The sequence below is a fragment of the Phragmites australis genome, chromosome 3 (genome assembly GCF_958298935.1).
Source record: "Phragmites australis chromosome 3, lpPhrAust1.1, whole genome shotgun sequence".
NCBI classification, from domain to species: domain Eukaryota; kingdom Viridiplantae; phylum Streptophyta; class Magnoliopsida; order Poales; family Poaceae; genus Phragmites; species Phragmites australis.
Genome location: NC_084923.1, coordinates 6805844 through 6874215, shown reverse-complemented (window position 1 = coordinate 6874215; position 68372 = coordinate 6805844). Strand labels below are relative to the sequence as shown.

General features: G+C 43.6%; 8 protein-coding genes and 1 pseudogene across 13 annotated transcripts in view; 6 read left to right on the top strand and 3 right to left on the bottom strand.

Moving 5' to 3' along the window:
- The first annotated feature begins 9496 nt into the window (after positions 1–9496).
- Positions 9497–15253, top strand: LOC133911847 (uncharacterized). The gene is made up of 8 exons (XM_062354277.1): positions 9497–9696; positions 9857–10022; positions 12281–12391; positions 12580–12714; positions 13292–13396; positions 14037–14206; positions 14294–14393; positions 14701–15253. The coding sequence occupies exons 1-8, from the start codon at positions 9584–9586 to the stop codon at positions 14941–14943; spliced, it is 1143 nt and encodes a 380-aa protein (XP_062210261.1). The 5' UTR covers positions 9497–9583; the 3' UTR covers positions 14944–15253.
- A 995-nt stretch (positions 15254–16248) lies between these two features.
- Positions 16249–19556, top strand: LOC133911845 (mitochondrial outer membrane protein porin 5). The gene is made up of 6 exons (XM_062354273.1): positions 16249–16482; positions 16564–16631; positions 18268–18378; positions 18464–18550; positions 18625–18833; positions 18913–19556. Exons 1-6 carry the CDS (start codon positions 16431–16433, stop codon positions 19217–19219), a joined length of 834 nt encoding a protein of 277 aa, XP_062210257.1. The 5' UTR covers positions 16249–16430; the 3' UTR covers positions 19220–19556.
- Positions 19557–19701: 145 nt separating this feature from the next.
- Positions 19702–31752, top strand: LOC133911846 (adenylyl-sulfate kinase 3-like). 4 transcript variants are annotated; one of them, XM_062354276.1, is made up of 7 exons: positions 19702–19963; positions 21713–21853; positions 23033–23182; positions 23250–23368; positions 23438–23522; positions 23698–23744; positions 31249–31752. In XM_062354276.1, exons 2-7 carry the CDS (start codon positions 21730–21732, stop codon positions 31345–31347), a joined length of 624 nt encoding a protein of 207 aa, XP_062210260.1. In that variant the 5' UTR covers positions 19702–19963; positions 21713–21729; the 3' UTR covers positions 31348–31752. The 4 variants fall into 4 exon arrangements, 3 of the variants coding, with proteins under 3 accessions (XP_062210260.1, XP_062210259.1, XP_062210258.1); XR_009908715.1 differs by lacking the exon at positions 19702–19963 and adding an exon at positions 20309–20808 and having other exon boundaries at positions 23438–23614; positions 31249–31335; XM_062354274.1 differs by lacking the exon at positions 19702–19963 and adding an exon at positions 20327–20808.
- A 7507-nt stretch (positions 31753–39259) lies between these two features.
- On the top strand, positions 39260–43551 carry LOC133911844 (endo-1,4-beta-xylanase 5-like). Its single transcript, XM_062354272.1, has 5 exons — positions 39260–39458; positions 39553–39602; positions 41538–41760; positions 41867–42030; positions 42150–43551. The coding sequence occupies exons 1-5, from the start codon at positions 39410–39412 to the stop codon at positions 43371–43373; spliced, it is 1710 nt and encodes a 569-aa protein (XP_062210256.1). The 5' UTR covers positions 39260–39409; the 3' UTR covers positions 43374–43551.
- Positions 43552–44785: 1234 nt separating this feature from the next.
- Positions 44786–47371, top strand: LOC133911841 (endo-1,4-beta-xylanase 4-like; annotated as a pseudogene).
- Positions 47372–47532: 161 nt separating this feature from the next.
- LOC133911842 (elongator complex protein 5) lies at positions 47533–51368 on the bottom strand. 2 transcript variants are annotated; one of them, XR_009908713.1, is made up of 10 exons: positions 51050–51368; positions 50864–50956; positions 49969–50144; positions 49836–49882; positions 49180–49249; positions 48822–49045; positions 48626–48715; positions 48435–48510; positions 48042–48302; positions 47533–47780 (listed from the first exon to the last, which is right to left on the bottom strand). XR_009908713.1 is itself a non-coding variant. In XM_062354270.1 (9 exons), exons 1-9 carry the CDS (start codon positions 51217–51219, stop codon positions 48097–48099), a joined length of 1152 nt encoding a protein of 383 aa, XP_062210254.1. In that variant the 5' UTR covers positions 51220–51368; the 3' UTR covers positions 47838–48096. The 2 variants fall into 2 exon arrangements, 1 of the variants encoding a protein (XP_062210254.1); XM_062354270.1 differs by lacking the exon at positions 47533–47780 and having other exon boundaries at positions 47838–48302.
- A 57-nt stretch (positions 51369–51425) lies between these two features.
- LOC133911843 (uncharacterized) lies at positions 51426–54651 on the top strand. Its single transcript, XM_062354271.1, has 6 exons — positions 51426–51564; positions 52174–52395; positions 53033–53208; positions 53311–53602; positions 53734–53814; positions 54283–54651. The coding sequence occupies exons 1-5, from the start codon at positions 51485–51487 to the stop codon at positions 53804–53806; spliced, it is 843 nt and encodes a 280-aa protein (XP_062210255.1). The 5' UTR covers positions 51426–51484; the 3' UTR covers positions 53807–53814; positions 54283–54651.
- A 589-nt stretch (positions 54652–55240) lies between these two features.
- LOC133910935 (endo-1,4-beta-xylanase 5-like) lies at positions 55241–58539 on the bottom strand. Its single transcript, XM_062353174.1, has 6 exons — positions 58403–58539; positions 58212–58297; positions 57991–58037; positions 57013–57235; positions 56755–56918; positions 55241–56670 (listed from the first exon to the last, which is right to left on the bottom strand). Exons 2-6 carry the CDS (start codon positions 58273–58275, stop codon positions 55438–55440), a joined length of 1731 nt encoding a protein of 576 aa, XP_062209158.1. The 5' UTR covers positions 58276–58297; positions 58403–58539; the 3' UTR covers positions 55241–55437.
- Positions 58540–65649: 7110 nt separating this feature from the next.
- LOC133911839 (pentatricopeptide repeat-containing protein At2g16880-like) overlaps positions 65650–68372 on the bottom strand; it is a 6405-nt gene continuing 3682 nt past the window's right edge. For both annotated transcript variants that reach the window (XM_062354269.1, XM_062354268.1), the window contains 2 exons: positions 66410–66533; positions 65650–65897 (listed from right to left, as the gene is read on the bottom strand). The gene's annotated coding sequence lies outside the window, so the exon portion shown is untranslated. The remainder of the gene's footprint in view (positions 65898–66409; positions 66534–68372) is intronic.

Here is a 68372-nt window from a genome sequence, read left to right as displayed (position 1 = left end):
TTCACTTTATATTGGTAAGCTTTGTAAAAATCAGAGAGAAATTAATAAAACTCTAAATAAAGTGAAATTAATTTTAAAGATACTCTTAAGATACGCTCTACATAAAAAAAAATATGAGCTGCACGTTTCAATTTTTTTCTATTTCCAAACTTGCTCCCTATAGAATATAGAATATGATGCAAATAACATTATTTTTTTAAAAAAAAACCACATAATGTTTTAGAATTGTCTCTAGTTTTTTTAGAATTTTTTTATTTGTTTGAATTTTTTAATTCAAATTCGAAAACCGCTCGCATTATGAACTCGGTGCGGCTCGATAATCGCGGTTTTCGACCAGTTACCAACGATAAGTTGAACCCTGTCTAGAGCACAAATCTCAAGGCTGGCTAATAATAGACGGGCCCACGGCGTGCGAGGAGAGGAGATAGACCTGTTTGGCGGAGCCCGCTGATCAAATTCTCTTGAGATTCTTTGGTGAAAATAATTCTTTAAGACAAACTTTATAAAAAAAATGATTTTGTGAAGAAGTAAATCGGGAGAAGATGATTTTTTTTTTCAATTTTCAACATCCAATTCTTTTCAAAAAATCACTCTCACAAAATTAAAATTGTAAACTACCGTTTGTAGCTTTCCAAATTCCATTCGGAGCTCAACCAAATAGGCATGTGGTTCGATTGAGGTCGAACCCAGGCACCCACCCAGCCCACCTCCTCGATCTAGACTCCGAGGAACAGGTACGAGTTAAAAACACTAACCCGTATGTCGGAGGATGAACTCCATAAGCGGAGATCCGGAGGGACCCCTTTGAGATTCGGTCGGAGGATGATTCTGAATCTACCTCGTACGTAAAATAAATGAGAGTAAATGAGATGCAAGTGGGACGGATGATCGGATGCTAGAGGAAATAAATGCTCCGAGGATTTTAGACAGGTTCGGGCCGCACGGAGCGTAATACTCTACTCCTGTATGTATGCTATAAATGCTCCAAAAATACCTCTCTGAGGATCTCTTGTGTTACAAAGATTTTTGTCTAAATCTAGAGCATGGTGTGCCTTGTTCTTCGTCTGTTGGGCTTCTTCAACTTCTGTCTTCCAGAGCCTCTTCTTCCTCCGTCGACCTCAAGCTCCTTCTTATACCCCCGTCGGGGTGGCCTAGCGTGCCCAAAAAGGAGAGCGCGAGTTCTAAGACGTCATAAATGAAAAAACAAACATCATGGGCAGCAGCTTGATGTTACGGGGGGTTGAAAACGCGTCCTCGTCCGATCATGTCGTTATCATCCCGCTTTTTAGCGGGTGCTGCGGGAAGGGCCCACCGGGCAGCCACCGAGCAACCCCGCGTGCCCGTCTGGCCAGAGCGAGCCTAACACAGTAGAGCGGTAGGCGATATGCCTCGAGCCCTGCGTCGATATCCCGAGGCGCGCTAGATGACACGCAATGGGACCCACCGCATTAAATGTCCCCACGCCTCCCTACCAAGCAGTGGTAGGGACTGACAGCAAGTGTGGGGGAGTGGTTGGAAGTGACAGGTCATGCTCCCTCTTAAATGCAGTATCGAGCCTCTCACCAATTAACACATCACCGCTGAGCCCTTGTGAGGACCACCGGCGAAGGACTTCTCAGGTCCTCGAAAAACTGTAAGTGCTCGGGGACTACTGTCCATAGCCCCGAGCACTCTCTCCCGGATATGCCTTTTCTTGGTCTTCAGAGAACTCAGGCACTCGGGGACCATTGTTCATGGCCCCGAGCGCCCTCTCCCGGAACTTATACTTCTCGGGTCCTCGGGGAACTCAGGTACTCGGGGACCATTGTTCATGGACCCGAGCACCCTCTCCCAGAACTTGGTCTTCTCGGACCTCGATGAGATAATCCTCGAGGGAGGGCGTCACGTGGCACTCTGCTGTCCTGACCTCGGGACTCGGGGACCCCCAGTTCCCATGTCACCGGCACCGTCCATAGCAGAAAGCTTGGAGGGGTGGAGGGGAGAAGACAAGAATGGAAGTAGATGGTCTAGAAAAGAAGGAAGATGATGAACAAAAAATTGCAACTGAATTTGTGAATGTTGGGCTACAGAGATAGCCCGATGAATCCCAATGAAGATGATGGCATGGAACTACAGGGGATTGGGTAATGGTCTGGCAATTCTGGGGCTTCTGGATCTCCAGAAGCGGGAGAACCCAGATATCCTCTTCTTGTCTAAAATAAAGATGGATGAGAAGAAGATTAGGCATTTTAAATGAGTGTAGGGGATGAAAGAAGTTATAATCAAGGATCGTCATGGGAAAAGCGGAGGCTTGGCTTTATTTTGGAAAAGGAATGTGGAGCTAGAGCTGCAGAACTATTCCAAGTAACATATTGATGCGGAGGTGATCAAGAAAGACATATTTAAATGGCGGTTCACTAGAATTTATGGAGAACCAACCATCGATAAGAAGGAAAACACATGGAAACTTATGAAGATCCTGAATGCCCAACATGATAGGCCCTGGCTTTGTATGGGGGACTTTAATCAGATTCTTCACAATCATGAGAAAAATGGGGTAATGGCAAAGAACCAAACCCACATGTATAACTTCGAGCAGACTCTTGAATTACGTGGTCTTCGAGATCTGGGGTATGAAGGTGATAACTACACTTGGAGAAATAATAGTCATCTAGTTGAGAAATTTGTAAAAGGAAGGTTAGACAGAGCTACGGCTACTGAAAATTGGTGTGATAGATTTCCACTTTTCAGAGTGGTGAATAGAGATTCAAGACACTCAGACCACAGACCAGTCATTGTCACCATAGATGAGAAAAAACTTACATAGAAGACAGGAGGGCCACATTTCATATTTGAAGCAAAGTGGCTATAAGTGATGGGGTGTGCAATCTTGCGCAAGGACTCCAAAGGTCTTATCGGATGCCTCATTGTAGAGTTGAAGAAGTAGATTCTGGAGTTGCTCTCAAAGGATTTCATTCGTCCGTGCTCATCACCTTAGGATGCTTAGCACTCTTTGTAAAGAAAAAAGATCAAACTCTTTGGATGTGTGTTGATTACCGTCTGTTGAATGAGGTTACCATCAAGAATAAGTATTCAATTCCTCGGGTTGATATTCTATTTAATCAATTGACCGATGTCCGAGTTTTCTCTAAAATTGGTTTGAGATTAAGCTATCACTAAATCAAGATCCGACCGGAGGATATTCCAAAGATGACATTCTCTACCTGTTATATGCTTTATGACTTCACTGTCATGTCCTTCGGATTGACTAGTGCACCAGTGTTCTTCATGTATTTAATGAAGAACACAATCTTCATGGAGGAACTCGATAAGTTTATCGTGTTTTTCATCAACAACATTCTCATATATTCTAGGACTGAAGAAGAATATTTTGAGCATCTCCGTATTATTCTTGGCCGACTTCGAGATCACCAACTCTATGCCAAATTCAGTAAGTGTGAGTTATGACTCAAAGAAGTTGCTTTTTATGGGTCATATATTGTCCGAGAACGGTGTTACCGTTGATCCGAGCGAAGTGCAAGAAATCCTTAATTGGGTTCAACCCAAGAATATCACTGACATCCTAAGTTTTCTCGGACTTACGTGTTATTACCATCGATTCATCGAGAACTTCTCCAAGATTTTCTAGCCAATGACTAAGCTATTGAAGGAAGGAAGTGTATTTGAGTGGTCGAGTGAATGTAAGTCAGCTTTTCAAACTTTGAATAAACTACTCATGACCGCTCCCATTCTTGCTCAATCCAAAGTGGACAAGGGTTTTAACGTCTATTGCGATGCTTCCCGCATAGGCCTTGGATGTCTCTTTATGCAAGAAGGTTGGGTTGTTACTTATGCCTCACGCTAGTTGAAGTGTCATGAGGAGAACTACCCAACCCATGACTTAGAGCTTGTGACAGTTGTGCACGCTCTGAAAATTTGGCGCCACTATCTGATAGGAAATATATGTTGTATCTATACAGATCACAAAAGTCTCAAATAGATCTTCATTTAAGCTGACCTAAATATTAGACAGAAAAGATGACTCGAGTTAATCAAAGACTATGAACTAGAAGTTTATTATTATCCTGACAAGGGGAATTTAATCACTGATGCACTGAGTCTAAAGGTTTGATGCAATTGTCTTATGGTCAAGCTCATAAATGCCACACTTTGTGATGAATTCTGAAGGCTTGGACTCGAAATGGTTTCGGAGGGATTTCTTGCAAACTTGGAGATCAAATCTACCCTCCTGGATCAAATCAAAGAAGCTCAAAGGGACGACAAAGGCACGGTCCAAATCCGAGAGAAAATGAAGAAAGGCAAGGATGCTTGTTTTTTTAATGATGATCAAGGTGCCTTATGGTTTGAGAAAATGCTAATGATTTCGAGGGTTGAGGCACTAAGGAAGAAGATTCTAAATGAAGCTTATGATTTTTGTTGTCTATTCATCTGAGAAGCGCCAAGATGTACCAAGATCTAGCATGAAGTGAGAAATTGCTCGATATATTGTTGAGTGTGATGTCTGCCGAAGAGTGAAGGCCGAGCACCTCAAGCCAGCCGGTACACTCCAGCCTTTGCCCGTTCTCTCCTGAAAATAAGAGGACATCGGTATGGATTTTTTTACCGGGTTACCGAAGACCTCTCAAGGTTATGACTCGATTTTGGTCATCGTGGACTGACTCAAAAAAGTCAGCACATTTTCTCCCAGTGAAGACTAGATACAGTGTCAAAGACTATGCTGAGTTATATCTCACTCGGATTGCTTACCTTCATGAGATTTCGAAGAAGATCATCTCTGATCGAGCCACCCAGTTCACTTCTTATTTCTGTAAGAGCCTTCATGAAGCCATGATAATCGAGATTTTTCATATCACTACCTACTATCCTCAAACTGATGGTCAAACTGAGAGGGTGAATCAGATTCTATAAGACATGTTGCGAGCTTGTGCTCTCACATATGGGAAGAAGTGAGAAATTTGCTTGTCATTCGTTGAGTTCTCCTACAACAACAATTATCAGTCGAGTATTGAGATGGCGTCATTTGAAGCTCTCTATGACCGAAGACGTTGAACACCGTTGAATTGGTCTGAATACAGTGAAAGAGATTTTCTAGGCCCGGATTTGGTCAGAGATGCAAAAGAGCATGTTCTGTCTATTCGCAAGTGTCTCCTCATGGCTCAGTCCCGACAGAAGAGCCATGCAGACCACCGTTGATGAGAATTTGTGTTTGATATTAGGGACTTTGTATATCTCAAGGTATCACCTCTCAAAGGGGTTCAACGCTTTCAATTTTGAGAAAAGTTGGCGCCTCATTATGTAGGACCTTTCCAAATCATTACTCCTTATGGAGACGTGACTTATCAATTGGACATACCTCTGTCCCTCTTCGTTGTTCACGATGTATTTCATGTCTCACGGTTGAAGAAATGTCTTTGAGTCCAACCGGAGTCATCGAAGTTGCAAGTCAAGAATTGTAATCAGATCTTTTATATTATGAGCGACCAATCCAAATCTTGGATGAGTAGAGCGCAAGACCCGATGACATTCCATAAAATTCATCAAGGTGCAATGGGAGCAACCACACCGAAGATGAGGTGACTTGGGAGTGTGAGGATAAAATCCGCTCTGAATATCCTAAACTTTTTGAGAATGTGTAAATATCATTGTAATTTTGCATATTAGAGCATCTCACATGTCGATAATCATCACCGTGTTGAATGGAAAGTTTGTTCCCAAATGATTGCACTTAGAAACCTTTCAAACTGGGAGGACATACTCCTGGCGGTCTGATCGTTATTGGTCTGCCGGTCTGACCGCCAGTTTTGTTTAGAGCCCAAAACTCTCTATATAGATTTCGGTCCAACCGTTGTTTTCGTGGTCTAACCAAGACACGATCTGACCAAGCTTAGCTGCGGTCTTACCGTCAGCTCATGTGAAGGTCCAATGTTATCTTCCCATTTCGTTGATGGATTTCAACGAAGTTCGTTTCCATTTATGGATAAATGTTTCCCATTCCACCATTGCCACTTCCTCTATGAGTTTGCCGAATCTCGGGATGAGATTCTTTTTAAGAGTGGAGGTTTTGTCACGTCTGTAAACGTTAATTACGCAATTAAGCATTCATAATCATCATAATGTTATGTTTATGCGTGTTCATTTGATAATTTGAGTTTTAAAACTGTTCAAAATACTTGAAGTTGGCCTAGAGCTCTTTAGGAAGACCCTAAATACTTTGGAGAGAAGGAGAAAAGAAAGAAGAATGAAAAGAGGGCAAAAATAGAAAATTTCAGCAAAAGAACCCTTCTCGGGGTCTGACCCGGTCTCACCGTGGTCTGACCACCATGGAGTAGCCACGTGGGTATCCCGTGGTTTGACCGATGTCCCTCGCGGTCAGACTATCAGAGCGCAGCAGAGGCACCCCTTAAGTGGTCGACCGATCTCTCATTTCACTTTCTCCCTCCCCAAACCCTGGAGAGAGAAGATGAGATCCACTCGACGCATTTAACAACCAGAGATCGACAGTGGGAACTCTCACGAGCTCCCCGAAGGACTTCCCTAAGCTTCCTCCCCCTTTCCTCCCCGCTGGACGGGCTTCCTTGCTGTTTCTTCCTCCGTGTGCTCATTCACCCTCCAAGAGTCCAATCAGTGGATCGAAGTTTTTCCGAAGGATTCTGATCCAATACAAAGTTCCTCTAAGCCGAGGTAAACATACTCTACTATTTTCCCATCGTTTTCTAGCCCTAGACGATCGCCGTTTTGATTTTCACAGGGAAGCCCTAGGAAAGCTAAGTCTAGATCTCATTTTTGGGGTTTTACATGTTTGGACCATGCATGTCGTTCGAACAACCGTGTAAAATATTCCTTTAGTCTTGTGGAGTACTTTGGTGCCGTTTGTCGCAGAATGTTTCGTCGGAGTCCTTGTTGGTGACCTCGCAAGGATGCTACCGGTAGATTCTAGCAGTCTGACCGTCATTAGGGTCGGTCTGATAGCCAAATGCCAAAACCTTTTGCATACTAGTGGTCTGACCGCCACTTCCACTTTGACCTAACCGCCAGCTATTTAAGGTTGTATGTACTTAGGTTACCTTGTTCGGAGTTTCAAACTTTAAAACCCTAATCTTTTGACGATCTTTTGCAAATATTTTTGAATCACGATACTTTATTACTATCCAAGCATGCATCATTACATATTTTTCAATCGTTCATTTGTTTATGCGTGCATTCTTGATTCGTTTAGAGAATATTGCGTCGACGGTCCAAGTAAGTGAAGGCAACGCTGAGCAACCTGAGTTTTGTGAGTATTGTGCGGGTAGTATCAGGCAAGCGCCAGAGCAGCAAGGCAATCATCTAAGCATATTGCATCTTTTTGGTTGAATTGAATAGAGTTTAAATTGATAAGTCATTGCTTAGGTATGTTTGCATGTTTAGCGAGTTATTGTCGGGCTTATATGGTAGAACTTATGTTGATTGCATTACATCTATCTTGAGTTGTTGATCATCCATATCATTGTAGTCTTGATAACATTGTTTATGTCTAACTTAAGAGTTATTCGAGATGCTTAGCAATGCATAGGTCTTCGATAGAAGTCAAGAGATGGTTCAACCATTGTTTGTGAGCTTAGGGCTTACTTATTGTTCACAATTGATAATGATGTGGGATGTATGAGATGTGAGAATAAGGCAAGGTGTGGGCGGTGCTAGGGATAGGTCTGGAGTGGAACCCGGATGCCATATACCGCTTGTATCGTTTAAGCATCGTCTATCGGTGCTATTAGCTTTAGCACTTTTCGTACAACCACATATTCGGATAATGGACGACGGTTCCTCACAGGGATGGACGGCGAGCTACGAGGGGAGGAGGCGGCTTAGGCTAGGCAATCGGCCGACAATCACGGTGGACACCGGCCGTGGCGTGTGGCTTTGACTATGTGACGAGCCCAACATCACCTTGCACCAGTGAGTATGCGTGCGAGCATAAAGGGAGCAAGGAAGAGAGAGGGAGAGAAGTGGGAGGGGAGACAAAACTAGGGCCGACAGTGACTTGCTATGCGTCCGTACTCAGCTCAGTCTGTGCGGAGGTTGTGCGCTCGTCGCCGGCCTCTATGCACGGTGACTGTGCAGAGTGTGGAGTGGAGACAGGGAGGCAGAGGCGGCACTGCAATTTGCCGCGATGGTTAGCAACTGTCGAGGCTCAGGTGCGTGGAGGCAAATGAAAGAGGAGGAGCAGTGTTCGGCACGACGTGCATGTGGCGAGAGGAGGAAGAAGGGGTGTGGGCCGGCTAGCGTGAGCGGGCTGCAGCAAGGAGAAAGAGAAGGAAAGGGAGAGTAGACCAGGAGGTGAGCTGGGCTAGAGGGAAAGGAAAGAGAGGAAAAGAGAAAAAAAGAGAGGGCTGGCCAGATTGAGTTCATAAGGAGGAGAAAAAGATAAAAAGATTTTGTAAATTGATTTGGAATATGTTTCTTTTGAAGGATTTTGGATTTTGATTTTTTTTTTGAAATTTGGGATATTACATTTTAGAGTGTGCATATGATTATTTTAACTCGTGTTTTTATAGTTCAGATATTTCGGAGAATTTGGGGACTGGTAAATTCAAATTTTGCACGGAGAGCACATGAATCTCTATTGGACTAAAACAAATTGTTTCCACATGCCAAACAGGGAGCCGGAAACGTAGTTGCACAAGGGACGTCATCAGCCCATTACTCGTAACTATTACTGCTCAACCTTGATCAATCTCTAGGGGCACAACAATCAAAATTCGATCAAAATCCCATTATGTTATGTTCTACATAAATTAAGGAAGACAGCAAAAAGCTTACAAATGGATCATGATCCAAGTATAATTTGGCAAAGCAGAATAAGGAGCTTCCATATGAACTAAAGAGGAAAACAAAAAAAGTAAGGTTTCATTATCTTTGATTAATAGTTTAACTTGCACTACATAATATCTGAAAAAAAACATATAAACGATTGTGGTGAAAGAGACGCGGGAGACAATATTGCTTCTTTTTCCATCTTGATTATAGTCTTTTAGGACTACTTTTTGTATTTTTTCTACTATATCAATGGAAATGAGCATTATCTCGTACAATTTTATTAAGAAAGAAGAGATGTATGTGCGCACACTCATAATCTTAGTTAAAAAGAAGAGATGCGGTACCGTAAAAACACCTTTCTGTGAAGTAAAAATGTCATGTTAAGAAGAAAATTTTTATATGTTACCCAAGGATGCAATAAGCAAAAGAAAGTTCAGGATACAATATAAAATGGTTTGCGGACGTTACCATCGTAATTTCATTATAATCAATATATTGAAAGCATTTCTACGCCATTATAATTATATTTATTTTTATACGTGTTCGCGTGTGAGTTCTAACTTGTAATCGGAACAGGTAATTCATTTTAAATATTTTTTAGATTTAAAATACTATTTTCCTAAGAAACAGGAGATATTATTACCGGCACCATTTCGCTTCGAATCAGTTTCCATTCAAAAGCCCCTTCAAAACCCCACCAAGCCCACCACAACACTCGAGCCACCCATCGCAATTTCCACACCCACCGCGTCTCCTCCACTTCCCCCCTCACAAATCGCAAACCCCAATGTCGTCGTCGTCGTCGGCACCGTCGCGCCGCTCCGTCTTCGACGCCGCCTACATCCGCTCGGAGTTCGCCGCGGCCGGCATCTCCGCCCACTTCATCCCTCTCATCTGGAAGTACGCCTCTATACCCCGGATTCATACGCACACGGGACACCGCCGCCCGTCTCTCTCTCTCTCTCTCTCTCTCTCTCTCTCTCTCTCTCTCTCTCTCTTCGTGTTTGATTTTGTTTTAACCTCATCTTCGTCTGAGTGGCGGTTCGCTGTGCGTGTGCAGGTACGTACTCCAGAACCCTAGGTGCGGCGACCTGGATGGCGTCCCTTCTCTGCCGGCGGCCGCGTACGCGCTCCTGCGGCAGAAGTTCCGGCCGGCCACGTCGACGCTAACCGCCGCCGCGGACTCCAAGGACCGCACAACCACCAAGCTCCTCATCCGCCTACAGGTAATTTGGTCAGGTTATGCTACTTGCGCTGGCTCAAACGTGAGGTGCGGCATTTCGGCGTGCAAGGGTATGCGACCTACTGACGTTTTGGGGATTAAGCAGAATTCATGATATGTTTTGGTCTCCCTGATTTTATTTTTTGCGCGAATGCTATCATTTCTTTATGTTCGGTATTCGCCACAGTGTACATCGGCAGTTTGCTCTTGGGGATTTTGAGCTTTTAAAACGTTTGCTTGTTTGATTACTCATGTTGTATGCATGCAGATAGGGATGAAATGACTTACTCACACATGCACAATTGATATGCCTCATGAACACTATTTTAGGGATTGAATTCACTCATGATATGTTGTATGAACGTGAAATGTTGTATGCACGTTTGCTTGTTTGATTACTCATGAACACTCGTTTTTGTCTGTTTTCTTTTTCTTCTGATAATGTTGTGAACCTGCTAATTGGCTTTCAATTTAAGCCAAAGTAATCTCTGTAAAAAAAAAATTCACTCTAGTTGTCTCTGGTAAACCAAGCGTTATAAAACAATACTTTTGTTTTGTGTTTTTGTATGGTTCTCCTATGTTTCTGGAAGATAATAATACACCTCGAAATTCCCCTCATCTGTGTAGTTAATGTTCATGAAGAGAAAAAAACATCAATATTGCTGTCGTGGATGCAATAGAGCTGAAATATGAACAGGGAGCACCAAGATGCAGAGATCCGTTAGATACCATTTTATTTAATCCTCTTTTCTGGCATGGTTCCTACCTTCAGCTCATGAGCACCAGCATATCTACTTATGGTATACCTGGAAAGATAAGATAGGGTTAGCTGTCTTGATCTGTGCACACAATGCGTGTACAAGCCTATCGTTCAAATGAATCATTTATGATAGCAATGCGTGGAGACTGGAGAGTTATTTAGTAATACTTGCGAAAACAAGTATAACTTGCAATGCTTGATTCTCATAGGTGACTGGTTGCGTCCGTTACCTATGCCAAATATATATGCAGGAGCGTTTCTTTTTAGCTGTTTCCTTTGTTATCCTCTTTTCAATTTGGCCAGATAGTAGGAAGCTTGAGCCACCTTCAAAATGAACAGCTTAAGCTATAATTAGTCCATTTTCCTTATTTGGAATTTCTACTTTAGTTCTCCTACTAAGTTCAGTTGTTTCCTTTCTATCTTCTTTGCTCCTTGACTGTGTAGTGGAAGTTTTGAGTCAGCCTCAAAATGAATAGCTTAAGCTATAATTGTTTCATTCTCCTTATATAGGATTCAGGATTCCTAGTTAGGTCTCAGTAAGTCCTATAAATACATGGCTAGTTGAGTTGTTGGACAAGCTATTTTAGGTTAATAATTTTTTGGTTACCATTGCTATCCTAGATATGACGTCGCAATGGTACAACTTTTCTAGTCTAGTCTCAACTGAACCTTGCCTATGCCAATTTATCTAGTTATCCCTTCATCTCCTTGTCATCTCTTTTTGGTTTATAGCTTTTGTGGCTTTCCGCCACAACAATGAGTATCAGGTAACGCATAGAGCATATTGCAGTTTTTTGCAATATATATCAGGGAAAATACGATTCCCCATAATAGTAAATGGCTAAATGAACTAAATGCATAAGCAGATACATGTTTCAGTGTTATTAAAGCAAACAATCCCTGCACTGACTAGAAGTATATCAATTCTGGTCGAGGATCTTTAGAGGTTTGTTCCACACCGATAGCTAGTGTCCTATGTGATTCTATTGCAGTGGATGGATCAAACATCATCCACCAAGTTAATTGTGGTCGAGGAAATGTTTGAACAGATTATCACCAGTGTCTTTTCTGCAGTATATATATTTTGGCATGTGGTTCATTCACTTCCAAATAAACCATTTATTTGCAAGGTAATTATACCATAATACTCTTGATGCAGACTGCAGAGTTTGAATGCTTGAACATATGTGCCATGCCTTATGATAGCATTTCCTGTACTGGTTACTTGGTTAGTAAGTTAGTCTATGATTTCAGTTTCAACCCAATTTTTTTTCACAGATCAAACTCCAGCTAGTTGACAACATTGCTTGCATGCTGTAGTTCCATTTGATGACCACCTCCATTTTACTTGATCTTGGTTGTTATTTTATTTAATGGTCAAATGATTTGATGCCTTTGAGTCACCTATTTGTCCTTTTTGTTGTCAGAAAGTCTTTCTTTTAAGTTTTGTAATTTAACATTGGAGAGTACTGACTTATTGGACTTAAAATTTTGGGGCCTAGAATGGGGAGTCAATAGAAGCAGTGGTCATGCGATACGACACACGACTGGGGAAGTATGATGGAAAGCCTCGCTCTGGAGGAGTGCGCTCAACTCTTTGTGTGTCATCACAGGTAAATATATTTGCTTTTCCATATTGGATGTCAGGTGCTTTTAAGACTGGAAAAACTTGTTTCTAATGGTTTAAAACTTTTGCCAGAAGACCTGTTGGTTACTTTATGCACAGCAGTGCACTATGAATCTTGGTAAGTTTGTGACTTTCTTGTTAATGGCGTTGACTTTGCTTCTACAATACTAACAGGTAGGGTGCAAGATGGGCTGCAGATTTTGTGCTACTGGAACAATGGGCTTCAAAAGCAATCTGTCTTCTGGAGAAATTGTGGAACAGTTGGTCCATGCATCCAGTTATTCTCAGATTCGAAATGTTGTTTTCATGGTAATTTAAATCAAGTTGTTGTAAGTTGCCAAGAATTTCCATTTAAAAGAAAATTCACCACTTGAATGCAATGATGATGCAACTCTTATAATCCCTTGCTGCATTTCATCATGATCATGCTGGCCTGATTTAGCTGTGTTGCTTGGTCTTGTTGTTGATTTTGTGAATAAATTACTTCAGTATGATCACAAAGATGCATATATTGGAAAACACCACCCAAACATTAGATGGTATATTTAACTTGATCTTTGCAATAATACTGCACACTATTACCCTGTTCTTTTTTTAATAATATATGTAACTACAATTTACATACAGGCATGCTATGTTTTGCATGTATTAGCTCTGTAGAATTGGAAAACATATTTCCGTAATTATTACGCTATGCAAGTTTTACATGTATAGAATATATGTGAGTTTTCTTAGTGAGTTTGCTTGATATATGAATTGGGTAGTGTCATGGCATTATTAAATAAATTGATGATAATGATTTTTATTTGATGTCTCTTAAACAATCTTAGTGTCCTCCAGAGACTAGGGAAGTGCTCTTTATGTTCTTATTCTGGTGTATATGCAGGGAATGGGGGAGCCGATGAACAACTATAATGCTTTGGTTGAAGCAATCCAAGTGTTTACAGGATCTCCTTTTCAGCTTTCACCTAAGAGAATTACTGTATCTACTGTAAGCATAATTGGATAATTACTTCTCTTTGCATGTGAAATCACATTCTTAGGATGATTGTTGGAACACCCTGTTTGGTTAGTAGTCAAATGTTAAAAAAGCTACTGCTGTATTGGTACGGCATGCTACCTACTGTCTAGTGGTTGCTGGTAAACTTTTGAATTACCTACTGCGGTCCTTCCGTGTTAAACTGCACAATGGAAATTTGTCAAAAATGTGTGTTCAACTATGTAAACATCACTTTTGGTAAATAGTGTAGTTGGGCAGATGTGTATTCTGAGGCTGAATTGTCCTATACTTCTATTCCACCTTATATTATTAGGAGACTTCTCATGTTTTAGCATTGTAGAGTTTGAATGCTAACAACATGATATTCTCCTAAATTCTGAATCCTTATGATTATGTGGTTCTTATGCAAACCTTTCTTTTTCCTCATTGTTATAGCTGCTTCTAGACTTGTATTGTAGTATTGCATGGTTTGCATCATGTTGTGTGGTGAAAACCTTGTTATGCTGGTTAACTTGCTCTTTATGTGTGCTCATTTGTTAAGCATTTTTTTTTTACTTTCATATTAGCTGTGTGTGTGCGTGCACACGTGTGCGTGTGTAGTGTTAATCGTCCTGTTATATCGTGCATGCAGGTTGGGATCATTCATGCGATCAACAAATTCAATGTTGATCTTCCAAATGTAAATTTAGCTGTGTCACTGCATGCTCCTGACCAAGACATACGTTGTCAGATAATGCCTGCTGCACGTGCCTTTCCTTTAGGAAAGCTAATGAATGCGCTACAGTCCTATCAAAATGAGAGGTGAGATTGCAATTGTGTCATATCTTTCAATGTCAAATATTAGAATAAGGATTTGAGATCTGATCACACTTTCATGTTCCATCGCAGCAAGCAGACCATCTTTATTGAGTACATTATGCTTGATGGAGTCAACGATCAGGAGCAGCATGCCCATCAGCTTGGTAAACTGCTTGAAACATTTAAAGCGGTGAGAAACTGTTACATTACTATTATTATTCTCCTTTTTTTTTTCTAGGTGACTTGAATTGATGGATTCACATCTGCAATTGGTCTATCTGATATTTTCACCACCTTTTGTTTAAATGTTTGTGTTGTGAAACTATTGGCTACTATCTGAACTGCATTTGCTCTAAATGCGTGCTTCAAAACTTTTTTGGTTAGCAAGCACATAATGCCACAACCTTGATGAGTTCGTGAGAACTATGCAGTATTGCTTGTACGAATACCTTTATGTTTGGGTGGAATTATCACTAAGTTCTCTTAATCATTATCAGGTTGTAAATCTGATACCATTCAATCCAATTGGGTCGTCAAGCAATTTCAAGACAAGCAGTGACCAGAATGTGAAGAAGTTCCAAAAGGTCCTAAGAGGCATCTACAACATCAGAACCACTGTTCGCCAGCAGATGGGTCAAGACATAGCTGGCGCTTGTGGCCAATTGGTGGTTAGCCTCCCAGACGAAAGATCAGCTGGTGGTGCCACCCTTCTGTCAGACATCGAAGACCTTCGTATCTGACCTCTTCAATTTTTTAGTTGTTGCCTTTACCATCTCGTCAAATCAATTCGTTACTAATCAGCCTTACATGATATTGTAACTAGTTCTATAGTTTCAGTCAACAAGCTTTAAAATATGGGGATGTTGATTTTGGCCATTGTGGTGTTTCCCTTCTGTTCTGGGGAACACAATTTTGTTGTAAACGCAATGGCGAAGAACCCAGCTTTTGTGGATAGGTGGCAACTAAACGGTTGGTAACTTGGTATTGTAAATGGGTCGATGTTATTGCAACATTGCAAGGTTCAGCTAATGACATCGAATTGTCTGCCTAGATGACTGTTTCCTGTCAAACTTGGATGCATATCTGGCGCCGTTACTCTGGATCTCTAGGAAATTTTAAGAATCGCAGCTAGTCGTGTCCCTGCCTTTAGGAGCTGGACGTGTTGGAATTGAGCTTTCCTTTGCTGCTGGTATTGTTGCTAGTCAGATTCTGTGTCGGTGGTGTCTGATGGTGGTGGCGGAAGTGTTATGGACTTCTGCTTGTGTGATCTGTGAAGCTGGCACTTGGTGGGGAGCATGTGAGATTTGCTAGATGCAGCACATGAGCTGCGCTGCTCAGTTTTTAGTTTATTCTGGCGTCCAAGAATTCAGGATGCTTGGTGGAAAGCGCGGAGCCCTTCACACTTCTGGAACTTGTTAATCTCGCGTTTTCACCTGCTCATCAAGATTGTTCATCTACCATGAGAATCTAGAGGAAAAATATTCCATCGCCACGAAGATGTCATGGTTCAGGGACGCAGACTTCTGGTTTGGTCGACATCTACCTCTTGATGCCTGAAAGACCTTTGTTGGATGTGCTCAAATCAAGACACGTTGTCACCTAGGGGTTGGATCGGTCTTTGCCCATTTAACACCACGCTCGGGTTTACAACCCTACAGTTTTCTTTTGGGTTTAATCTCCACAAAGCGTGGTTGTTGTTTTACATTGGCTCACATGTCAAGTTTTTAAGTGCATGTTGGCGATATTTGATCCTGCTTTCCGCATCTTTGAAGCTTGGTAAAGCAAAAACCATTTTCTTCTTCAAGCTGGTTTTGGAGTTTAGCCTCATAAATATTTTTTGGGTCGACAATGATAGAAAATGGATTAAAGAACCAACTTTCTGAAAATTCAAAAATGGGTTGGCTTCATTTTTCTTTATCTCAGACGAATAACAACTTAAAATTCGTTTTACGAACTTAACAAAACGCATTTTCATCTTTGAACGATATTTAAAACGTCGAATTCCTGACTTAAGAAAGCCCTCAAATTCTTCGTCTGAGGGAGCAACGTGCAGTGCAGGCTGCAACTAAGCCGAACAAATCAACCAACCAACCCCCACCGGTCCACCCTGCTTGTCATCTGTCGCGCCCCACACTAGTCGTGGCGGAGCTTGGCGGCGCCCTCTGACCACTCCTTTTTCCTAGTCTTCGACCGGCGGCCGCCTCCCCTCCCCCAAGTCGCCGCCGCCATGGCCATGAAGGGACCCGGCCTCTTCCCCGACATTGGCAAGAAGGCAAAGGGTACCTCTCTCCTCCTCCCTCCCTCTCGCTCTCATTTGATTGATATATTTCCCCCCGTTTGTGGTGTCTGGTGATCTGCAGATCTGCTCACGAGGGACTACACCTACGACCAGAAGCTGACCTTCTCCACCGTCAGCGCCTCCGGAGTGGTAAGGGTTCTTCCGATCTGATCGCGTTCGTATGATTTGGTGCTGCCTGGTTCTTATTCGCTTGTCCGTGCCTGCGAGCCCGTGATCTAGCTACGCTTCTGGTCGTGTCCGGCCTTGCGATGTCGTCGTGTGGGACGCTTGCTAGTCGCTAGGCGTGGCTTGCTAGGTGCTTGTTTATGTCCTTGCGATTCCAGTTTCTGTTGTTTGTCTATTTTTTTTCCTGTTGCCCACGATTTCCGTGGTTGTTGCATCCGCATGTTAGTATCTGAAGGAACGAGACGTGCTAGCTGTGTGATAGCCCCAGGGGAAATGGGAATCTAGTCATATCCTTGTAGAGCAATGCAGTTACTATTGTAATTAGGGAGTTGATTGGTGAGTAAGATCATTGGATCCAGCTTATGGTGAAGTAGGGGGCCCTAGTCAGCCAGTGTGATTAAGATTACGTGTTTGGCTGCCATTGTTGCTGATGCATTGGTGGCGAGGATCACATCTTATGAAAGTTTATTCTAGTGTCTGAAGGAATACCGTTGGTCCTTGACTTGCTAGTTTGATTCGTTTGTTGTTTATCTTATTTTTTTCGTGTTGTTGTCATATTATTCCTGCTGGCTGCCATTGTGATTTTGGAAATAGGAACTGATGGAGATTGACCAAAATTAGCTGCTTAGCTATTCAGATATAATATTGGTGCACAGCCTAGCCCTTTCATTATCTGCATAGGAGAGCTTGCTGTGGAAGACAATCTTTTGAGATCCTCTCAACTTCATACCCTGTTTGGAACCTTGTAACATTATGACACTTGGAAGAATAAACCAATCATCCCTTCAGCCACATGTTGTCATTTCAAGGAGGTCTAAGAACTCATAGGAACCTGTTGTTGGAGAAATAGTCAAACACTAATTGTAGCTGCAAGGTTATTGGAGAAGTTGTTAAGATAGGGTCATTGTGGGAGTTTGTTCGAGTAGACAATTAGACACTTCCCAAAATTGCTCTAAAACAGTCCTTTCCAGAAGATTCAATTGTAGTACAGCTTTATCACGACTTTGTTTGTTTCTGCCTTTTTCTTATTATGTGGGCAATGTGGTTGATGATATAATATCTGCGGTCCAATCTTACTTAATCTATCTTTGATTATTCCACTTGCCAAATTCTCGTCCCTGTCAGTATCTGACCAACACAAACACATTTCTGGTAATAAAATGCTAGTGTGTTGAGTGTTGATACTTGGCAATTGATGTATCCAAAGGTCGAAAATTAAATTTACAGTTACACTTTCTACCTGTTTTTTGTTCAGAACTTGATTTCATCAATTTGTCATCAATAGTCCATTGTCCTGAATCCTGATAGACATACAACTGATAATTTTGTTCACCTTAAATTTGAAAACAAGATTTGATGTATGCCCTGCTGTATGGATAATAAGTGCCGACCACCATGTAACTTGTTGAAACTACAGCAATATTCATATTTGCGAGGGCATGATATTGCTTGTTTAAGCAATAATACGCAAAGATACCTGTATTTCATGTTGTTACTCCTGATAACAATACTAGTATACTGTCTATTATCTGAACTATTTTATATATACTTTTATCTTTTATAAACTTGCATGTTATGGATATTCTTCTTGATTTTTCAGGGTCTCACTTCCACAGCTGTGAAGAAAGGAGGACTTTATTCTCTTGATGTCAGCTCAGTTTACAAATACAAGAATACTCTCGTTAATGTTAAAGTGGACACAGAATCAAATGTTAGTGATATGGAACTCTCAAGTTTACGCATTTTGTCTTTGTAGCCTATGGCTAGATGTAAGCTCATTTGTATGATTTCTGCAGATCTCTACTACCTTGACTATTTTGGAGGTCCTGCCCTCCACGAAGCTTGTGACGTCTGTCAAGCTGCCCGACTACAATTCTGGAAAGGTAATTCCATTTGATGTCAATTTATGGTTGTTGAATTGGAAACAGTCCATGATCCGATGAGTTATTCTCAACAGGTGGAGGTGCAATACTTCCATGAGAATGCAAGTTTTGCTACTGCTGTTGGCGTGAAGCCCTCTCCTGTGGTTGAACTTTCTGGGACAGTAGGTGCTCAAGGAGTTGCGTTTGGTGCAGAAGCTGGGTATGACACTGCTACAGGAAAATTTACTAAGTACAGTGCTGCAATTGGTGTAACCAAGCCAGACTACCATGCTGCATTCATTCTGTAAGTCTGTGTGCTCTTGTGATTTGTGACGACTTGAGGTTGGAACACAACTATTGATACATCACACCTACTTGTACAGGGCTGACAAAGGTGACACGATTAAAGTGTCAGGTCTTTATCACCTTGATGAGAAGCAGAAGGCCTCAGCTGTGGCTGAACTAACCCGCAAGCTCTCAACAAATGAGAACACACTCACTGTCGGTGGCCTATACATGGTTGATCCTCAGACATCCGTGAAGGCAAGGCTCAACAACACTGGAACGCTTGCAGCTCTTCTTCAGCATGAGGTTAAACCCAAGTCGATTTTGACAGTCTCTGGTGAATTCGACACCAAGGCCTTGGACAGACCCCCCAAGTTTGGCCTGGCACTTGCACTCAAGCCCTGATCAGATCATCCGCGGTTGATTGCTGGTGAATTTTGAATTCTTTGGTTGTTTTGCAAAGCTATAGCCAATAATTTGTTCCACGGACCTGTTCTGTTAATCTGGCAAAGTTTGGTGCTCTGTGGGCAGGATCCGGATGGGTCGTCTACAGGATTTTACCCATTCTGCTTTTGTTGATGAAAGCATCTAGTCATTGATAAATGTGCGTTGCTTGTTTCTATAGCGTTAAACTCTCTTACAGTGAGTGGCCATCACGGTTATCTTTTTCATGCAGAAACTACATGAGATTTACCACTTGTTTGGAGCTCATTTATTCTGTATGTCAGTTGTTTTTCGCTGATGCTACGTTCTTCTTGATGTTCTTGAATATTCTTGTTGAAGTGATTGCTCTGAACTACTGATTCAAGTGGGAAAAATGTGGGCAGCTGATAATTAGGTAGGGATAAAGACACGAGGATCAGGTAATTTTCGCTATTTATTGTGAAAGCAAACGTGTGGCCGTGTGGGTAGGAAGCTTTCGTTTCTTTAATGTCCTATTTTGGAATTATGAGTGTGTGGTGAACTGGTGATGCATCAGTTTGGGCTCGGATGGCAGGAGCCCATCTTGGCAGCAGTAGCACTGCATAGCTGTACAGCACCACCACCACGCCACGAGACCCCCGTGCGGACCCTCTGCATTTGCAGCTCATCTCCATTTCCTGCCCACCCATCGCGGTCGCGGGCGCAGGCCTCCGAATGGGACATCAGGTGTGTTTGGTTATCGGTATCTTTCCTATCTTGACTACGTAAGTATAGAATCTGAAAAAAAAATTGTTTTTCTATCTATATCTACTATTATAAGATAGCTCGATAGATATAAATATATAATCTCATTCTGATTTAAAAGTAAAATTTGATTTGTAGTCTAGCCCGATATACGTATGCTATGTATCTGCTCATATATACAGATTTATCATAAAATCTTTATACGAGTAACTAATTATGATATTAAAACTTGCATTCGTTTGTATAGCTCAAAATTAATCAACTAAACAGAAACTAAGCTTAATCTGTACAAATAAATACAATCAATCATACATTCTTTTTTCAATAAATATAACTACTCTAAACATATTTCGCTCGTTACTAATTATACCATACGCAACCAAACAAACCCAATCCTACGGCGGCAATAAACTCGCGCCTCTCCACAACCACTACCCGCGGCCGAGGCAGCGGCGTACCGTCCCGACTCCACCCGACTGGACCGGCCAGCGCCATCGCCCTCTTCTCTTCTTCGCCCTAACAATCTCGCCATCAGCCCGGCGCCGACGCCGACGCCGACGCCAACGCCGGGAGCGGAGCGGCAACCGCTCCCCATCCCCGACGCTCCCATAAATCGCGCCCTCCCACCCCCGGGGCTGCGCTGGCCCAGCTCGTGATCCCCATGGCTTCGCTCTCCGTCCCGCCCACGCTACCGCGGGCCTCGCCCGCCTCGGCGACGGTGGCGGTGAAGGGGAGGAGGGCCGCGGTGCGAGTGCGCACTGCCGCCGCGGCATTGGGCGGCGGCGGCGGAATGGAGCAGCACCACGCGGACGCCCCGCGCGGCCCAGGTAATTCGTTGGTTGCTCGGCTGGGGTCAATGTCACGGTAATGCTAGCTTTGGGAATATTCTAAAGGGAAATGTGTTTGATGGAGAGCCGGGTGGCTGTAGCTGCGAGGTTATCCACTTGCTGCGTACTTAAGATGAAGATGTTGAGATCAAGGACAGGTTTGGTGAGATGTTATTGATGGAGCTGCGAGTAAATACGTGTGTAACTGGGACTCGAACTGAGCCAATTGGACACTTGACAGTGATGTGGCTAGACCAATTTTTTTATCTTTTTTTTTTTGTCAAGGGAAGTTCGTATTTGTTATTCTCACTCATCACATTCCGTTTTGCTCATTTTTGTGACCGGTCCTCGCCTCGTGGAGGGTGGCCATTGAGGTCGTGGTCGAAGTTTTTCTACAAGATTCTGTCAAGTCTGAATTTTTAGTTTCCTTCAAAATGTCTGAATTATCTAGTAGGTTATAATATTACCAAGTAGCAACGGAATCAACTATGATGATAAGCTAACTTTTTTTTTTTTTGCGAATGATGATGATGAGTTAACTTAGCAGTTAACTGCACGAGATCAGACATGAGAGAGGTGGTGGTTTCAAATAAACTTCAAATGCGATGAGTCCATGCCATGCATACCACCATGTTATGAATTAAGGGTCAAAGCTAGTCAAAATTTGGTCAGTTCATAGTTTAGAATGGCAACAAGAAGATGAAGGAACGCAGAAGCCATGAAAGTACTTTGCTTTATGTTTTATTTTGGACCATGGATAGTTCTGCTTATTCTTGTGTATATAGCAAATAATTTTATAATTTATTTTTTGTTTATCTGATACTGTATATTTAATTTGTATTGTTGTGCAAATGGATCTGATCAACTAGATTTGCACTAACCATTTATTGATATCCATCACCAGTGAAGGAGAAGCCTGTCATGTCAAACATTGGCAAATCAACGAATATTCTATGGCATAATTGCCCGATTGGACAATCTGATAGGCAGAAATTGCTGGGACAAAAAGGATGTGTCATATGGATCACAGGACTCAGTGGATCAGGTATGTTTTCAGTGGATTATTGTCGTGATCTACATCCACGTGATCGAACTCTCACATTCTTGATCTGCTTTCTATAATGGAATTGCCAGTTTTGATCAGAAATGGTTTTTGGCTGCTGCTATTGCAATAACTTTTCCAGTTGATTTGTTTGCTAGCTTTGTGCTAGAATATAAGGATTAGCCATTGAATTTGAGTATTCCATCTTGATCAGTATGTTCATGCAAGTTTAGAGGTGTTTCCTGTTATTTTAACAGAGGTTATTCCCTTACCATCTGATAACATATCTGGTTGTGTCGAACCAAATCATGCTTGAGATTTGAACATCCATGCAATCCCAGCACCTCTATCATAGGCTTATAGGCTTATGTGAGTTATATGTTAATATTGGTTTGATGCCTGCTCTGTAATGGACACTTAGGCAGATGAGTACTGGCATCTTGTGATCTTGATGACCACGATTTATACAGAACGTTGTGTTGGCTCGTTGACACATGAATTTGTCACAGGTTGGTATGTAGCGTTACCTCCTTCATTATATGTACCAAAACTGGCATGCTTTCTGTATTGACATCAGTACAGTCTCTCTCACACTTTCACTCTGACCTTGCTTTCTTTGTCCTCTAGCATTTCCCTTGGCTTGATAGTGATTGGTGGATAGTGTTAACACCATAGTACCTGGTGATTTGTGATTGTGATTGTTATTTTGTCATTCAAAACTGTGCTTTCTTTTCCTAGCATGTTGTTCTGAGTTAGCTCCTGGGTGGTTTTCCTGCATTTCCATGCTGTAAAAAAAATGCACATATTGTAGCTTATTTTGGGTACCATGAACCAAACCTTGTGGTCTTTTCATTCTCTTGTAGCTACAAAAGTATATACTCCCTCCGATTGAAAATGTAGGTCGTTTTAGACTTGTGCACAAGAATTAAGAAAGTAGATCAAATGATTTTGTTACCCTTTATTTATTCTGCATTGGAAAAGATAACGCATTCAATTGTGAGAGTGGTAGCATTATTAAACAAGGGTAAGACGGGAATAAAAGAGAAATAAATGCATAGAAGTTCGAGAATGACTTATATTTAGAGAATAGTTAAAGAGGCTAAAACGACTTACATGGAGTAACACATAAGAAATTAACATAAGGAAGCCATCAACACAACCTACCATCTTTTCATATGTCAGGGAAAAGTACTCTTGCATGTGCACTGAGTCGGGAGTTGCATTACAGAGGCCACCTCACGTATGTCCTTGATGGTGACAACCTCAGACATGGCCTAAATCGAGATTTGAGCTTTAAGGCTGAAGACCGTGCAGAAAACATACGAAGAGTTGGTAGGTTCTGGAAAAAAGAAGACAATTCACTATAAATTGTTTCACTAAAGCTAAAATTTTTGTGCAGGAGAAGTGGCAAAACTTTTTGCGGATGCTGGTATCATATGCATTGCTAGCTTGATATCTCCATATAGGAGAGATCGTGATGCATGCCGTGCTCTACTTCCGGATTCTAAATTTATTGAAGTATGCTTATCTTATGATTCTTTAAAGCCTTGTTAGCGTTAATCATCTAACGGCATGCAGGCTCTGTAGGTATTTATGGATTTGCCGCTAAAAGTTTGTGAAGCCCGTGATCCTAAAGGTCTATACAAGCTTGCACGCGCGGGAAAGATTAAAGGTACGGACAGCTCTAAACCTTATTTTAGCCATTTAAGTTTCCTCTGACAGGAACGCCCAGGTGAGACGAGCGACTGCGTCACTGCAGTACCAGTTTAGTGTCAATCAAAACAGCTTATTTGCTAAAAGTATGTGGTTGTGTATTGCTCTTTAAGCATTGCCTTTTCCACAAACAGGTTTCACTGGAATCGATGATCCATACGAACCTCCGGTGAATGGTGAGGTGAGCCTAAACATCATGCCTTGCCTTGCGACACGTGCACACCTTAGAGTTCTATACAGTAACTGAAAGTCTGAAATACCGAGAGTCCTCACTATTGATGTCATCATTCTGCTTTGAGCTACTACAGTTTATTTGCGAGCACGCACTTTCTTTGTATGCTCATGTCATTGAAATATAGAACTATCATCCATTTCCTGGTATTTATATCATGAATTCTATGCTCCAGTGGTATGTGCTGTAATTACTGTTCACGTGTGGCACTGTATCACGGCATCAGATTGGTTAGAGATAATGTTATTTAGATTGGTTTGTTAGTTTGAATCAGATTCAATTAGAGATAAGATTAGGGATCTGTTAGTTTAATTAGATAAGATTTAAAAATAAGTTAGAGTTAAATTTGAATGAGGTCTTTGTAGGCCTATATAAGGCACACGACTGCCATCATTTGTAATCAAGCAAAAAGAATTATTCTAGTCTCTCTTAATATTCTAAGTCTCTCCAATCTATGTTCTACTACGTTCTAATCCCCCCCCCCCCCCTAGCGGCCGATGCCGTCCGGCTATCCTCCCGGCGGGTGTTTATCATAACATTTGGCATCAGAGATGCCAGGTCCCGAATTTGGTGTTCTTCGCGTCACGGTGAGCTACTTGTTATACCCGATGACCCAGGGAGTGCTTCACCAGGTCTTCAACCCATATGGTGCTGAGGCAGTGCAGTTGTCCATGGTGGCAACACATGTGGAGGCACTTGTCCGGTTTGGTCAGCACACAACACAAGCCAAACTAACGGCGCACTCCACGGGTGCTACATCTACGACGACTATTGCCAGTTGGACATCCACCAACACATGCAACCAACACTAGCACCTTCACCGACAATATCCTTGCTAGCGGTCGCGGAAGATCACTTGCGCGATTCTCTAACGTTCGGCGAGGGCGCTAGCTCTCAGGCGATCGAAGCTTTAACCAAGCTGGTGACCGATATGCAGAGGCAACTTGGCGAATTAGCAATCAGGTGGCTGCTATCGACAAGCGTTCGCTAGATACTGTGAGTCAGCTGTCTTGCAGGAGGGGTGAAGTTTCGAAGTGCTGGAATGACTGTTCGTGTGTGGTACTGTAGCACACGCTGATCTAGGTTGATTAGGGATAAGGTTATTTAGATTGGTTTGTTAGTTTGAATCAAATTGTTTTTTTGATCGGGGAAAAACAGTAGGGGAGACCCCCACTGCGAAAAGATTATTATTAAATAATAATGAAGAAAGAAAAGAACTATACAAGAGGAGAACCAAACTAAACTACACTAAACAGGAGCTAACAAGCCGAAAACAAGGGGGCCAACAAACAAAAGAAGACACCGCTAAGGAAGAGAAAGAAACCAGTCAAGGAACAAAAGTCTATGGTCTTCCTTAAGTCTATAAGATTGAAGCAAGAAATCTTCCTTAAAATTCTTCTTCCAAAGAGCAAAGCTCAACTGAGTCTGATCAAAGATGAAGGCATTTCTCTGCTTCCAAATATTTCAAGTTTCAATAATGAAGATTTCCATGAAAAAAGAAGAAGTGAAGGCATTTTTCGCTTGGATCATCATATCAAAGAAAGGCTTGGAGGAATCCCAATGAATGCCAATGAAATGCCAACACCTCAAGCTGAAGGTACATTGAAAAAAGAGATGAAAAGCTGTTTCTTTAATTTGAAGTCTGCAAAGAACACAATTCTAATTATCATTTTCCACTTTGAAGTTTTTCCTTTTCAGAATGTCCTCGTGTTGAGTCTATCCATTAGAAGGAGCCAAGAAAAAACTCTGAGTTTGTTACTGCATTTAGAGTCCCAGATCCATTTGAAAGGTTGGGGAGGGAAAATGTGTCTATAAGGCAAATTATAACATTTCTTGGAAGAATACATCTGGGAACCCCATAAATAGTGCCAGGCATCCTTGACATTTTCATGTATGTGGAAGTCCTGAATGAGTTCGTGCAGATTAGAAAATTCATCATATGCTTGAGCAGAAATAGGAGTGTGAAACTGCCTTTGTAAACTATTAGAAATTAGCCACTGAGATGTTTTTGTTTTTTGCAAAGGAGAAAAGTCGTGAAAATTTATCTTGCAACAAATGATTATTCCAAATGTCAGACCAGAATAGTACTGTGTTTCCACATCCTAGAGAGCAAGTAGCAATTCCTCAGAACAAAACATGACACCTTAGGATATTCTTCCACCAAAAGGAGCTTTTTTCACTAGAGGCATGAGGTACTTGGCTATTCTTGTAATAAGAACTCCAAATTAGCTTTACCCATGGTAAGTCTTTCTGATTATAGAATTTATCTAGATGTTTGAGCAGTTTGAGCAGAAGAGCACTATTCTGATTTCTAAGATTGACCACACCTAGACCTCCTTTGGATTTAGATTTGCATACTTTTTTCCAAGCTACTAGAGGATTGCTTTTTGCATTAATATCAGACTTTCTCCATAAACAGTGTCTCCTTGCTCTATCAATGTAATCAATTACTGCAGCAGGAATTTTCAGAGTACACATTGTATAAGTTGGAAGAGAAGAGATGACTGAATTGATTAGTTGCAGTCTACCAGCATGAGAAAGGAGGGAGGGTGTGGAATTAAGTCTTCTTTCAGTCTGACTCATAAGAGGAGTGAAATGATCCACTCTAGGTTTGGTAATTCCAAGCGGTAGGCCAAGATAAGTAAAGGGGAGGGAACCCAATTTGCAACCAAAGATAGCCGCCATACATTCAGCCTTCTCCTGACTGAGATTCAAAGGGATGAGACAAGATTTTGAATAGTTGACTTTTAACCCTGTAGATTGAGAAAAGGATTCCAGAATTCCCTTAAGACAAAAGAGCTCCATTTGGGAAGCTTTCAAGAAAAGAATTGTATTATCAGCATATTGAATGATGGGAAAATCATTTGTATCCACAGCAGGAATTGGTAGGCTAAAGAGACCCTTCTCATGAGTTTTATTAACAATGCATTGAAGCAAATCAGCAGCTAAAACAAATAAGAGAGGTGAAAGAGGGTCACCCTGTCTTACACCCCTTTTACATTGAAAGAATTTACCAGGAACACTATTCAGAAGAATAACTAAAGAACCAGAGTCAAGAATTCTTTGAGTCCAATCCAACCATTTATCATCGAAGCCAAGTTGATGAAGCACTTTCAGAATGGTGCTATGTTCAATGATGTCAAAAGCCTTTTCAAAGTCCAATTTGAGAACCACTATTTCTCTCTTTGAGTGTTGACACTGGTAGATGTACTCAAAAGCCCAAGCCAAACAATCCTGGATTGTTCTATTTTTTATAAAACCATATTGGTTATGATGTATGATTGGAATAATCACTGACTGAAGTCTATTGGCCATAAGTTTAGTGAGCAGTTTCAGAACACAGTTCATTAAGGAAATGGGCCTGAAGTCATTAATCTCAATTGGATTGTTATTCTTTGGAATGAGCGTGATGAAGGAGCTATTGATGGTCGTCAGACTGAGATTACCATTAAAGAAATCCTGACAGAGAGTATAGAAATCTTCCTTGATGATGTTCCAATAGCTCTTAAGGAAAAGACTATTGAACCCATCTGGCCCAGGAGACTTATCATTGGGCATTTGGTGAATAACGCTATCAATTTCGCTCCTGTTGAAGGGTGCAGAGAGATGATCTAAGTTTGCATGGGTATTCAGAAGATCATCCAGATTATAGTGCATCTGAGGATTGAAGGAGGATCCTATTCTGGATTTGTAGGCTTCAAAGAGAATTGCAGCTTTTTTCAAGTGATCAGTCACCAATCTTCCATCCCGGGCTTCCAAATTTGTGATTGTATTAAATCTGAATCTTTTTGTAGCAGCATCATGAAAAAAAATTGTACTTTCATCCCTAAATTTAGTCCATCTGATAGTATATCTTTTCTTCAAATATTCTTTCTTATATTGAAGTAATCTTATGATATGTTTTTTGAGAATCACTCTGAAGTTTTTTTCTTGAGTAAAAAGGGGCCTTTGCTCTTCAAGCTTGTCCAATATTTCCAGAATTGAATTACAATCTTTAATCAGGTTATTAACTTTAGAGATTCCCTTGCTCCACCTTTTCAAAATTCTTCGCAAAAGCTTGAATTTAGCTGAAATCCTGACGGCACTGTCATTCACTTTCACCTTAGAATTCCAAACATTTTCCACAGTTTCAAAGAAGCCTGGGATGATCAATCCAAAAATTCTCAAATCTGAAGACTGCGGCTTTGGGAATAGAGGTTCCAATTTACACCATACAGGGGATATGATCAGACAAAGGCTTGGCTAGAGGTAACAACAGTGTATTTGGGAAATCAGAAGACCAGTTTACCGAGGTAAAGCACCAATCTAGCTGCTCAAGCAAAGGGTTATCTTGCATGTTGCTCCAAGTATATCTTCTCCCTTTGAGAGGAACTTCAATCAAGCCCAAATTACTGATAATATTATTGAAGATGAAAATACCATTCATGTTTGCACCATCTCTGTTTCTATCCGTTGTTGTTTTGTAAAAGTTGAAATCCCCAATAAACATCCAATTTGATGAGTTATCAATATCAATATTGTTCAACCAAGTAACAAAATCATCTCTTTCTGGCCCCTGACAGGGACCGTGCATGGAAGTAAGAGTCCAGTTAGTTTTATTGTGTCTAGAAGTGAAGTTAATTGTGATGGAAAAACTTGAGATCTCAACTGCTTCTCCCGTGAAAATGGAGCTGTTCCAACCTAAAAGAATACCACTCGAGGCTCCTCTGGAGGGAGAGAAGACAAATTTATCAAATCTTTTGGGGGCAATGTTTCTGATGAAGGAGTGATCAAAATGATCCCTCTTTGTTTCCTGGATGCAATATATGACACAAGCACTTTCCTCAATCTTAGACTTGATGGCATTGCATTTATCAGCTGGATTAATACCTCTAATGTTCTAGTTTAAGATATTCCAACTTTTCTTATGATGATTATCCATAAATAAACCTTCAAAGAGAGAACCACCCTTTGGAACTCCAACAAAGCCGGAGAGAAAGAACCACCAAGATAATAACTAGCAGTATACCAGTAAGAAATCCAGAACCAAGAGACAAGCGTAGAATACTCCTCCAAAGAAAAAACCCAGAGTAAGAGAATCAAAGCATGGATCCACTTGTGAAGCATCCAACCAAACCGAATATCAAAAGATAATAAACCAAAATACCAAGCATCAGAGATCAACGTGAACCAGTCAATAAAAGTCTTCAAAAGGTTCCACCTCCCATAGGAGAGACCAGAATTTAGATTACAGCAAAAGCCATCAGGGCATTCTCTGGTGATCACGAAAGATCTAAAGGGACTATTCATAGCTAACTAAGATAGAAGGTTGGATGATGCTCCCTTCCCTTGTAGCCATTTTTTGGTCACGCTCTGCGTGTAGTTCCCCGCTTGAAGTCCCCCCCTGCCAGGAGCAGCTCCTTTGTTACCTCCGAAGGAGGCAAACTGCATTTCTCTGCAGCCACCTGCTGAATTTGCGGAATAGGAATTTCCGGATAAATTAGGCTCAGTTTGTTGTATTCATCAATCTTTGCTAGATCAGGAAATTCAGCAGATGAATTGAAACTGTCTTGAAGAGAGTTACCAGCTAGAAGTCTTTTGTTAGGAGTTCTCCTGATCTTTGTCCTGCTTTTGGTATAGATCTTCTGAAAATTATTACTAGAACTAACCCTGTGTCCATCAAACTTGCTTTGGAGCCTCTTGCTTCTTCTCAAGCTCTTATCAGATAAAGGCGTGGCAATTCTCTTCCTTGCCTTTGTTTTTCCACCTCTTTTGGCAATAGTCTCCTGTTGAGCAAAGACTTCTTTGAAAACAGGGAAGATTTGGTCATCGGTTACAGTTCTTTGATCATCTTTCTTTTTGTTTCTAAGTTTCTTCCTGAAGAAGACTCTGGTGATGGCTGGCTTGGAGGAGTAGATGTCATTAGAATCTGGTGTAGGCTGAGGTGGTTCTGAACTTTCTTTCCATGTCAGAAGGAGGGGAGTGTTGCTTTTTATATTAGCTTCTAAGAGATCCTTTTGGTTCAGAGACTGATACTTCTTGACTTCTATCAAGGACTGAATCGTGGATATTCCCTGGACCTTAGAAGAATCAAAGGTGCTGATAACAATACCCTTATTGTTGAAATTAGTTTTCCAGATATGGGCTGGCATTGAAACCGAGAAAATGTTTTTTTGAACAGCTTTGAACTTGCTTGAGATAACTCTCCATGGCTGCCTTTAAGTGATTAGCCATGAAACTAGCAACTGTATCCAAGTTTTCATTCAACTGGTTATTTAAGTTTGAGGTTTCAGCCTGAAGAGAAGGGTTCACTAGAGGCTCATGTATCAACAAGGCCCTTTGTCTGCAAGAATTCTGATTCTCTCTAACTTCAGCATTTCTTTCAACTCCAAGAGTTTGGACAAAAGGGACATCTGAAGAAGAAGCTTGATTGACAGAACTTGCTTCAGAAACTTGATCTATTTGTATTTGTTGGGCCTGATTATGAAGATCTTCCTGACCAAAGAGCTGATCAGCAAACTGAGCCACAACTTCAGGTTCACCAGGAAGCACAGGACCTTCAAAAGGATGAGGATTGCCATTGTTGGCAGGAGGGACATCCTCATCCGGAGGAATCTCATCAGCCATCATAGAGTTGAAGATATACACTGGGCAAGTCCAAGAACGACCATCCCCATCAAGTTCACGACCAAGCTTGATGACCATGCTTCTAGGGATGTCTAGGGGATCATCAATCAGAACTTTAACTAGAACACGAGCCAAACTACGGTCTGAGGAATGCCAATAAAGAATCTTGCCAAAGGAAGAGCAGACTTGCTGAATGAAGTGTAGTTCTTTAAAGTCTAGCGGCAGTTAGAGATAAGATTAGAGATCTGTTAGTTTAAATCAAATAAAAGTTAGAGTTGAGTTTGAATGAGGTCTTTAGGCCTATATAAGGCACGCGGCTGCCACCTTTTGTAATCAAGCAAGAAGAATTAATCTAGTCTTCCCAATGTATGTTCTAATCCCTCTCCTAGCAGCCGACGCCGTCTGGCTATCCTCCCGGCGGGTGTTTACCCTAACATCCAGTGATTCTCATTCAGCGAAGAACTGACAAGACGTTACAAGGTTAAAATTAAACAACAGTTCATGTTTTCACATGTTGATGCTCCCATCATGGACTACTGAAAGCTGATGACATGAGCACCGATTGCTATTTAGCTGAGTTGATGCAATGTGGGGATGCCATGTATACTTGTGATTAGTAGCTTAAAAAATAAGAGTAATTTTATCTTCTGTTTTTTAGAGATGCTTCCTTATAGGTTAAATCTGAGTTGCCCATTACTTGATACAACAATTTAGCTATTGCCATTATTTAGCAATGAGCCAATTAATCTTAACCCTTCACTTCTATTGCCCCCACATAAAGCACATAGATGCAAATTTAGCGGTTTGCTTAGGAAAGCTGAATTGATCTTTATGTGGTCTTATCCAGATAGTAATTAAGATGAAAGATGGGGAATGCCCTTCACCCAAAGCAATGGCCAAGCAAGTCCTATGCTACCTTGAGGAGAACGGATATTTGCATGCTTAGCACATGTCAGAAGATTGATCTGATTCTTGTGTGTCCATTGCTCGTGGACACACGTATGATCCATTGGTCCAGAATAAGAGGCATCAACATGCAGCAAGCAACAGAAGTGCCCTTCATTCGTTCGTATTGTGTATTGTACTAGTGATACCTTCATTCAGAAAGGGATATGGATTCATTCGATTTATTGTTGATGGTACTTGTGTATTGTGCTAGTGTAGCTGCAATTTGTTGCTTCAAGCATGCATTTCGGTTAAAAGAGTGCATGAGTTGTGTTTTTTGTGTGCTTTCTCGCACGCCAGTGGTATCTATTGTTGGTGATGTATTTGATTTGTAAATACGAATATATTGTGCAAATTTAAACGGTACCTGTTTGTACTGAATAAAAATTAGAGAAAAATCCTGACACCGTCAATATGTTATGCTTTCACTTTTGCTGCTGAGTTTCTCAAACCCAAATGCAATGGGAACAGATTTCAGACCATTGCCATGATAAAAAAAGCTGTAATGTCTTTACAAGTTTTATAGTTGTATTTACCACCACAAGTCTAACCTTGTTGCAAAATCTCCCTTAACGTTCTCACGTGGGATCATGTTGACATGTTGTGACCTCAAAATCTCCATGTAGACTAATAATATAGATAGGAGAGTATTGTGGAGGATTTAACTACGTGTTAAGGCACACAAAACTCCTTGTTTGGTCTGATTTGTGGAGGGAATTGTAATGACATATTTGATTCAATGGACTCTATAGCGTGTTGTTATTACTTCATCTCCACCTTTTCTTGCTAGCAGCCTACATGGAGCACTTCAACATCAAGTTAGAACCCTAGGTGAGGATTTCACAATAAGGTTAGACTTGTAGGATAGTAATCACAATAGGTTTAGACTTGTAGGATAGTAAACACAACTATCACTCGTAAGATGATATTACAACTTTAAGTGACCTGTATGGTGTATTTGCAATTTCCTCTTTCATCCCTCCTCAGTGACTGTTATATTCATATCTTGATTGATCCTATTGATCCTTTTTATCCTTGTAACCAACGGCACATATTATTCCAGGCTGATATCACGAGCTAGTATTTTAATTATGTTGATCCAAACAGTCGGAGCACTGGGACAGGGAGCCGCAAAGCAGCTTGAAATGAACGCCTGACATCAGGTGCCAATACGGCCGACCGGTGCCTAATCTTGGTTTTGACCGATCGAGCCTGGAAGAACGACGCATTCCATTGGACAGTAGTACAATCTTTTCCACAGGGCTTAGGCAGTATGATTACCTGCAAATGTGCAAGTTGCAGTGTTGCGTTCGATTGATCATCCCATTGATCAGTTGGCTCTCCACTTAGCTACGCCGACCGGATGCGACTTCTTGCCGCCTTCGATTTCGACCCTCTCATGTCTCGAGTCATGGCATACATGCTCCGAAGTCTGAACTTCTGGGCTCTGAGTTCTGACCACCTTTCTCCCCACTTGGAAGAAGAACGAAAAGTTGCAGATAGGGGTCGTGGTGGTGAGGTTTGGGCACAATTCACATCGCAGTAAGTCCAGCCAAAGTTACCTAACAAACACATGGAAGCAGAGAAAAATTTCGCTCCAGTCTAGCCATTTTCCTCGCTCTGAATTCTCTGCAAGATGGTATGTATGCATGTGTAGCGTCGGCGACGGTGTGTTCTGCAGGGAACCAGCGACTGTAAACAGCGCAGAGAGGTACCCAGGTCAACTCGCGAACCAATTCGGGTTGACCTTACTTTGTTTTTGTCGCTCAATCCGCACTAACCGGCGCGGCGGCGGTCAAGCCGGATCGCGCATGCACCTGACCAGAGTACCTGACCGTGCGTGAAGCACGCACCGGTTTGAATTCTGCCTGGCTAATCCGATCGGTAATCACGCCAAATGTTTGGTGAAAACTGGGATAGATTAATAACTGTTTAGAGTACAGAGTAATTGAGAGAGCTTGAAGTCAAGAAAAAAGTGAATTCATTGTTCCCATTGTATCGTGATGTTTCGAATATATATAAATTCAAAGATACCATTAAGAAGACATCATTATTTAACGGATGGATATGGTTAAGGAGACATCCTTAACCAATAGATACAAACACACAATTGTCATAGACAGCTAGAAAAATGATCAATTCGTAGCAGTAACCAGACCACACAGGACGGAATACGATGCAAACTGGTACTGGTATACAGTGTCATTAACCAACCATTAACCTGACCAATCAGCGTGATTAACCAGCTCGGGCCATGTGGTTTGCGTCAACGGACGCGACAGATTGACATTCTAATCAGTCCGGCTGGGAAGGTCAACCCCAAGATTTGGCAGAGCGAGTTTGGGCAGTGGCTCGCGGCCCGACCGGTCGAACGTCCCAAGTACCTGCTCTTCATTCGTTTATGTTATATAATGAGAGTTTCTGCTCCATATATATATATATATATAACTACTAAAAGATATAATCGAATCTTTCAGGGTCGAGATAAGCCCACATTCGATTAAGATAGTGTTATAAAGTTATTTTTAATTGATTGAAAATACACCTTTCATTTTAAGATAGTTCCACTATCCACAATACATATTTTCTCCATAGAGATGCCACACATATTCTATAAATATCCAAAAAAATTATTTACAACTAAGCTAGCTCTTCTAGAGCTTTCATTTATTCATTCAATCATTCTAAATTCAGCAACTAAATAGATAGCTAATTACTCTAATTCTAGATAGAGTCTGTGAAATATTCGACCACTTCTTTTTTAATGACTTTCTTTACCGCTTCATCATTCATGGTATCTTTTATGGTAGTGGAGGAAGGCAAAGTAGAAGTCTTTACATTCTTTATTGGGTTGTCTTTTATTGCCAGTGTGGGAACATTACCAATTTCTATGTGAGATGCTACCCTTTCAGTTGTAACTACTTTGTTCATCTCCATCCCCACTGCAATGGTGAGGTGTGCTTCTGGCTCCTTCTACTTCTTCTGATATGCTTTCACAACATACTTTGGTGCTTTGTAGATTCTAGTTCTGCTCACCATATGACTTGACTTCTTTCATTTTCTTTTCATTATCATCATCAGGTTTGATTTTATTTGTCACCACTTTCTTTCCTCTCTTCCCCCACTTTTTATTGCGGTTCTTGTGTGCTTTGAAAGAGCTGTGATTGACTTTTAGGCCACTGCTCTTCCCTTACGGTTGAGATAAGTAGTTCTTGTTTATGACTTCTTTATGAACTTTATGAAGCTGCAACACGTCAATCAATTCAGAATACTTCTTGTATTTTGATTGACGGTGATTGCATGTAAATTCTGCCGCATTAGGGTGAAAAGTGGAGGGAGTCTTCTCAATTTTCTTCTCTTCCGTGATCTCTTTCTCACAAAGATACAAAAGTGTGCAAATATGGTATAGCGTTGAGTTGTACTCTCTGACATGCTTGTAGTCACAGAAACAGAGCCGAACATATTCTTGCTCTGCAAGAGGTTTGATGGTGTACTTAAGACGCTCAAAACGCTCCTGCAGTGCGTCTCATAGTGTCTTAGTGTTGGTCATTGTCATGTACTCATTCTTCAAAGTGGGAGAGAGATGGTGACAGAGAAAATAAAGTGTATGATCATTCTCATCCTCCATAAAAACCATTACACTACTTGTTCCAAGGCTAATAGCAGCACATATCCTTTTTGCCCCAAGTACAATCTGGACATCCAACGCCCAAATGAGATAGTTGCAGCCATCTACACTCAGCTCATTGAACTTCTTGTTCGTGATGTCAGCCATCTTCGTATTTAAATGACACAAGCATTACAACTACTAAGGTTGCATCGTGTTGCTAAATAGGATTACTGCAATTTTTTAATATTTTCTATGCTATTATATAAATATTACTGAATTTAAACGCATAACATGCAATTTAGACAAAAACAATAATATAGAAATAAATACAGCATAATTGCTAAAACAAGTGCAAAATTCAAATTCTGAAGGTGCTTCTAAAATAGAGGCTTTAGATATTTTTTAGAACAACCTAGGTCCTAAACGCAAAAATACAGGGACTACACCCAATTAACAAAAAACCTAGAGGGCTAAAGGTAAAGTTTTAGATTTTTCTTTATTTTCACCGGAATTTTATTTTATTGGACCGGCCCGCTAACATATAGGCCAGCCTGGCCCATCCGACCCTTTCCTTGGTCCCAATTAGGCTGGCGGCGCCCGTGCGGGAACAACGCGCTGCACGGACGGCAAGGCGACAAGCATTGAATTCAAGCGACGGCGAGGTAGCATGCTGGCCAGGGCGGAGGTGCGTAGCAGGATAGGTGGTGGCGCATGACGATGGATGGGACGGGCGCAGTCACTGGTGCAGTGGGTGAGGCGGCGCATGGTGGTGGCGCTTCGGGCGGCTTAGCTGATGCGAGGTGTCGCCGGTGGTGCCACTTCAAGCAGCACAAAGGCACGATCGGGTGCACAACGGGTGATGGCCCGACGACACCGCTTCGGGTGGCGGAGCGGTCCAACAAGGGTTGTAGCGGTGTGGTGGTGATCGAAGCGGGCATGATACGATGGTGTGCACCAACGCTGCATGCAGTGCGGTGCAAGGTGACGACGACGAGGGGGGGGGGGAGGTCATCGTCGGTGTGGCATCAGGCGAGCGACAGCGTGTGCAACAGGTGGCCGGCACAAGACGTGGTGGCGTTGCTTTGCCTTCTTCCCCCCATTTTTTATCTGTGGCGGTGGCCATCGAGCCACCACGTACTGTGCAGGGGAACGACTGTCAGTGTCTAGCCGGCGGTTGCGGCCCCCACTAGTATTGCTTCGTCGATGCAATGCCGAGCTCATTGCGATTCAAGAGATCCGATGCCACTGTTCATGTGTAAGTTACTGTTTATGCATGCGCTACAGTCATGTGATTCCAGATCTGTTTTGATGAAAAACAGTATTAGCGAGAATATGTACCGAATCAATGGTGTCTTTTAATTCAATCAATGGTGTCTTTTAATTATTGCGAAGTGAGACGATCCGATTCACTAGCTTAGTCTCTGGCAGAGTTTCGTGCTGATAACATGTTAAGGAACTTCTGCTACCGCATGTGGTCTAGAGATCCTACAAGAGAACAATTACAAAGTAAATACAATGTACGAGAAATACTTTCTTTTCTTTATTTATATATGTTCTACGATAAGAAGTTCTGCCATTTATATATAATCTTAAAATCTTTAAGAGATATAATCGATATTTAAAAAAAATCAAGATGAGATCATATTTAGTTGTAAAACAACAAATTCACTAACAGAAGCTAGCGGTGCACGGGAGCCTTGGGTGGCCAGTGGCGGCGGTTGTTCCCATGGATCAAATGGCAAGCACGGGAGTACGCGGATGCCGACCCGGCTTGATCGCCTCGCCCGCACGGATACGCCACGGGACTATGCGCACGCCGCCAGCTTGCAAGGGACATGTGTATTTCGTATTAGTACAAGATAAGGTAGCTTTCTCTTACTAATCAAGTCTTCGTCATATCCGTTTTATTTTGTTCCGTAGAGTATCGGTGAAGTGCAACAAGACGGGATAGTGTTTCTTAGAGCGCTTGCAATGCTAAATGCAAGCAACTGATTTGTACGTGTATGATGTCTGCACCTGGGTGCCTATATAGTTTGTTCCGAGAGAGAACTTGAGCGTTAAAAAGAATTTGTGCAACAAGCTTGTTTTCGATCTCAGCCTAGCATGTGCCCAACTTTATTTAATTGTGCTGCTTAATTAGTTAACCATTACTAACTACTCCTTTCATAAAATACTGTCGTTTTGAACATTACATACTCACCAGTACACTACTTTGAGAATTAATTACTAGTACAAAATATAGCAAGATTGTATTATTATAAAACTACCTTTCAAAATAAATCCGGCTATACCATTTTCACAAACCCAATTGAAATTTTCAAAAAGACATTAATAGTTAAAATCTAAATGTGTTTTTTTAATAAAAAATTTAAATATGTTGACTGTATGCAACCTAAAACGCCACTCTTTTATGACTAGAGTGACTATATCATCAGAACTAAAAAGACATAAGAAAAAGAAATGAAAGAAAAAAATATTCTCCTCCAGGCAGAGCGTTAATAACAAAACAGAGGACTGATGAAGCGTGCACTGCCCATCGGTCGACGTCGCTGTTGCCTTGGCAAATCCAGGCATCCATGCGCGCATCATGGCACGAACCCACGAATGATTCTTGACGATATCTTCAGGCGCGCGGTGACCTGCATGCGGTGTGGTGTGGACACCCTCTGGGGATTTCGGCCACCAAGAGAGACGGGCAGGCCACACGCTTAGCTACTGCAGAGTTTGCTTGCTGTTACTCTCAACTTTTCACATGCACGCCAGTAGCTGTTACTAGTCAGTAGTGCAAATTTTCCAAAGGCACAGCAATTTGTTGCAGCCCAAACAATCGCAGTTGATTCAGGCGTTCAGCAAGAGCTCGTGATTGGAGCTGAACCAACATCAGACGCAAGGAAAATGTCTAGGCGGCCTGCGATCTGAGAGCTGATTTGCTGCTGCTGCCTCTCGTTGCGTTTCTCCATGAGCTCTTGCCCCCACGACACTCCCTCCGACGCGGAGGCAAGAGCCACTCGTTGGCTCGGCGCCACGCCCGGCCCCGTGGTGTCGCGTACGAGACGGTATGGCTGGCGGATGCGCGCGTGCGTTCCGTAAATCCTCCGCCACGCCCCGTGGTGTAGCGTACGAGATGGCCAGCAGACGGTTGCCACCGGCGATCGACCTCGCCGCGGGTTTCCCAGAGTTTGTTGACCACCGGTGATCTATCCACCCTAGCTTCTTTGATCCCCGGCCCGGCCCGGCCGGCGGCCGTGATGGTGCGCATACCGATGCTTGTGTGCGCTTCACATTTCGCAAGCGAAGTAAAGAGGCCAGACCGAGATTTTCCCAATCTTTTTGGGAAAATGACCAAAGGAAATACGGTAAACCACAAGCTACCTGGGAGTTGATTAAGCAGCTAATCTGCACGAGGACTCGATCTTTTTGGGAAGCACAGAATTGTGCTGATACGTACATAATAGACCCATACTAGTATAGTACATGCATGCTGAACCTTACCTATATTCTCCCTCCGACTGCAAATGTAGTTTGTTTTAGACTTATACATAAGGATTAGAAAAGTAGATCAAATGATCTTATTGTCTTTTATTTATTCTGCATTGAAAAAGATAACTCATTCATCTGTGAGAGTGATAGCATTTATTAAACAAATGTAAGAAAGAAACAAAAGAGAAAAAAATGCATAGAAGTTTGAGGAGGCTAAGACGACCTACATTTGCAATCAGAGGGAGTATATACTACTACTCGCTCGATCAGAAATAGTAAGCATATTTCTTTTTTAAAAATAAATTTATATACTTTAATTAATATTTAATTAAATTATAAGAATATCTAGTGTATACAAAATATATAAATAGGTTCACAAATAAAAATAATTTCATACCATATAGATTTTATAGTTATAAATGATATATTATACAAAAGACCTTAGTTCAAATCTTCGAAGATGGAACGCAAAAGAAATACACCTACTACTTTTGAATAGAGGAATTACCTTGTTTGAATTAAATGATGACGTCAGAAATCCACAGCTGATCTCGCATGCATGGACTGGAGATCCGTCAGTGGAGACAGGTGACGAAACGGGGTCAAAAAGGCAAGCACAGAGCAGAGAACGAATGAAGCACCATGCCATGAGCGGCAAAATCCCAGCACAAAATCCCTTTCCTGAGTTTCCATTTGAGCATGGCTTTTTCGACCAGGTCATTCGAACATAACTAGCAAGCAACTAACACAACGAGCGCGGGGACCACATGTTCTAGGTGGCTGCAGTGGTAACCTAGCTCTGTGGAGATGGAGATGGATCCCCCGATCTCATCTCGCCTATAAATACATCAGCCCACTCACAAGCTGCGGCATGCACGGTGCAATTAGCTTAGTTTAACTAGTCTCTCCATCTCCTCTTTGAAACATCGCGCCAAGCTCCCTGATTAGGGGAGAGAGAGAGAGACTCAAAGCAATGGAGAGAGCTCTGTTCTTGCTGCTGTGGATCGCCCTGTTGAGCAGCGGTAAAGCTAGCTGCCCATTGAGCCAGCTTAATTCTGGTTTAGCTCAGTTATAGACCAAGCATTGATGATCTTGTTTCCTTCTCTTCATTTCCAGCTGCTCTCATGGTGCAATCTCTTCCTTACGACTACTCATCAAGCTCTGAGGTATGCATAACCACGCTGTTCTCTCTCTCTCTCTCTCATCCATGCCTGTGACGTGCTTGCCTGCCAAGTTGTCAAGCCCCCGCGCGCCATATGCGCCATGCGCTCCACGGCCGGCGACGAGTTATCAATCCATCAGCTGGGACATCAGTTTCATATCGCATTGCGCATGTCATGCATCGCACGTCTCTGCTGCTGTTGCAAATTTAATTGAATCATAGTAGCTTATGTTGCTAGTTCTAGTTGCTTGCTCGGCTCATCCAGATCAGAAACGCACAAGAGTTTTCGGCATGACACATGGGCCATTCTAGCTTTCAAAACACCTTGATGCAGAGGAGCCCGTTAAGAGATCATCTTTTTTTTTTTCCTTTTCTTATTTATTCTGTTAATATGTTAGTGAGAAAATATCACGTGAACAAGAGTATTTTGGCGCGCATGATACTTCATCGCTGTTAGTTTGCCCCATTGCCTTTGCTCGCGTGTGACATGTAACTGACAAGTGACAGTTTGTGGGCGGGCGTGCCGTGGGCCATGGATGCACTAGCTGCGCGCACAAGAATATTAATTTTTTTCTTGCCTCCTGCTGTGATTCTGCCGGCCTGATTCCACTGATCAGGCACTCACTAGTGACGATCGAGACATGTCGCTTAGGCAGCTCACGAATGCTTAGTGACCGTGTGAACTCAAGCCATGAAGTTTAATACTTGATCACTAGGGAGTAGTTTCTAATTTCTTTTTGGCTCATTCAGTACCATTATTCAGGCACAGTAGTCTAGCCCTTTTGATCAGTTTGGACGGCATGGGTTGGTGCAAATGGACCAAACAAGTAGGACGAAGACGACGGTGAGGAATAACCCATAGTTCTATGCCAAATTACTTCCAGAACAGGGCTGGCTTTGCAGCTGAAAAAGAAACAAAAAAGGTTGGCCATGTACCTTACCACAGGCCAGGTCAAAACATTTAGTAAATACTATGCTTCACCCTGGTTCACGGTTGCCACGATCCTAATCACGAGCGTTAAACATTAGTTGGTCGAAAAGGCCGGTGTCCGAATGGATTGTAGCTGATGATCATGCAACGTGCCGACCCGATTAACCACAATCGAACCAACGATGTTGCACACGCATATATACATCTTTTGCCTATCGTGGACATATCTTTATATCGGCGTGCCTCATGATCGACGGTCAAAATCAGAGTTGGGGATGGCCTTTTGGTTTTTGGGCAAAAGACCAAGCAGGGGAAGGCGTGTGTACCCCAGTGTCCGCCACACACTGCACCATGCTCATGCAATGCCACCACTGAGCCTTATTGGGCACATCATTATTCACACCTGATTAGTTGGTTGGTGAAGATATTATCACCGGCTCTCAGTTAAACAGAGGGCCCCTAATGGTGTGTGAAATTGTCCAGGGCAGGAGAGGAAGGTCCAGGGCTTCCAAACAAGGGCCTGAAGTGACATGCTTTCAGTTGTTTTGTACACAAGATGGTTTTCACAGTCAGACACTCGATTGTCTATTCTGGCAAATAGGAAGTGTTTCTTTCGTTAGGCGAGCAGGTAAATCACTTGGACTAATGCAGGCAAGGCAAACATTATTCTTGTGGTCCTGTAGTCAACACTTAGAAACCCATATGCACCTATCAGCGAGTGGCACGGTGCCAAACAAAATCTGGCATACAAGTCTCGTACTTTAGTCGACCGTTAGTTACCGTACACGACCGTTTAGTGCCTTTTACCGAGATCTTGACAGGGCCGGCAGTTTTTACAGTTACAACGCTGTAGACCACCTTTGGGTTCAGTAGTTTCAGAGTTCTTCAGTCTTCACTGTACCAATCTTACCGTGCGGTGCAACGTTACTGCCATGCAAAATGAAGCGTTACTATGCTACCGTTGGTAAAGTTACTATGCTCTGGTACGTGAAACGTGGATGCATGCAGTGCTTGCCGGAGCCGCTGGAGCCTCACTATGGCGGCGGCATCATCCGCAACGCCGACTTCAGCACGGGCCTCCAGGGTTGGTCGGCGTTCGGGTACGGCATCGTCTCGGAAGGCGCGTCGGCGGCGGGCAACAGGTTCGCCGTGGCGCGGAACCGGACGCGGCCGTACCAGAGCGTCAGCCAGAAGGTGTACCTGCAGAACGACACGCACTACACTCTGTCCGGTCAGTGTCTCAGTGATCTCTGAAAAGAAAAGAAAAATACTTCTTCGTTTTGATGTTCAGGAAGGCGGATTATCAGATTAAATTTTGGGAGTTTTCTTGTGTGCAGCTTGGCTGCAGGTAAGTGATGGCAGCGCCGACGTCAGAGCTGTTGTGAAGACCAGCGGTGACTTCATCCACGCCGGAGGCGTCGACGCACGGTCCGGGTGCTGGTCCATTCTCAAAGGTGGTCTCACCGCCGCCGCCTCCGGGCCGGCTGAACTCTACTTCGAGGTGAACGCACAAACTTGCCACAGCTCTTGATCGGAACGACCTTGATCAGTGAACCTTCGTATAACTGCAAGAAGCAATATGGTATGCTCTGTTCTTACAAGAACTTGGTTTGGCTGCAGAGCAACGCGACGGTGGACATATGGGTGGACAACGTCTCCCTGCAGCCGTTCTCCAAAGAAGAGTGGGCCGCGCACCACGACGCGTCCATCAAGAAGGCGCGCAAGAAGACGGTGCGGCTCCGGGCGAGGGACTCCACCGGCAAACCCGTACCGGGCGCGCAGATGCGCATCGAGCACGTCCGGAACGGCTTCCCGCTGGGGTCGGCCATGAGCTCGGAGATCCTGTACAACCCGGCGTACCAGCAGTGGTTCACGTCGCGGTTCACGGTGACCACCTTCGAGAACGAGATGAAGTGGTACAGCACGGAGCCCGTCCAGGGCCACGAGGACTACTCGGTGCCGGACGCAATGCTCCGGTTCGCCAAGAACCACGGCATCGCCGTGCGCGGGCACAACATCTTCTGGGACGACCCCAGCACGCAGATGGCGTGGGTGAAGGCGCTCTCGGTCGATCAACTCCAGCGCGCGACGGCGAGGCGCACCAAGTCGGTGATGTCGCGGTACGCCGGGCAGGTGATCGCGTGGGACGTGGTGAACGAGAACCTGCACTTCAACTTCTTCGAGGACAGGTTCGGGTGGGAGGCGTCGGCGTCGTTCTACCGGCTTGCACACCAGATGGACGGCAGCGCGCTCATGTCCATGAACGAGTTCAACACGCTAGAGCAGCCCAGTGACCTCAGCGTGGTGCCAGGCAAGTACCTCGGCAAGCTGTGGCAGATCAAGGACTTCCCCGGCAACGGCAACGCCGCAAGGATGGCCATCGGCCTCGAGGGCCACTTCGACGTGCCCAACATCCCCTACATCCGCGCCGCGCTGGACACCATGTCCAATGCCAACGTGCCCATCTGGCTCACCGAAATCGACGTCAAGCCGGGGCCCAACCAGGCGGACCACCTCGAGCAGATCCTCAGGGAGGTGTACGCGCACCCGGCAGTGCACGGCATCATCCTGTGGACGGCGAGGCACCCGCAGGGGTGCTACGTCATGTGCCTCACCGACAACGACTTCAACAACCTCCCCACCGGCGACGTCGTCGACAAGCTGATCTGGGAGTGGAAGACAAGCTCGCACGTCGGCGTGGCGGACGCCGAGGGCTACTACGAGGCCGAGCTGTTCCACGGGGACTACAAGGTCACCGTCAGCCACCCGGCGGCGAACTCCACCGTGGTGCAGAGCCTGAGCGTCGACAAGGAGTCCGACAACGAATACACCATGCACGTCTAGCTTAGCTTCTAGGAGGATTGATATACGCATACATGTGCATGATTGCTCATCTAGAGCACTGTTGTTGTAATGTTGTGAGTCATACACACATAGGCCCCCAAGAGATATAATTCCTGGAGTGGCGATTGATCAGATGTTCATATTGAAGGAAGAAGGAATTTCGATTTGTTCTTCAGTATACATACACCTTTGTCTCTCATCTATGTCGACATCAACTGTGGAAACTTTTTACAGGAATGCCGTTTAGTGCTGGTTACTAGGCAGTGCCGGTGCTCGAATATAAAGCCAGTGGAATGTCTCTGTCTCCGGCGCCTGATTTTTTTTTTTGTTCTCAGTCACCTACAATTACATATTCTTTACCCTATAACTATAGTGTTTTGAACTTTTGAATGTGTAATTTTAGTAAAATGATAATGTAATTTTGAACTATATATAGAAATGACGCATGTGGACTATTGGATATTGATCCAATGAGTGAGAGGAAGTGACAGAGATTAATTTCATCCGAGAACAAGTCCCCATTAATAGAGAGGTTAAATAAGCCGGATCACTCCCTCAAACAAGCTCGATACTAGCTCCATCCTTTTTTACTTATCGTTCAAAACATGGATACATCTCCAATAAACACATTTGATCATTGCTCTTTACAATTACTTCTAAGTAAAAGTTGATAAAAATTTGATGACGTAAAAGTATTATCATGACAAATGAAATAGTATCATTTTCATGTGCCAAATCCTATTAGTTATGTGCGATATTTTTTTTTAAAAAAAATTTGACTGCATGCAGACGACATCTATTTAAGAACTGAGGTAGTGCATCTCTAATTGTAATTACTTACCTAGTCAATATGGATTTTAAAGCATCCAAGTTTAACTTTTCATTAAGATAGTCCTTACACTAGACAAACTCCCGAAGGAAAAATATTACAACATTTTTACTAGTCGGCGGCGGTGGCTCACCTAGCGCGTGGAGACCTTCTTGTGGGGAAGGGAAGCATGACAACATGCAGTCTAGTTCTTTTGGTTTTTAGTTTTGTGGCAAGGGACCATGCCCTATTTTTATCCCTTTCTTATTAGATGGATGGGAGGGGAGGTGGAGTGGAGTAACACGCGCAATCAACTTGTGCTTTATATAATAAAGATACCTTTCAACATCGTGCATATCAATGCATGCAAAGCTCTCCTGATTATTAGGTCAACCATTGTAAACCGTTGGTTAATTACCTCCCTATATATGCAACAGTCCCCGCCCCTATTTTTATCTTTTGCTATTACATTTCTCTTAATTCCTGAATAAACATGTACTAAATATAGCTCTTTGCTCGTCTTGTGTTCTCGCTTCTCATAGCTATATAAACAAAATTCTTTGAAGTCATGATACGATTATTTGTTGCTAGTGATAAAAGAAATATGAAGGTTTTCACAGGAAAGTTGGTCTTGCTCTTGTCAATTGTGCTATTTGAAGGTTAGTTATTTGGCTTCTTTCCGATGGTTTCAATTTCAGATTTACTTCTTAAAAAGTTAACACTATGCATATATTATTGTTTTGTTGCATTCCCTATATCTTGATTCCTACATATATAAATAATTCATGTCATAGGATTCTATATATGTTAGACAAATTGTGAATTCATACATATTAATTTTGCATATGTATATGGCACCTCTAAACTTTCAATCTTTTTCCTGGGAGAAGAATTATTTGTGTGTCTTTTTCCTGGGGGATGAATTACTATATTATCAAGATTGCATAACCATCTGTCTTCTCAACGCCGGTTGCTTGGTCAGATCAGAAAAAAGTTTCCTATGACTATTCAGCAAACATTAAGGCAAGTAGCATATTCTCTGTAGCAATTTCTTCCCATTTTATGTGTACATTTCCTTCAGCACGTATGGACGTCGACTGACGGGCCTAGCTCCGTGACGCTGGTGCGCGCAGTGTGCGAAGGAGCCGGAGAAACCTCTCTACGGTGGCAGCATCATCAGCGGCGCCGAGGCCCCGGCCCCCAAATCGACCAGCGGCAAGAAACTCCTGATAATGAAGAGCAAGAGCTCAGCCGCGATCAAGGGCTCCGTCCTCAAGGTCGAGCTCAAGAAGGACCACCATTACGCCCTCTCCGGTAATCAATACGAAGATCTTGTGACCTCATTGCAACGATTAGGTGTCGAGGACAATGTAGCCTAGGAAACAAACGTTTGTGCATGGTGATCAGCTTGGCTGCAGTTTTCCAAGGGCACCAGCGACATCAGTGCCGTGGTCGTGAACCCCGACGGCAAGTTCAACACCGCCGCCGTGATCGCGGCCCAGTCTGACTGCCGGACCTTGCTCAAGGGTGGTGCGACCTCCTTCGCCGAGGGCTAGGGCGATCTCTTCTTGAGGTAATGAACTACGCATGGAACGAAATCAGCTAAGTGGGATGAAGAACTGACGAAAGTTGAGACTGCAGAGCAACTCAACCGCGGAGATCATGGCGGAAAGCATGGCGCTGCAGGGGTTCAGCTTCGACGAATGGAAGGCTCACTGTGATGAAGCTATCACCAAGGTAATTTGGTCTTCTGTTCAACGCCGACGCAGAATAAAATGCCACAGGGAATCATCAGTTTGAAAGAACCGTGGGAACCGTCCGTGGAATGGATGCAATGGATGCGAAGGGTTTCCCGCTGGGCAACGCCATGACCAAGGAGATCCTTGGCATGCCCGAGTATGAGGAGTGGTTCACGAAGCGGTTCAAGTGGGCGACGATGGAGAACGAGATGAAGTGGTACAACACGGAGTTCCACGAGGGGAGTGAGGAGTACGAGGTGGCGGACAAGATGCTGGAGCTGACGTAGAAGCACATCTCGTTGCGCGGCCACAACGTGTTCTGGGACGACTAGAACCACCCGATGGAATGGGTGAGCAAGCTCAGCCTGCCCAAGCTCAAGGAGGCCGTGTCGAAGCGCCTCAAGAGCGTCGCCTCCCGTTACACCAGCAAGCTCATCCACTGGGACGTCGTCAACGAGAACCTCCACTTCAACTTCTTCGAGGATAAGCTCGGCAAGGACGCCTCCGGGGAGATCTTCAAGTAGGTCAACAAGCTCGACGACAAGCCCATCCTCTTCATGAACGAGTTCAACACGATCGTTGACAAGTACCTCGCCAAGTACCTCGCCAAGCTCAAGCAGATCCAATCCTACGCCGGCAAGGACCTCAAGTACGGCATCGGCTTGGAGAGCCACTTCCATAAGCCCATCGTCCCCCTACATGAGGGGCTCCTTGGACACGCTCGCGACCACTAAACTCCCCATCTGGCTCACCGAGGTCGACGTCGCTAAGAGACCCAAACAGGTGGAGTACCTGGAGGAGGTGATGAGGGAGGGGTTTGCGCACCCGGGGGTGAAGCAGAATTTCTGATCAGCACGCGCGGGCGTCCTGCATTGCTCGCGCCGTCCCGGCAGGCCTATCCACTTTCCATTTTTTGAAAAAAAATCGAAAACTTTTCTAAACAAACTTTTTCTCAAAATTTTCCCTCAAAACTTTGTTGGAAAACTTATTTGTAAAACCTATTCAAATAACTTATTCGGAAAACTTTTTTAAAACGAAAAGATTGGACGAATTTTTTCCAAAAACGGAAAGCGATGGAGCTATTTGAAAAGTTGCTAGTTACCTCCCTGGCAAGCATGAAATAGCAGCACTCAGGGTGAAGGGCATCGTGCTCTGGGCCGCCTGGCACGCCAAGGGGTGCTACGTGATGTTGCCTCACGGACAACTTCAAGAACCTCCCCGTCGGCGACACCATCGACAAGCTCCTCGAGGAGTGGAGGAAAGTGCCCGAGAAAGCCAAGACGGACGACAAGGGCGTGTCCGAGGCCGAGGCTGAGCTCTTCCACGGCGAGTACAACGTCACCGTGAAGCACAAGTCGCTCAAGGGGCCTCTCGTGCAGACGGTGGACCTGGACCAAGTCGGGGGCCACCATAAAGGCCTAACTGGTTAAGCTTAGTACACGTCGCTGTTCTGTTCTGAAATAGCTAGAGGCTAATTGCATTTGATTGTTGCAATAAAATGATCGAGGAGAAGAGACCATGGCAGTTATAATGTAAGATGGTTTGATGGTGGGCCCTGGTATTGCTGATGTTGCTCAAGCTGGTCTGTAAAACTACTTAAAAAGGAAATCTGTTCTGTAGAATATAATAAGTCATCAATTAATAATTATGCATCCAATTTAATCGTCTTGTGTATTTCAGCCGTACCAGACATCACTTTGCACTGGTAAAAAAAACTTCAATATTTCGAGTCTAGGCACACAAAGTCACGAAGGGCATAGACAACCACTGCCTCTAATTCCAATCCATGTCATTTAGGCCTCTAATGCCTGCCCCTATCAAACTTGGGCAAGTCAGATTTTTTGCTAAGGTTTCGGTTACCTACAATCGGGCCAAAGAATGGCGAAGAACACATCAGAATAAAATTAAACAGATATAGGTTTGTCAAAGTTTTGGCAACCATTAAAAAAACACAGAATTCTTGGGGTTATCAAAATTTTGGCAAGGTTGGTTTGTGCAAACATACTCTTAAGAAAGAATTATCTTTTTAGTGCTTCAAGATTTGTGCCTTTTCCAATTGACAAGGTGAAGCATAGAAACACTAAAAAAAGGCTAACTCACAAAAGATTACATTTCTATTACCTTGGATTGATCTGTGCATGCCACCATGGTAAAGAGCGCGTACATTGGCTAGAACTCATATGTCCAAATCATCATCTGGGTCTTCATCTGAATCAGGGTGCTCGTCATCTGAATCACGAATGTAATGTATCTCACCCTTCGCAGTTCCAGGTTCGGGAGCTTTTATTTCATTCACAAGGGCCGGTGCTGTTAAGTTCGGGTCTCCTTGAGCCTCAGCTAGGGATCGGCGGCCATCATATATACGAATAGTTGCGCCCTTTCCTGAGATAAATGTGCGAAAGCTTAGATCCAGATGTATCATCAATGCACCTCCCAGAGTCAAAATGCAACCAATGGTACCTTAAATTGAAGCTAATATGATACTTGGAAAATAACCTGACTTTATAAATTTACCTTGATGTTCAAAAGGAAGAACAACATTAGCCCTGTCACTGCGCTCCTTTTCTGACAGCTCAAGATTGAACTGAACCTGTTGAACCAACTTATCACAGTTCACAAACCAATATTGATACAGTATACCAAAACAACGACAAATGTATGCGGTACCTAACAGTATTTAACAGTTCTAGAGTGTACAAACTAACCTTAGGCACTAGACTTTGGTTCACTTCTGTGCTTACAGAAGGAGCAGAGACAAATTTGACATCATTTCCCTCAACATGTAAGTCCTCATACTGCACAGGTAGGGATTGTACTAAGTATTAACCCACATTGTTCATGGCATGGATTTTTTTTTTTTGGGGGGGGGGGGGGGGGCATTGAAGTAACTGGGAGCCTTACAAGGTGCTTCACCCGTCCATTTCGTCGTTTAAGGCGCACAATAATCTTTGCTTTTGAATAATTTTGCTCAAGGAAAGACATGTTTCCAGGACTTTCTCCATACACAGGATCTACAAGTGCTGGCTCCACACTAGCAATCATAGTAGAAAGGCATTGAAATGCTCGGGGCACCTTGGGTTCATGGAGGTCTGAATGCATTAGCCAAAAGATCGATGATACTTGATCTGCGATATGAGGACAAATTTACATTACTGCACTTTACTGATACTTGAAGTCATTTAGGTGTCATTATTTGAAATAAGTTTAAGTTGCACTATAACATGCATGGAAGATAGAACAAAAGAGAAAAAACAATTACCATGGCTTCGAAAATTACTAAGAAGACCTGAAATTGATGGCACTGAAGCATGCCTTAACATAGAGCTAATCTGAAATACCATAAAGGATGTTTGTTGTTAAGCATCAAAAGAAAGTAAAAGTATTATACAAGTCCAATGAGCCAACAAACTTCCAAATGATGTTACTCAGCTTGGTTGTTTGTAACATAAAGGATGTTTGGTGTTAAGCATAAAAAAAAGAGTAAAAGTATTATATAAGTGCAATGAGCCAACAGACTTTCAAATGATGTTATTCAGCTTGGTTGTTTGTGAGATATGAATGCTTTAGTTGATAGTTCCAGATATGCTATGGTACTTCACCGAAACTACAACCTACCAAATAATAACTGAGCTCTAATAACAAAACCATTGAAGTACAAGCCTATATGTTCTGTTTAATTTTGTCTCGTACTTCCAGAAATTGCAAGGTAAACTTCATTTGCCATATCAAAGCCAGACAGTTCCATGGATAACTAAACATGGACAATAAAAATAATCTTCAACAGAATGCAGCTATATCTGTAGGAAGCCAATTTCATATATGGGGAAACAAAGTTACTATATAAAATCTGAGCCACAAGGCCCAAGTATTGTTTCCACCCACAAAAAGGTTCACGGAGAAGTAAGTAGTACTTACCGAGTCAACAGCTATAGAAAAATATGTTTTGCCCTCTCCTTCAAACCCTGACATCCATGGCATAAGCAGGTAAGGAATAGGGTGTAACCAAAGGAACACTTACAAGTAAAAAATGCTCCACATCAGATAATACCTCCTCCAAGTTCAGTAGTGGAGTACATTAATTTTTCAACATCCTTTACATTTCTAAAAACAGTAATGTTCTCTTTGTTTGTTGTGGTCTGTGTTCTACTGTTCTCTTGACGCTGCTGATTATGAATCTTCTGCTTCCATCCAAGTGGGTCTGAATAGCAATCCAATATCCGAACACTGTTAAATGCATGTAAAAATTCTTAAAGTTACTGCAGGTTCGTGCACATTTTACCAATCATAATACACTCTACACTTACAAGCAATGTGACAATATAGTGAATATCGTTTCACCCTGAGGTGACGTGCCAAACTGCCAAATTCTAATTTGCAAATGAGAAATGAGAGTGTATTATTTATGAACTTTGAATTTCTTTGCATAGTGGTCCCCACAATTCCATTTGGTATTTTCCTCACCAAAAGAGTCCTTCCAAATCTTATTGTTCACATGTTGAGACAACAATAGTTCAGATCCAACCAAGACAAATAGAAAATAAAAATTATTAATATATTTTAAACATCAATGTAAATGCGTAAGCACGCTGTCCAGAAAATTAATTAATATAAGCATGAAGTCTGATCTACGTTTAAGGAGAAGTAATGTCGGATATGCATTAGAACACTCAGATAGGGAAGTAGCTCTGATTTTACAATCAATCTCAGATTTTTCATATGCCTATTCTGCTCCAATGCTCTTTTTTCAGTATTATCAGAACACCTGTTTCCTAAAAAAAGTTGCTGAAGTCGGATTTGGAGGCCTGTGTCCATGTCCCAGTAACATTTCCTGTGTCAGGTTTGCCAACTCGGACCCTCAAATCAGAGTAGGCTTGGGATATCGGCACCGGTGTTCGTGTCCAAGTAACACTATTTTCTTTAGAAATGTTTCTATGAGATCATACCATCGATCCAAAGCATTTGAATCAAGGCCGCGCCGCCGCATGAAGTCCAGGTACACCTCCGGGCTCCGATCAAAGGCCAAAATAACCAGCCCCCTGCAACACCACAAGTTCACAACCAAACAAATTAACATCACCAGCCAAATCTACCAAACCATAAGCACCTGAAGGTGAAGATCCTAACGATACCTGGCCTGAGCCTTCCCTGCGGCGATCTGGGAGGCGAGGGCGGCCGCGACGTGGAGCATCGCGCCCGCGGCGAGCGGGCAGCACTGGAGGGAGCCCTCCACGGCCAGCGCTGGCGCGTGCTCGCCGTCGAGGCGCCCGTCCCGGAGGCACCTCACGGCAGCCTCCGCCATCTCAGCTGTCCACCGGCCGCCGCCGCCGCGTCCCGTAGCGCTTAAACCCTAGTTCGCGCGAGATGCCGAGACGATTCGTTTCGCAAAGCTCACGTAGGCTAGGAATTAGCGGCGGGGCCCAGTCGTCAGAGAGACTCGGATATAGTCAAGCCGAACTCGTTTTGACCCCTTCTCGAAAGCACTCGTCATCTCCTGCTCCTCCGCCGCTGGTTCGCTTCCGGGCTCCTCTCGCGGCGGCGGACAGGGGAGCAAGAGGAGAGGGGAGATGAAGGCGTGCGCGAAGGCGGCCGGGGAGAGGCTCCCCCTGGTTCGTCCTCCGTCCACCAGGCAGCCGCTGGCTCGGAGGTCCTCCGATTCTTCTCTGCTTGCTCCCTAATTGATGCGCTCGTTTTTTGGTTCTCTCTTTCACATGCTTAAGAGATTGTCAATTATGTTCTTGTATAGAAACGCCGGATTTGGCATGTATTAGATTAGTATGAGTTGTTTTGCTTGTGCGCATGAGCTAAAAAAAACATTGTTCCAGGTGGTCTGACCTTATCGATTAATTACTTTGTTTTTCTGCCCTTTTTCTTGGTTTGCCAATGTAAGATAAATACAAACCAATTTAAAAGTCGCATCCCCCTCGTTCTTTTATCTGGACGTAAATCATGTGATAGCAAATCTATTATCAACTGTATCTGCGCAATAATATTTTGTGTTTTCTTTAATCATAAAAAATGGAGGGGGGGGGGGGGGGGCGTTAGTAATTTTTTTTTTTGGTTTGCTAAATAATTGCACACCACTTTAATAGTCTCTTCAAACTTACTTGGTTGGTTGAGACTTTCTGCTTATACTGTTTGCTATTCATGGAGATTTTTTTAGCGCACAGGAGAATTATGTGTTTCTTTTACTGAAGCGTTATGGAATCTTCATTTGGATTACCACGTGAGGTACTGACACAATTGTTTTGTGCAGCTTTGTAAAGGTAAGCAGATTATCCTCTCAACATGAGACAAGGTCTGTAGTGTCCTGCTCAGTTAGGGTGTCAGAAAACACGGCACACAGAATGGAAGCCAAGGCAGAAAACATTTTCCCAGCAACGAAAGATCATGTCGTGAAAGCAACTGATGCAATCAGCAGAGGGAAAGTGATCGCGGTGCCCACAGATACAATATACGGGTTTGCTTGTGATGCCTGGTTAGTGTCTTTTTATTTCCCTGTTGTGCAGGAATTTTAACGTATTGCTTTCTTTCTTTTGTCCTGCTGTTTTCATGTTGACAACAAATCAGCGCACACTACAGTGATGCGCTGAGATTCTATAGCACAGCAGATCCAAAAGCGCTTACAACTCCAGAATCAAGTTATGGGGAATCTGTACCCATATAAATTAGTCAACGAAAAATCCACAAACATTTCAGAACTTTCATTAGTTACTTTTGAATTTTGCTTTTCATCTACAGTTAAAAGTTAGAAGGACTTTTTCACCCTTTCAAGATAAGAATTTCATTTAGGAGGTCTTTGACTGCAGTTATTTCTTTCCGGCGAGGAAAACCCTATGTCTCTTTTATTAAAGGATCTACAAATCGTTTGGAACAAACAGTTTATAAGCACCAGTATGGGCAAAATGAAAGAAACTACATGAGCGGCACACCTGCTGAAATAAAAGTGTATGCAAAAGAGAAAATAAATATATTCAGTTTAGCACAAATAGACAAAGTTTTTGTGACATAGATCAAGACATCAAAACGTCCACCTGAACTCAGCACCTTTGACTGCATTTCTATTTGCGTTATTCATTCATTGGTTCATTTTTAAGAAGTGCTCTTCATGACAGCTCTGCAGGGGCAGTTAATCACATATATGATATCAAGGGGCGCATACAAACACGCCCTTTGGCAATCTGTGTTGCTGATGTCTCAGACATATCACGGTTTGCTTTAGTGGATCACTTGCCATATGGCTTGCTTGATAATCTACTTCCTGGGCCTGTCACTGTTGTTCTGAAACGAGGTGTGGATACCCTTCCATTTTTTAGAGTTTTACCCACATCTTTCTTGAAAGCAGCATGAGGTGTTTGAACATACTCTTTATTTGTTATTTGTTTACATATAGGTGAAAACAGCATATTAGAGGGATCACTTAATCCTGGCTTGGATAGTATTGGAGTTCGTGTGCCAGATTTGGATTTTATACGCTCCATTGCCCGTGGTGCTGGAAGTGCACTTGCACTTACTAGCGCCAACTTAAGCGGACAGCCTAGTAGTGTCAGTGTCAAAGATTTCGAGGATTTATGGCCACATTGTTCATATGTCTTTGATGGTGGAATACTTCCTTCTGGACGTGCTGGCTCAACAATTGTTGACCTAATAACACCGGGAGTCTACAAAATATTGAGAGATGGAAGGTAAGCAGCAATAGTGATATCAAGTCCACAAAACTTTAATTAAATCCCTCTCATCAATTTGAGCTAAAGCATGGAACCGTTTTTAACGCAAAGTTTAGATGAAATCTTTGACACTAAATACAAATTTGCAGCTCAAGGGAGGAAACAACAGCAGTGCTTGGCAAGTTCGGCTTTGTCAAAGCTTCACGACAACCTGGTGCTTGACAAAGTTGGTAGGATCAAATTGTTTCTCTCCCATCTTTTTTCTTGTTTAATCTGGTGATGTATCAGACTATAGGCTGTTGTTTGTGCTTTTCTTTTTTCCCTCTTTGTCGTGGTGATTTAATGTTATTATGTTAAGTAGAGTAGTAGATTAACATTGTTTTAAGGCGTGTGGAGTGAGACGTGGATTTGTTTTGCTGCATATGAAGCAACTCAGTTTGGAACTTAGGATGTGTGTGTTGTGCACACGACAGAACTCGTGCAAGGAAATATTTCCCTTTTCTGTTTTGTCTCTGTTTCACTCGTGATCATGCTTGTTTGCTTCCAGTCCAGATGACATCAACTCTTTGGTTAGTAGACTTACTAAAAAATAATAGAGGTCAGAATCATGAGTGGAGATGATGTCATCTAAAAACGAAGTACTCAAGAGTTGATATTTAAATGAGGGGAAATGATTTTTGCCTCTCCTTTCATTTCAGCAAAAATAACTTCATGTGAGAACAAGAAGCATCAAAGTGGCCGCAGCTAACTTTGACCTGAAGCCAAAGCCAATGGATGATAAGCTGAAGCATGGAATATTTTGTTAGGGTGCTCAGGAGTCTGGCCAGCTCGCTATACTCACAGCTGGTTTCCCTACCCTAGGTCTCCATTAGACAAGCCTGATAGGTGAGAGACTTTTTATTTTTTTATGTCATGTTCCTCCGTCATCAATTTTTGATGTAGAACTAAATTTAACAATCTCCTCCATCACACATAATCTGTGTGACCCTAGAGACGTTTTGGTTACACCTGTAACAGTACGACCCTGAAGATGTTTCGGGTTTTGCCAATCTTAGGTTTTGGTACCACTTGTTAGGGTGCACAACAGACTAGCTTAACTCGCTATACCATGAGCTGGTGTCCTTAGATGTGATATCCTAGTCCAACACAGAGTGGTTTGGTGGGTCGGTGTGCATGCGCATGAGTACTGCAGCGTCATGATACTGTAGCATCAGGACTTTAGTCCGGTATCGTGAGTTGAAAGAGAGTTGAACCAACTTAAATAGTCAGCCACTAGAAGCATAATAACTTATATTGGAACCTTTTTGCGAAGGGAGGGCGAAAGCGTAAAAGAGTTATTATGTAGGTATAATTCATTCGACGTGTGAGTGGCCTAAGTCATTTTTCGAGCTCGGGACGTTACACTAGCATAGGTCTTAATTGGTCTATTATACACGCATACCCAACGTTATGTCAACAATCTTAATGAATCTATTATACACATATATCTAACCAGAGTCACGATCAAAGTCGTCAATTTAACCTAAAAGACTAGCTTAATAGATTTGAGACCTACTTTTTATATCATACATACTCTTTGTAATCAATTTTCGATGATGTGAGACTAAATCCAACATATTTCACTTGGGAATCTTCAGGTGTAGAATAGAAATGACCTTTATATTTGCGTACTTGCCTTTCACTGTAATTTTTCAAGGTGAAAATTGATACATGAACGGCTAAGCTTCTAAGCTTACACAATTCTGACACAATACAATAGCAGGTAATTTATCTGGCATACAGTACAATAACGTGATCTCCGAAGCCCTGACTGAAATATTGCATTGCACCTAGCACTTGAAGAATCAGCTGGTCTAGACCTGGACGTCAATGAAGTAGTGATCACTGCCCGAACCCAGCTCGACCTTGATGCTCCGGGAGACGGAGCTGTTGAGCGACGGGTGGCTGACAGTGACTTTGTACTCGCCGTGCACAAGCTCAGCCTCGAAGTAGCCCTGTGCGTCCGTGGCTCCGGCCCGCGGGGTCGCCCGCCACTCGGCGATGAGCCGGTCCACCACGTCTCCCTGCGGCAGGTTGTTGAACTCGTTGTCGGTGAGGCACATCACGTAGCACCCCTCCGGCTGCCACGCCGACCACAGCACGATCCCCTGCACCGCCGGGTGCGCGTACGCCTCCCTCAGCACCTCCTCCAGGTGCTCCGCCTGAGACGGGCCGGCGGCGACGTCGACCTCGGTGAGCCAGACGGGGATGCCAGCCTGGGCGAGGGTGTCGAGCGCAGCGCGCATGTAGGGGATGTTGGGGGTGGTGAAGTGGCCCTCGAGGCCGATGGCCATGCCGGCGCCATTCTCAGGGTAGCTGGCGATGATCTGGCGCAGCCGCTGCAGGTACCTGCCCGGCAGCGCGGCCATGTCGCCGGGCTGCTCCAGCGTGTTGAACTCGTTCATGAACATGAGCGCCGAGCCGGCGTCCAGCAGCCGCGCGGCGGCGTAGAACGCGGTGGACGCGTCCCACCCGAAGCGGCCCTCGTAGAAGTTGAAGTGCAGGTTCTCGTTCACCACGTCCCACCCGATGACCTGCCCGGCGTACCGCGACACCACGGACCGGATCCGCCGCGACGCCGCCGCCAGCAGCTGCGGGTACGGCAGCGACTGCACCCACCCGGGCTGCTGGCTCGGCTGGTCCCAGAACACGTTGTGCCCACGGACGGCGATGCCGTTGGACTTGGCGAACGCCAGCATCGCGTCCGGGACCGAGTAGTCCTCCCGCCCCGGCACCGGCTCCGTGCTGTACCACTTCATCTCGTTCTCGAAGGTGGTCACCGCGAACCGGGACGCAAACCACGTCTGGTACGCCGAGTTGGTCAGGATGTACCGGCTCATGGCCGCGCCCAGCGGGAAGCCATTCCGGACGGTGTCCATGGACACCGCGGCGCCCTCGAGCGGGTTCCCCGAGGAGTCCGTCGCTTGAAGCCGCACCATCTTCTTGCGCGCCGCGACGGTGGACTCGGCGCGGTGCGCCGTCCACTCGTCCTTGGAGAACGGCTTCAGGGAGACGCTGTCCACCCATATATCAACCGTTGCGTTGCTCTGCGCACGCACGTAAATCTCGGTCATTTCGTGCAAAATTTGGTCGTCTCCGTGAACTAATGATGAAGCTTAATCGATTCTTACCTCGAAGTAGAGCTCAGCAGGCCCCGAAGAGGCGGCGGTGAGCCCGCCCTTGAGCATGGACCAACAGCCGGCCTTGGCGACGACGCCACCGGCGTGGATGAAGTCATTGGCGATCTTGACGATCGCCTGCACGTCGGCGCTTCCGTCGCTCACCTGAAACCACGCTGCACGCGCGCGACGGGGCTCAGCTTCAGCCCCATAAATTGCAAATCACTTGTGACGGGCACCGTAATTTGGAGCGTTAGCTATCGATCGTACCAGACAGGGTGTAGTGCGTGTCGTTCTGCAGGTACACCTTCTGGCTGACGCTCTGGTACGGCAGCGTCCGGTTCAGCGCCATGGCGAACCCGTTGCCCGCCGCCGAAACGCTCTCGCAGACGCTGCCGTACCCGAACGCCGACCAGCCCAGGAGGCCGGCGCTGAAGTCGGCGTTGCGGAGGATGCCGCCACCGTACTGAGGCTCCAGCGGCTCCGGCAAGCACTGCAAGCATGCATCCATGGAGTCAGGTTTCAGAATGTGCACCGCAACTCAGCCAATGCATCAATACTAAACAAAGCAGTTTAATCACCTCATTAACAGTGCTAAACAAGTAGCCTAATCATCAATTAACAGACATGACATGACATGACCGGAGATCGATCACTAATTTGTCCGTTTATTCAACTAATCCATTTGGCAGATGCAATTGCATTCTCGCATATTCGGAATCCTTGAGGAAAGCACGTATGAAGAGTACGTCATGTTCATCTGATCTCTTGGCAATACGCAGATGCTTTGCTTTGCTATGGACACATGCATGCGTGCACCTGAGATCACCGGGAGTTCAGACGCTAACGACTAAATTATCAGTATCTATTAAAATATTAAATGACGTGTGCATATTTGTCGAGCTTGGGGTAGCTTATATGACACGTAAATACACTCGACGGCGCAGCGGCGGCGCCGGCCGCTGTCGTGCATGGCACTGGAAAGCATATAGCGTACGCACGGGCAAGTAAACATGGGAACGGGAATGGGAATTCCATCTTAACTCGCAGCGGAAACGCATTGCGTGCGGTTGATTATCGTGCGGCCTGTGATAAACCCAGCCAAATACTATATGATTATTTGCTAAACTAAGCAGGTATGCCGGCCGGCCGGCCCGCCGGCGAAGCTTCTGCTGGACCACGACGGTGTACTACGCAGGAGCTGGGCAAGCGAAAGCAAAAGGACGTAGGAGCAGAGGCTTCGATTACCTGGATGGTTGCTGAATAATCGTAAGGAAGAGATTTCACCATGCAACCTGCAGACAGAGAATGCAACCATGCAATGAGTAAGCCGATCTTTCTATAGAGTTTCCGATGAATGGTCACATGAAAAACTTGTAGATGTTCTCTTGTTGCACGAGCTAGCTAGCTAGCGCTCCATTTATCGACACGAACCAGCTGGTGAGCTGAAGCAGAAGCTTTATTTATACCTTGCAGGAGAGCAATCCATAGAAACCAGAGCACCAGTTTCTCCATCAGATTGTTAACCTTCATTCTCCCTCGGCACGAAATCGATCTGCAGTAAGCATCGACAACAACGCAACTGTTTTAAACATGTCTTGGCAATCATAAGATGGTCTGCGAAGAAGCAAGGCGCTAGCTCAGACAGAAAGTGTTTTACCCTGCAGAAACCAAGGTGTTTGTCAGTGCAAGTAGACAGTGGAGGACTGGGAGGCGGTCGATCTAGTTATACGGAGATTGTTCTGCTCTGTTCAGTTATACGGAGAGCTAAGCGTTCGGGACCATGGAATGATCTTTGCGTGGTCTCCCATTTATAGGCGAGGCCGAACACCTCTGCAACTCTCCGTGGGGATATCCGTTGCATTTCCTTGTTGGGTGTGGTCACCTACGTACACGGGAGAGCTTGCGAGCGCGAAAGAAGAGGAAAGAGTGCTCGCAAGGGCTTTGACTTCATCGCAAGCCTCTTGTCCCCTTATTCTAGTTAGTGGTGGGTGCCTACCAAGTGTGACTTGGCAGACGAACGCAAGGCATTCCGTAGTGCGAGGGTGTTTGCAAGAGCGAACCTAGAATTTAATTAATGGTGGTGTTAACTACATAATTTAAAATAAATATTGGTTATAAAGATTAATTTATCCTAGTACATATGTTGTCAAAATAAAATAATTAGTATTACCTCTTGATATAAATACTTATCGCTTTGATTAAGATATTATCAAACTTTAAAACTTTAACTGACAATAACTTCTGGAATATTTAGTTAAAAATATGAAAATCATATGTACAGATTTATCTTGAAAAATATTTATATAATATTATATTTTTATTAGATATTATAACTATATTTTAATAGAAAATAATTGTCAAAATTGTACATCAAAGACCATAAAAAGTTAAAATGGTAAGTATTTATGAACAGATGGAGTATTAAGGCTAGACGAAAAGCTCGTAGCTCGCGAGCTAGCTCAGCTCGTGTCTAGCTCGGCTCATTCCAAAATCTAATGAGCTGGACCAGAGTTTTAACTCGTTTAGATAATAAGTCAACTCGCAAACATCTCGCAAGCCAAACGAGCTAGAGCCATCTTCTGCATCATATCTCTTCCTTTCACTGTAGTCATCATTTTACTTATTGGTCATCTTCATCTTCGACGAAGAGGCTCCTTACCAGCCTACTTAACTTTTTATTGGTCAGTTCCTCATTACAATGTATCTCTTATCTTTTTTTTCCTCCCATCGATCGTTCATTTAGACTTAGCATGTATAAACGGATATATGGGGAACGTTGTTTCAATTTTTTTTAGGAATGTTTTGTTTCAATAGCAGAACATATATAGGTGGATCTGTCTGCTGTTGTGCTACATGTGAGTTTGAAAATTTTTTAGAAGAGATTCAGCTTACAATAATTATAACTCTAATTAAATTATGCAAAAAGTACTATACTCGTAGATATCATTACTATTATTATATGATTTTATCGATATATTTTTAATAGATGTTTATATTATTTTTATCCTAATAATGAGCTGCTCTCTTTAAAAAAAAATAACGACGTGCTCACGAGCCAAACGAGCCGAACCGAATTAGTTTTTCTACTCATTATATTAAACAAGCTAAACGAGTCGAGAACTGAGCTGGCTTGTTATGCAAACCTGGGAGTACTAAAATATTGATTTACCTTGGTGCGATACCACAACCTAGCTTCGCTCCTGGTGTTTTGGTATCCCATGTATCACTGTATGCCTCAGCCGGCGCTACCTGCATCTGTCTTTTACTTCAACCGATATGCATTCTCGACTGAACTTTTTATGGAGTAATTGGTTAACTTAGAACCACATTGGACACAAATAGTAATTGGTTAACTTAGAACCGCAGCTCAAATTTGTGTCCAATGATTTAACCCATCTTATCTTCTAAAGGTCATATGTACATTTGAAATATTTATACCGGTTTTTAGTTACCTGTATATGAAAACCTTGTGCTCGGTCCAGTACCGCATGCGAACCGGAGCCAGCTTTGGCAGCCGGCAAGTCGAAGGAGAGGAGGGCACCTATGTATCGTACTATTTCTCTTGGAATTCAATTTTTTTTAAAAATATGAGTACTCGTATCAAATCTAAAACTTAAATCCAAGTGAACAGGTTCAACCACAGAGACTCTAACCATCTGTAACATAAGCATGAAAAGTTGAAACGAAAAAAAAACATATATACACATGTGGTGCACCAGAGATCCAAACAGATCCTGGTTCCTCCAACATGCGATGGCCGTATATACCAAAGTCGAAGCTAAGCCCCACAAGCTTTCTTTACCTGTGAACGGGCTATCGCCCAATATTTGCCAAAGACGCTTCTACCAGCGCGTCATGTGAATGTCCGGGTCTGATTCAGGGGCTGCGGTTTTAACTTATAAGACCAGCTCTTCCCCCGTGCCGGAGTACGTGTGCGCCCTAAAGCTAACAGCTCGTGACCATACATAGCATCAAAATATTTGTGACGTGAAAGGACAAAGAACGTAATGCTGATTAGTGAAACCAAAACATGAAGGTCCTGCTGTAGCTATCCATCGTCAGTTACCGTTCCTTCGAGGGCAAATAAGTGAAAAAGGTAATTTCCTCCTCTCTTTGCCCTTCCTTGCTTGGGTGAACGCATATACCTAACGTGATGGCATTGTTACAAATGAAAGAAAACTGTACTTAGTGTTGATACTGCTTGCCGAAAGTCTTGTATATTGTCTTTTTGTTGGATTTCAAATTTCTAGGAAGAGCGTCATTCAGAAGATCTGAAAACAGAGGTATGATGGCACGGTGGACACATCACACTTCATACTGACAAAAAACATGGAATAGGAAGGAGTTCAGAGCTGGCTCCTGCTACCAACTATGTATGTTCTTCATGTAGAATCTTTCCTCAGTAATAGTGCTCCTACTAATCACCAAACGTAAAGTACTCTTACGTCTTAAATAACATTTTCCGCATACAATGGAATAGCAGTAAGCAACATAAACGGGATGAGCTCTTCCCATAATAAGATAACAAAGATGACAACAGTAATACACTTGAGGAACTCGGAAGATAGCTACCCGCCTCGTCCGCTCTGGCAACTCTGGGAGCGACATCACCTCCAGCCCAACAAACATCGTAGCAAGCTAGCTCTGGTCGTTGTCGCCGGTGAAGCTAGAACCGCTATCTCCCGGCTTCGAAGGCACGCCGGCAGCGACGTCCAGTGACTCCTTCGAAGCTGGGAGATAGCAGTTCCAGCTTCTTTTCCCCCATGCCATTCTTTCCTCTCCCCTCCTCCCCCCCAATTCCCCTCCCCCCCTGTTGGCTTCTCTTCCTCGGCTGCAGACCCAGCCACCGTTCCTCTCCAGGCGACTGGATCCAGGTGTCTAGGGCCGGATCTTTTCTGGCGGCAGTGGATCCGCGCGGCGGTGGCTGGTGCTCGTCGTCGTCCGCTCGGGCGACGCCGTCTGTTTGGGGTCGTTTGCACCTTGCCGACGCCGGTCCTCTGCTACTTGTCGGGGTGCTAGCTGGCCGTCAGGGTCCTTGTTGACACACCTTGCCATGGTCGCGCGGGGTGCTAGCTGTGGCCTGGGGGTTCCAGGGCGCTACCTCCAGCTGGTGGCTCTGCACCCTGAAAGTCCTTGATGTCGATTAGAGGGGGGGTGAATAGTCATTTCTAAATTTAAAACTCAGTAGCGGATCAGACAGTGTCCGGACACTCTCGCTCAATCTAGATACTCTGGGTTCCGGAGTATCCGAGTTCACCCAAATTATCCGGACTATACAGGAACTCGAAATCAAAGTAAGTTTAAGTGAATCTACTAAAGTCTACGAGCTACCACTGTATCTCTAAGATGGATATGTTCTTCTCAACAATAATCATGCACTCAAATACTCGTAAGCAACAATATTGAGGCAAATCCTCAAATGACAATATGAGCGAATAACTTGCAAGAAATTAAATGGAGACAAGATTTGTTTTCAAAGTTCGGCCACCTCACAAAGAAGTGCCTACGTTTCTGTTGAGGAGCTCACAAAGAGCCGGGTCTTTTTCAACCCTATCCTCACCCAAGCGACCACAAATATTGAGCTAGGGTTCTTACTCAATTCGTGGGTGATACAAACTCCCCGTGGCACTCCACAATGATTGGGTGCTCTACTGGTGACATCTTGCCGTCTAGAAGCACAAAGCTTCAAAAGAATAAGACTGCAAATCGCAGCTTGGCAAGAACTCAAAATGCTCAAAAAAATTCTTGTTGCTCTCTTGCTCCAAATCTCACTTCTCAAACCAAACTCACAAATCTTCGCAAAGATTAGGCACTAGAGGGGTTTGGGAGGGCTATTAAATGCTCTAGAGAGTGTGTATGCACTGGTGGTTCAACATCAATAAATGAGAGGGGGTGAAGAGGTATTTATACTCTTCCCCTAAAAACTAGCTGTTACCGTGCTATTTTGACAGACTCGAAGTATCCGGGTTCACCTGAAATCTCTGGGTAGCACAGAAACTCACGTACCTAACCTGTCAGAATTAGCCGTTACACTGACCCGGAGTATCCAGGTTCACCCGGAAACTCCAGGTAACACTTTGAGAAAAACCAGCTAGAACACTAGTTCGGAGGATGCCCGAAAGATCCGGAAGCACTAGGACTCATAGACTCCAGACCAACTCGGAGACTCCGGCTAAAAAACCTTAGTTAAACGAGAGCCTTTCTCGGAGTCTCACTTGGAGACTCCGGGACTTAACAGCGTCCAAAGTATCTGGACTAACTCGGAGACTCCAGGCTTAAAATTAAAGCAAAACCGAGAGCTCTTCTTAGAGTCTCACTCGGAGGCTCCGGAACATTTGCACAGTCCGAAGTATCCGGGCTATCCCGGAGATTCCGGGCACAGAATTAAAGCCAAACCGAGAGCTCTTCACAGAGTCTCACTCGGAGACTCTGGAACACCTAACAGAGTCCAAAGTTTCTGGACCAATCCAGAGACTCCGGAACCAGACAACTCTGCCCTATTTTCCAGGTGTTTCGTGGGCGATGGTGTCTCTCAAAATTGGTTTTCAAAAAATACTTTGAGCACTGAGACACTACCAAAACTACAAAAAGCATACCTCTTTATAATATGACATTCCTAAAACTCAAATTCAAAATAAAACCGAGTTGAACTCTATGAGTTTCTTCATATCGCTTCTCCTTTCTTTTTGAGGGACATTGACTTCTTTTAACCTTTTTCAACGGGACTAAACCTGTTCATAAACTTGATAAACCCATTAGTCTCTTAATCTTTTGTCATCAATTAGCCAAAACTCACAAGGGGCCTAGATGCACTTTCCCACCCCCCCACCCCGGTCGGTTAGCCTTGGCGCATCGTGTTGGAAGGGGGCTGTTTTTGGCCCTCAAGGCTCCTTGCGACGGCCAGCTGTGGTTCTAGACGATGTTGGTGTTACCTGGCGATCATGTCGTGCTTATGTTGTCGGGTGCTTTGTGCCCTGGTCGTCTCTTTTGGCGATTGCTTCTTGTGATGCTGGTGTTCTTATGCAAGTGGTTGGTCTGGTAGACCTGTCAAGCCATTGGCTTCATGGGGTTGTGTCGTGGTAGGGGAACCTTGGGCGAAAGCCCTGGCAGGCTTCTTGCCATTGCCGATGACGGTGACGCCCGCGGGCGTCATAACCTCCATAGAGGCGTTGTGTCGACACTTCCCCCATGGAATCTCTCCGGGTGAAAACCCTGTCCGACCTCCTGGACGAGCAATGACGGTTCCTTTACCGCTTCCTTCTTGAAAGCGTCATTTTGGAGAATCTCTATGTTTTTTGTTACAGCCAGTGATACGCCTTGCAGGGCATACCATCATCCTTCGTTGTCCCCTTCTAGACGGGGCCTTCCATCTCCTTTCGACGCAACAATGGCTGCGCTCCGACGTCCCAGGACCCTTTCTTTGTGCTTGTGGTTCGGCATGGGGGCTACCGACCGTGTTGAGTTGATAGGCGTGGGAGCAGAGTTCCGCCTGTGGTGTTGTCGGGAAGTTCTGGTTGAGGTGCTAGCTAGATGCAGTGTTGGCAGGATAGCGTCGTGGGGTGTGGATAATTGTTCGATGGTTATTGTGTTCGGCAGGTTGTTTGCTTCTTTCCGTGCCGAGTCGTCCGGTTGTTAGTGGGGTTTGGGTTTCTCTTCTTTCTTGTGTTACGTGTGAGTTGTGCTCCACGGGTTGTATCATTTTGCTTGTTTTCGGCCCGGTTTCTCTTATAAACTGGATCATTTTTCTTCTTAATGCAATGACACATAGCTCTCTTGCGTGTTCGAGAAAAAAAAAATAACAACACTTAACTCAAGACACTCGAGGATGACTGCCCACAGAATATAGTTTTCGAGTACAAGAAAAATTGAAGGAAACAGAGTTCCAGGGCCACAGAACACACAAGAAACAGAGAAGAATATATAGTCGTATGCATAGCCGCCCCACTACACCAACGAGGTGCCACTCACCATTGGCTGACAGTATTGAAATACTCACAATGTAGTATAGTGACCTTTGACGGGAACCGGCCAGTAAGGCACAACCAACGGAACATACAGGGGAGTAGAGGACGAGCAGGAGCTTACAGGAGGAATCTTCCCTTTCATGGGTCATGCAAAACCAAGAGAGCCGGCTTAGGGATGCAGACGGCAGTGTCCTATGCTTGGCTGGCCTCTTTCTTCATGAGGTATAACAATATTAACTCGTCTTTCTACCAAACAGTATTCATCATTGTTTAGGTATGAAAATGACAAATTCAAATGCATGATGCTTTGCCTTTTATTATTCTAGCACTTGTATGTGGCACTCAAGACAGTTGAGCCAACTATGTTGTTCGTCATGAAATTCTTAGTGTTCTCTTTTTCTTCTTTGCAGGGAACTTCAAGCAAGTTGTACATTTGATGCTGGCGAAAAGACAATTTTCTTCTAAGCAACAAGATACATTTGATTGCAGACCAGAACCTGGCAGGTGGAGAGAACAGAAGATTGAACTGATTCCGTACATATTGTTATTGCAGGCAACAGCAGGTGGACTTGAAATATTGTAACGCAAAATATTTCATGTGCTAACACAAAAATTAGGCCCGGGGTCTAAACTAAGTAAAATAGAAACTGTAATCACAATTTCTACATACGATTAATACGAGTTCGTTAAAGAGTGTTCACAAAATGGTTTTTAGCCACAGTATGTTAGCTTTGCTAAAGAGCCAGGTATGCATTTTTTTTGCAAGCAGCAATAACACTATGGCACCATATATGCTCTTCAGTATACGATAGCACTGGGTGCACATAGGGACCAACGTTGATTACACCGAATTACCAGCAATGAAACGAAAGAATGTCAATATGTAGTATATTGAACGTTCGATTTGCTGAAAGTTTGTTACTGAAAACTTACTCATATTAACACAACAAAAGAAGTTTAAATTTCAACTCACTTCTTAATTGCAAGGAATCAGTACCCTATGGGCCCTAAAGCAGTATTACAAGAAGCAATGTTATATACATCAAGTGATATCAAATTTGTAGACGGCACATGTTGGAGTCCCAGATGGAGAGCTAACCAAAATGAGTGATGCCAGCATTAAGACCATTGCCTGCCTGCCACCAAGCTTCTCTAAAAGCATTCTCCACATTTCAATTAACATGCAGCCTGCAGAAGACAGAAATATTCATCATGGTGATTACTGAATATATATCTTCTGAGGCTAAATACAGAAATGCAAGAAACTGTAAAACTTGTATAATGTTATATGCGTTAAGATCAGAGGAGAGGGATATTGACAATAAATGGAAACAGAAACATATCTACACAATTTAAAATGAATGCAAAAAGTGACATCCTTACATATTATGAATTGTAAATTAAAAAAACAACTAAAAAACATATGATCTTCAAATAAACAAAATAACTATCTCAGACAAACCCATCAATCAAAAACAGGGTTAAATACTACAGCAACATTATCATTTTCTATGTTGACACAAAAGAAGAAAGTATGAAGTGGAAGATGAGGTTAATTATCCCTGGTCAAAAGAACTATGTGTCCCCTTCCACAAATTCATAAAAGTAACCCTAGTAAAAAACTTTGAAGCATATGAGTACACAAAGTTGAAGTGAATGAATCTGTTCAAGAACGTGATTAAAAACAATAAATAACATACTCCATGGCCCGAAATCACACTGGTCACAGATCCATACTAGAAGTCCTATTTGCACCAACTGGAGCTATTTGGTATGATCTTTCTTTTCCCTTGTCGGAAAAGCTGGCATCACCCTTGCTGATTCCTGTAGTAGAAAAGGGAAACTGGTAAATATAAAATACTAAGCTGCATTACTATATTTGACATGAACATTATTCAATGTTATGAAGATGTGTGACAAGAAAATAGCTAAAGCGTATGTTTCGACGGGCACTCTAAGCTTTTAGCATAGATATAAAGTAAAGGAATAAGTCTAGTTTTGGCCCCTCAACTATTGCGTTTGTCCGATTTTGACCCTCAACTATGAAACCGGGTAACTCTCACCCCCAACTGTCAAAACCGGCTCAATTTCTACCCCAAGCCTGTTTGAGGTGGTATTCGAGTGCCGTTGTGGCTGTTTTCGCCATGTTGGCAGCAACATCGCATGTTTTCTATTGACATGTCAGCCCACTCAACAAAAGAAAAATAAATTAAAATAAATTATGAGTTCCACCTGTCAGACCCAATCCTCTTCTTCATCCTCCCCTTTCTCTCTCTTCTTGCCTCCCTCCTCTCCCTGTAGTTGACGAAGCAGATCAAGCTGCCGCCGCCGTCACTCTCCACCAACCAGATCAAGCCGCCACCGCCTATGCCACTCTTCATCAACACGTCTTGCACTGGTGTAGACATGTTGGCCTTAAGTCCCACGGCGCCGCCTTCATTATCTCCATTGTCGACTGAGAGCCACCATAGTCATCCACTGCACGGTGTGCCCTTCAGCTTTTGCATCGTGCACCATGTCGAGGACTTCGCGAGCTTGACCTTGACCGGTTGGGGTTCGAGTTGCGAGCTCCGCAGCACCGGCTTGAGGAAGCTACGTCTGACCTCCTATTGCCTCTACACGCGGAGCCACGCCAGCTGGAATACAACCACCGCTAATGACCTCCAACTCGTCGCATGACAGGGGGTGGTGGGCGCTGCCGTCAAGGAGATTCCATCGTCATGGGGCGGCGGCCATGGTGGGATCCGCTTCGAGGATGTCGCAGCACTGCCATTAGCCAGATTTGCCTCGTCCGATGCCAACGGGTTTCTCATGGATGGCGTGACACAAGGCCAGAAACTCATTTTCGGCGGTGGGAACTCGAGCTCAGCGTGAGAACTTGATCTGAGCGGCGAGGACCTCAAGCTCCGCGCGGGAACTCCATATGGGCAACCAGATCTCGAGCTTAGCGCTGGAACCTCCATCTGGGCAGCGGGGACCTCGAGCTTGATGGTAGGGAGTTTGATTCTGGCGTTCCATCGCTAGCTAAGTCGAGTCCGAGCTAACCGTAAGTTTCAAGGAGAGAGAGCTTGAAGAGAAAAGGGACGAGACAAAGGTTGAAGACGAGGAAGAAAGGAAAGAAAGAAGAGAGAATGACAAGTGGGCACTGACCATGTCACGACCTAGTTGGCAAAAAACTTGCCAACTTGGAGAAATGTGCCAACGTGGATTTGAAAATTGCTGCCACATTGACCAAAAACAACTTTTGGTAAGGTCGGGGTAGAAATTGAGCCAGTTTTAACAGTTGGGGGTGAGAGTTACCCGGTTTCGTAGTTCAGGGTCAAAATCGGACAAACGCAATAGTTGAGGGGCCAAAACTGGACTTATTCTTAAAGTAAAACATATTTAACATTGGTTCAGTCTTGACAGGTTCATACCAAAAAAAAGATAAGCATATATAAAGTAAAATGTATTAATAATGAATATTGTATGATGCACTAAGCCATGATACTACAGTAAGAACCATTCCAGTAGAGAAGTTCCCTAGATAAAAGGCTTGATCACGGTTTGGGAAACTGGCTCCGCTACTAAGGCTACCGTGGAATAAGGCTATTCCCCCTGGACTACCTAGCTCAAGCTAAAAGAGCGAGTACTTGTTCTGCCGGAGCTAATCATGCAAATCTA

Coding starts and splice junctions, on each gene's coding strand:
- LOC133911846 (XM_062354274.1), top strand. CDS start 20,643: ATGGCTTCGCTCTCCGTCCCGCCCACGCTACCGCGGGCCTCGCCCGCC. Junction 23,183..23,249: donor AGAAAACATACGAAGAGTTG/GTAGGTTCTGGA, acceptor ATTTTTGTGCAG/GAGAAGTGGCAAAACTTTTT. Junction 23,745..31,248: donor AACCTCCGGTGAATGGTGAG/GTGAGCCTAAAC, acceptor GGTCTTATCCAG/ATAGTAATTAAGATGAAAGA.
- LOC133911847 (XM_062354277.1), top strand. CDS start 9,584: ATGTCGTCGTCGTCGTCGGCACCGTCGCGCCGCTCCGTCTTCGACGCC. Junction 9,697..9,856: donor TTCATCCCTCTCATCTGGAA/GTACGCCTCTAT, acceptor GTGCGTGTGCAG/GTACGTACTCCAGAACCCTA. Junction 12,715..13,291: donor TTCGAAATGTTGTTTTCATG/GTAATTTAAATC, acceptor GTGTATATGCAG/GGAATGGGGGAGCCGATGAA.
- LOC133910935 (XM_062353174.1), bottom strand. CDS start 58,275: ATGAAGGTTAACAATCTGATGGAGAAACTGGTGCTCTGGTTTCTATGG. Junction 57,236..57,990: donor ATTATTCAGCAACCATCCAG/GTAATCGAAGCC, acceptor GCATGCTTGCAG/TGCTTGCCGGAGCCGCTGGA. Junction 56,919..57,012: donor CACGCACTACACCCTGTCTG/GTACGATCGATA, acceptor GCGCGCGTGCAG/CGTGGTTTCAGGTGAGCGAC.
- LOC133911842 (XM_062354270.1), bottom strand. CDS start 51,219: ATGGCGGAGGCTGCCGTGAGGTGCCTCCGGGACGGGCGCCTCGACGGC. Junction 50,145..50,863: donor TCAAATGCTTTGGATCGATG/GTATGATCTCAT, acceptor TGCATTTAACAG/TGTTCGGATATTGGATTGCT. Junction 48,303..48,434: donor TCTTCCTTTTGAACATCAAG/GTAAATTTATAA, acceptor CATTTATCTCAG/GAAAGGGCGCAACTATTCGT.
- LOC133911844 (XM_062354272.1), top strand. CDS start 39,410: ATGGAGAGAGCTCTGTTCTTGCTGCTGTGGATCGCCCTGTTGAGCAGC. Junction 39,603..41,537: donor ACTACTCATCAAGCTCTGAG/GTATGCATAACC, acceptor GGATGCATGCAG/TGCTTGCCGGAGCCGCTGGA. Junction 41,761..41,866: donor CACGCACTACACTCTGTCCG/GTCAGTGTCTCA, acceptor TCTTGTGTGCAG/CTTGGCTGCAGGTAAGTGAT.
- LOC133911845 (XM_062354273.1), top strand. CDS start 16,431: ATGGCCATGAAGGGACCCGGCCTCTTCCCCGACATTGGCAAGAAGGCA. Junction 16,632..18,267: donor CCGTCAGCGCCTCCGGAGTG/GTAAGGGTTCTT, acceptor TTGATTTTTCAG/GGTCTCACTTCCACAGCTGT. Junction 18,834..18,912: donor TACCATGCTGCATTCATTCT/GTAAGTCTGTGT, acceptor CTACTTGTACAG/GGCTGACAAAGGTGACACGA.
- LOC133911843 (XM_062354271.1), top strand. CDS start 51,485: ATGAAGGCGTGCGCGAAGGCGGCCGGGGAGAGGCTCCCCCTGGTTCGT. Junction 51,565..52,173: donor AGGCAGCCGCTGGCTCGGAG/GTCCTCCGATTC, acceptor TGTTTTGTGCAG/CTTTGTAAAGGTAAGCAGAT. Junction 53,603..53,733: donor AAAATATTGAGAGATGGAAG/GTAAGCAGCAAT, acceptor ACAAATTTGCAG/CTCAAGGGAGGAAACAACAG.